The sequence below is a fragment of the Mya arenaria genome, chromosome 2 (assembly GCF_026914265.1).
Source record: "Mya arenaria isolate MELC-2E11 chromosome 2, ASM2691426v1".
NCBI lineage: Eukaryota > Metazoa > Mollusca > Bivalvia > Myida > Myidae > Mya > Mya arenaria.
In genome coordinates this window covers 2,808,409-2,871,573 of record NC_069123.1, presented here as the reverse complement: position 1 = coordinate 2,871,573, position 63,165 = coordinate 2,808,409, and the positions used below count along the sequence as shown (strand labels likewise).

Sequence of the window (63,165 nt, the reverse complement as noted above, 5' to 3'; positions counted from 1 at the left end):
AACGATGTCATTTGAATGATGTCAAATTTAGTATTCAAACTGCGCAATACATGGTCTTACTTGTAAGCACGTATCTTACGCAATTTAAGTGATATCATTATGAAATTTTCAGAATATATTCCTGAAATATCATTTCATTCAAATATTGTAAAACATTGTAATAGCAAATAATATGTCTGAAGGCCCAAAATCGCGCGACGCGACTCATTTATGAGTCAAATAATTTAGTTAAACTTTATCTAATCATCCAATAGCTTGACATTGTTTTCAACAAATTATGTATTAGGCAGAGTTTCTTTTTTTCTGCTTTTAAGTATTACAAAAGTGTTAATCACAGTTGTTTGTTTTATTTTGAAAAGTTCTCATTTTTGCTAAAAATAATGAAATTACCGGTAATCTTAGTACTTTACAAGTACAAAACCTCTCGAAAATTATCAAAATACGATACTAGCATTTAAATCACTTAGCAATTTTTAGCTTTCTACAGTTCTTCAGTGATGAAAGACAGTGCGTCTCAAAAAGCTTTTTTACTCCATTGATAAAAGATATCCCTTCAATTAAAGTTTCAATTATTATCCATTAAGAATATCTGATAAAAACAATATATCAATTAATACATATTATCTTTTTACATGTTTCTCATAGAAGCAAATCCCTGTTCAGAGTTTAGTGAGGACACTCAATTATGTAAACAAATGCATTATAGATTAATACTGAAATATTCATTAAAGCTGCACTCTCACAGATTGAACGTTAATTTGACAACTTTTTTTTATTTTTGTCTTGGAACAAGCCAATTTTTATGAAAATGCATGTAAATCAGTCATATAAGACTGCTGACAAAACATTATATATATCAGATATTTATATTTAAGTTCAAAAATTTATGTTTTATGCATTTTTCATAAACCGTCAGTAACAGTTTAGGCCATAAAATATTAATTTTGGAACGGAAATATGAAAATCTGCAATCTGATCTTTTGTCAGCAGTCTTTTATCACTGGTTTGCAGATATTTGCGCAAAAACTTGCTCATTCCAAGACAAAAAATAAAAAAAGTTGTAAAAGCGGTAAATCTGTGAGAGTGCAGCTTTAAGGCAAATTAACAAAAAATCTGTCTCTTTCCACTATCCTGACCGACCCTATTTTTTCCACATGACCCTACAATTTATTTTGCACTAGTGTGGAATGTTTTCGAAATTTCCACTCCCAAATAACCACAATTAATTATCTTGTGTTATTATTCCAAAAAGGATGAATAATGTCAAAAACAATTGTTCTTTTGAAGGATACTGAGTTTAATTTGAAAGAATATAAAGAGTATAAAACACTATCATATTTCTACCTTATGAGACTATAGTAGACCACAGTAAATCTTTTAGCATTCACCAATCATTTATTATTTTTGCGCTTTCTGCTATTAAATACACGGTTACAACGAATCTTGTTATCAGCAATTAATATTTTCCATAAATGTATTATTTAGTAAGTTGTTGAAGGTTTATCACTCAAAATTGATGTTTGTTATACATGTGTTTGTATTGATTTTGAATAAGGGTCACTTTAAATTTTAACCGTTTCATATTTTAAATTTTCTGCAAAAGTGATAAATCCTGATATAGCTCTGTTTGCTACAGAATCTCAGTTCTCACAAAAAAAAGAGGAAAAAGTAATGCCTTTACCAGCCTACCCGTTTTTTTGAGATGTCAGTGGTTCTTAGACAAGAACTTTTTATATTGCCTAATTACAAATATATTTCCTGCTGTTTTAGACTGCATGTAAATGGTTTAGTTTGGATTTTTTCAACATAACCTAACATTTTTCCAGTTTTTCTCAATTATGTTAATGAGAGTGAGGGGAATGTTTATTTTTGCTCGATTGTGACTGAAACTTATCGAATCACACTTGAGTCAGTTTTCTTAGTAAAAACAATTTTTCGTTCTAATCTTGATCAACCTTAATGCCTGAATCCTTTTGTATTCATAATTACCCTCTTTATTTTTAGACCTATGATAATCTTAAATGTTTCTCAATTTTTCATTTTTAGATTATCCAATGATCATGAAAAATCTATTGTGAAATGAGACACACCTTTATTGGTAAATGTATAACTAACTTCAATATAGAAATTCCATCTAATCAATTATCATTTTCTTTCAGAAATGTACATATTGATGTTCTTCTGCACAATATATTTTTGTATTATAAATTTGAATAAAAAAAATCAGAGAGTACCGGTACTTAAAATTAATGTCCACTTTGAGTGGTCATTAGACATTTCCTCTGGTAGGGATCAAATCCTTAACCTCTGAAAATGTGGACACCTATACCACTCTCACACTGTGAGCAAGCATGCCAAGTTCCATCCCCACATAATTACAATGACATTGAGCTCAAACACCATGACAATACCTCACTGTTTCCTTGAAAACTAGACAAGAGAATAAGCGCAAAACAATCATAAAGTATGATACATATAAATAATGGTGCCCTCACTCTCTCCCCTCTCACCCTCTCTTCCCTCCCATCCCCTCTCCCCTGCCAGCCCCTCTCTCCCCTTCCACCCCCTATCTCCCCTTCCACCCTTTCACCCCCTCTCTCCCCTCCTATCACCCTCTCTCCCCGCCGACCCCCCCCCCCTCTCTCTCTCTCCAGTGAATTACAAATATATAATACAATTTAAAGAACTCACCACATTTTTATAAATCCACTATTTGAATAGCTTTCGTTACTTTGTCATCACAGTACTTAAAACCTGCTCAAGTTCAATCCGGTGTCAAAATGATAAAATAATCAAACATAATCTAACTCTTCAAAGATAACACATACTAAAAACACCCAGTTACTGATTTAAATATTTGGTGCATTTTTCTGTTACTAAGATGAACACATCATTAACTATTATTCTCCTATCTATTGAAAATTGATTTTGTATTCAGTGTTCAAAATCATATTTTGTCTAATGGGATAACAGTGTTATTCAAATCTGCTGTACGTTTCTATTGGTAAATCAGCAGGAATCGGTGGATTTAAACAGTAAACAAAATATAATCTCAAACACTAAAATAGTAGAAAAGGTTAATAGTAGGTACTTACCAAAATAAATGGTTAAGTGACTGAATGTCAGAAATTCCACCATAAAACAAAACAGAAAAAAGAAACAAACAGAATAATCAGATGCCACTTTTTCACCCCATCAAGAGACATAACTTGATAAATATTTAAGCCGGAGTAATCAAACTTTAGCCGAACAAGTACCAATTATTATAATGAACATGTATACCAAGTTTTGTGTTAATTCGATATTTAAGTAATGGCCAATGTTAATGTGACAAGAGAAGCCACTGCCAAGGTCACAAAATTAAGCTATGACAATAAATTGTACCTCATTTTTTTCTTTGAAAAACAGAATAACTAAACACATATAAATTTACCTCATATTCTTACACACTGACCTTGGAAGACATCATCTATGCAGTGGTCTTCAAATGTCTTGTTATCAGCAGCATTCGTAAACAGGGACCTTCTACAGATCTGGAAATGTTAAATTATTTAATATAAACCTATTTACGATTGTGAAACAAGTTATTACTTAAGAAATATAACACACCACTGAGGGTCATAGGACATTATAAGGACCGGCCAGTCAGCCACCAAAGGTGTATATGGACCGAGGCGTTAGCCGAGGTCCATTCACCTTCGGGGGCTGACTGACCGGTCCTTATAATGTAATATGGCCCGAAGTGGTGTGTTATATTTCTTATATTATACTGAACACTTTTCATTACAAGACAATAGTTCTAAAGCGATTTAAATATGTTTTATTTAACAAACCTGATTATGTATACATGCGACAAATTTTCGCCGTTGTGAAAATAGCAAGCCGCACTAACCAATCGTATGACGTCAGCGGTCCATATTACATTTTTGGCGAGGTCCGGACCAGCCAAAAAGATAATATGGACTGCTGACGTCATAAAACTGGATTTTCATCAAAATACAGTGATATACGGACCGATCGAGATTATATATATAAAGAAGGGACAAATTTATGTGAGGTATAATATAACATTATATTTATCATTCGTGTTGGCATGATGTTACACGAGAGTGTGGTCTTATGTTATAGGGGAACCAGAGTACCCGGAGGAAACCCACATGTCTGGATTGGTGACCACAAACCAACTCACATGCGCCCAGGCCGAAAATCTAACCAAGATCGCCAAAGTGAGAAGCGAGTGCGCTAACCACTGCACTAACCAAACAAACCAAATTGAATTATTTAAAAAAAACAATCTACAATTGAACATTAGTTCTGACAATGACATTGTATTTTTGCATAATTTAAGCTTTAAGCTTGCTTAAAGAAATCAGTATTCATCATGATCAACTAATAAAGAAATTTTCCATTTTGAAATTCAGCAACAACATTGACTAGATGGACACAAAATATAATTCAGAGTTAGGCCTCCAAATGAACTTTATTGCAGTATATAACAAAGTTTCATCACGATATCAATGGTTGGAAGCAAAAAGGTTCTTAACAGTTCTTTTAAAGCCAATATAAATTAATTATAAGATTTTCATAAAAAAAAATATTTATTAAAACTAAGGGGCGGGGGGTGACATTTTTTAAATTTTTCTTTGATTACTTTTTGACCATTATGTGTTCAAAATGCTCTTTCCTATTTAATAATAAACCATAAACATGTGTTTCTAGAGGAACCAGGAACATAATTGTACCAATTCTACTTTTTTACAAATTATAATAAATACTTATATAATAAGTATATTAGTAAATTATATAAGTAAATTATAAATAAACACTGTTTCCAGACTGATATGCAAATACAGACCAAGATTTAACAATTTTATTTGAGTCAATAACTTTAAACGGTGGCGTGAAAAAGGAGGTGAAAAACTAATTTATAGTCATCTAAGTTAATGTCATTAAAAACATCTTGTCTTCTAGATTTTATCTGTCGTAGATGACATAGTGTTTCTAGAAATTGTACAGAAACCATTTGATTGGCCATTCTGGAATCTATCCAATGACATAGCCCGCTCTAATAACCAGGATTTTTGTTGGATTTTTTAATCATGGATTTTCAATGAAATCCTGGTTTTCAAGTATCTAACATTTTGACAAGGGCATTTTTAAATATCATTTTTTTTGAAACCCCAAATGAATCTCGGGTTACTTTAAATCCCCATGAACCATAACTGAAGCTTGATAACCAAATGTTATGTTTGGATCACTTTCAACAGGGCTTTAATTATATGCTATTAATGTCCTTAAAGATTCACAGGATGTGCATTAAATTTATATAACCTCTCTCTCAACGTGTTGTTCACAATAAAAGTTTTGAGAAACCCAATAGTGTAACCAGTTATATTAAATGGACCAAACACCTGATTGGCACCGAAAAAAGTTTTTTCGACAATTATTTAGTAAAATGTTTTACTCTTTGATATCATAATTGTAAAAAAATACCGAAATGTAAAAAAAAAATTGAGTCTGAGACCGGGCTCTTACCGGTGAATTCTACTAGGTAACCATACCTTGTAATCTATTTTATTGGAAAAATACGAAAAACTGCGAAAAACAAATTAATTGTAAACTATGTGGTACTTCAGTTAGTTAGTTTCAATGCATTGTACACATCGATACCAAGTTTTTGTCAGTTTTCGACAATTTTCTTTTTTTTGCTATTTCATCATACGGTGTATAGCCCCTTTAAAGACGCCACTATGATTCAAATTTGCAGCCAATATGATATTTGCAGAGAAATAAGCTGCATTTTTATGAGTTAACAGTCAGGTTAAGCATTGTGCCAATTTTGTCCTGTCATCCGACGAAATCCCATACAATGACCTTGTTGGAAAATAGCTCATTGGGCTGATGTTTCTTGTTAACATATACCCGGCTATAAATAGATATTATAAGTTACAGGGTGAGTAGGTGATTGCATATACGGGGCAAAGGAAACAATATTGTTTCCTGCGCCCTGAATATCCCATATTGGGTCGCCTACTAACCCCGTAACGTATATATCACGTTAACCACCTGTTTACATGTTTAAATGTTCCATATTATTTCCGCAATTGGAAAATAGAAGCCATTTTGGTACAATATAAATATGGTGACGCAATATGGAAAAATATGGGGTCACCACGTGACCAGTCCTTGACCAATAGCATTGCATCATTCATGTTGGAGGTGTGATATTCTTGTATCTTTTACCTCCCCGTGTGTTTTAAAAGAATACTAGGCATCTATAACAACAAATATGGTATGTCAATCACGTGACCAAAGGTTATATATTCTTTGCTGAAGGCATGTGTTAGAGTTTAGGTATGCCTGCGCCTGTCTGCATTATGGCTTGACCCAACCGAATTTTCTGTGATGTTTCAAGAGGAATTTAGAAGCCTAAAGGGTGAAATATGCCCTAATCATTTAATAAGGTAATTAAAACCAAAGAGAATAAGTCAGCTCCCAATACATTGCTCTGTCTGTAGAGAAGAAAGAAGTGTCAGCCCTGGTTGAATGCAAGTTGAATTGATTAGTGCAGAGCCTCCCTCGAAGTTGATTCATTGTTACCAAAACAAAATGAAAATGTGTCGCCTTCAAGGGCGGCTCTGATCCTCAACTTAGAACATTACCCTCTCGAATAATAATCAGAGCAGAAAAAAAAGTTCAATCAGGGTTGGTTAATTAATGCAGAGCCTCAATTGAAGTCAATTCATTGTAAACCAAACCAATATGACAATGAATCGCCTTCAAGGGAAGCTCTGAGCCTCAACTTAAAACATTACCCTCTCGAATAATATTCAGAGCAGAAAGAAAAATTGCAATCAGGGTTGGTTACCTTAAATAGGCCCTCTTGTCTTTTGTTAAGGCAGTGTCAGCCACAGTTAAGTGGGAGCCAACCTGACTGTGTGTATGTCACCTTGGTATGGTTAAAATAAATCGCCTCCAAGGGAGGTTCTGAGCCTCCACTTAAAACATCATCCTCTTCAGAGCAGAAAGAATAAGTGCAATTGGGGTTGGTTACCTTAAACAGGTCCTTTCATCTCTTGTTTATGCAGCAACCAAAGGCAGACTTGGAGGTTGACAAGGAACTTCTTTCAAACAATAGAAGGGTCTGAAACAAATAATCATATAGTTAATAACTGTATTGATATTATTATTTAATTATAAGATGATATGTCTACTTCAAAGTACCATAGGATTTTCGGTGTTCATTATGCAGACACATGGTATATAATTTGTGTTTTCAAAATGTGGACGATGGACGGGGATGATGGACGTGGTTGATAGATGCAGACAATGGATGCGGACAATGGATGCCGACGATTGGATGCAGATGATGGATGCAGATGATGGATGCGGACAATGGACGCGGACAATGGACGCGGATAATAGACACGGATGAGTGACCCGGACTATGGACACAGACCATGGAGGCAGAAAATGGATGAGGACAATGGATGCGGATGACTGACGCAGACAATGGATGCGGACGATGGATGCGGACGATGGATGAGGTCGATGGATGCTGACAATGGATGCCAAGGAAGGACTTGGAGGTTGGATATGGACAGCGACATGAGATATCAACCTTAGTGTGTAAAGCACTAAAACATGACCACATGGCTATGACATTACCTCTTCCTCTTTCTCTGAGAAACAAACCAGTGTCAGTATTCATATCACATAAGTCATTTCCTAGCTGAAGTCAATTTCCTAAATTAAGAATCTCACTGGTCATAAGACATTATAAATTTAATAACATATGAAATTGATTTTATTGAATATAAATACTTCAAAAACCACTTATACTTTTCTATAAATTTTCCTTTGATTTACAGAGGTTTATCAGTGAAAAAATAAAAATGATATTTTACTGTTTCATACAGAGTAATATAAACAATTATACATTTTTCACTGATTTGATATCTTGGTCTGCTCTCACTTTTAAATCCAACATCAGCTGCACAGGGCTGGGACACAGTTTCAACAGTCATTTCTGAAATGATATTGCATTCGCATACAATTTGGCATGCTGTAATAAAAAAAAAAATTGTTTGTTTCAGTGCAAGATTGCAATATATTTCACTATATGAACATCTGAAGTAAATATTTCACTCATAGCTAGGCCATCAGTTAAATATAGGTTTTAGTTCTGAAACGTTGAAATATATTGCTATATCATTTAAAACTAACAGTTCTGAAGAAAACTGAGATTTATTACTTAATTTTTTTTATTATTTTTTTCTAGTTATCATTCTTCAAATATTTCCATGCATGCATTATCTATCAAATTAAATCATACCCTACATATTGAAACACAGAGTAACAAAGAAACACCCATGTAAATAGGGAGAAATAGGAAAGCATGATTCAGGTGGCTTGTTTTTGTCTGTCACCTGTTTCGAAGGGGGAGATGAAACAAAAATAATCAGGAGAAAAAGATTACCCTTATCAGGCATGTGGCTCAAGTTATCATGAAGTATTGTCACTATTTTAAGAATGTGTTACGATACCAAAACAATCTCACATTGATATGCAATGTCACCGCCTATCATGACTAAGCAGAAAAATAAAGGTGCAAGTTCTTTACGTGGTATTGAATTTGATAAGAAAAAAAGGCAAAGTACACTGGCTTATAGAATTTGAATAAAAATATTGACAAGTCTCAAAAAATCAAAATCGGATTAATTTTTCAATCTTGATAGAAAAGTTCAAGTAATTATAAGTAAAAGGTAGTGTTTATTTTTGTTTTTCTTGACAATTAAGTTGACAGCTCTGATTCAGCCTGGCGCCAACTAAATTCCTTAGAAGACCAAAAATAAATGCGGACTTTTTTTAGTGTTGAGCACCAAATGCCTCTAAATAACAAGCCAGTGCATGCATAAGCTTTTCAAAAACAACAACATTTAATCAAACAATTTAATGGCTAAATTGAAATTTGGCTGTGGTTTATACCAGAGGCTTTCTAAATGATTAAATTTGAATCCTACCCATAATCCTATTGGCAGAACTATGAGCATAGACACCAAAATTTCAAACCATATGCCACAACAGATATGAGAAATTGAAAATTTGATAAAAGAAGATCCTGTTCACAGCATATAAAATGATTTATGACCTGTACGTCATTGAGTTTGACATTTGCATAACTCTGCAATTTTATGTGATAAAAGTACATCCAAAAAGAAGGAGTGATCTGTGGTTGAAATTTACCCTCTAAAATACAGCCCACCATTTTATCTATAAATCAGATAAATAAAATAAGACTTGACACATAACTTTTACCAGTAATATGAATTGCTATCAGAGGTATCAGCTTTAATGACACTCCACAGCATGCAGCGCATGTGGATAACAAGACCACCGCTCGAGGTTGCCAACACCCTGTGGTTGTTGTATTTTCTTTAAAAAAAGGGGTGTAACTCAGAAACCACTGTAGTCAGAGTTATCTGCCTACATAGCTTGCTTAGGGTTTGAGCCAAGTTTTAAAAAGGACATGGTGCTGTAGAAAAGGGACAGAGTGCTGTAAAAAAGGGACATGGTGCTGTAGAAAAGGGACATGCTGTAGAAAAGGGACATGGTGCTGTAGAAAAGGGACAGGGTGCTGTAGAAAAGGGACAGGGTGCTGTAGAAAAGGGACAGGGTGCTGTAGAAAAGGGACAGGGTGCTGAAGAAAAGGGACAGGGTGCTGTAGAAAAGGGACATGGTGCTGTAGAAAAGGGACAGGGTGCTGTAGAAAAGGGACAGGGTGCTGTAGAAAAGGGACAGGGTGCTGTAGAAGAGGGACAGGGTGCTGTAGAAAAGGGACAGGGTGCTGTAGAAGAGGGACAGGGTGCTGTAGAAGAGGGACAGGGTGCTGTAGAAAAGGGACAGGATGCTGTAGAAAAGAGACAGGGTGCTGTTGAAAAGAGACATGGTGCTGTAGAAAAGGGACAGGGTGCTGTAGAAAAGGGACAGGGTGCTGTAGAAGAGGGACAGGGTGCTGTAGAAAAGGGACAGGGTGCTGTAGAAAATGGACATGGTGCTGTAGGAGAGGGACATGGTAATGTAGAAAAGGAACATGGTGCTGTAGAAAAAGGACAGGGTGCTGTAGAAAAGGAAAGGGACATGGTGCTGTAGAAAAGGGACAAAGTGCTGTTAAAAAGGGACATGGAGCTGTAGAAAAGGGACAGGGTGCTGCTGTAAAAAAGGAACAGGGTGCTGTAGAAAAGGAACAGGGTGCTGTAGAAAAGGGCCAGGGTGCTGTAGAAAAGGGACATGGTAATGTAGAAAAGGGACAGAGTGCTGTAGAAAACGGACTCGAAAACGGACATGGTGCTGTATAAAAGGGACATGATGCTGTAGAAAAGGATCAGGGCGCTGTAGAAAAGGTACATGGTGCTGTAGAAAAGGGACAGGGTGCTGTAGAAAAGGGACATGGTGCTGTAGAAAAGGGACAAAGGGATAGGGGCTAAGGGTGAAAAGGGCACATTGAATCAGGCTTTGAAGAACCTGACCATTATGAATATTAAGAAAATTTTAGAAATTGTGTTTGATTGCAGTAATATTAGGTTTCAACTGCCATGTATGTTTAGTCTGTATGTATTTATAATCTTATTATCAGTGTTAGTCAACACATAAGAAATATTTGATGATCTTAAACATTTAATTCTATGAAGGCAGTGTGCACATGCTGGTCCCCATGAGGGCAGAAGGGTGCTATCCAAAAAAGGACAGGGCACAGCATTGTTCCATAACTCATTAAATAAAACCCGAAACTATGTTTCATGTAAATATTCTGAATGGTTTTTGAGTAAAGATGAGCTACTTTTCTCCAATGTTTTTTTGGTATGGCTAAGTTTTTACATGGACAACAAAACAAAGTTATATTTATTCCACGAAAATTTAGACAATTTAAAAAGTGAATAACAATGCTAACAGGTTTTTTTCAGTTGACCAAGAGCTATTGTAACGTGCGGCAGAGTTATAAAACTTATATAATAAAACATATTGTCACTGTGAAAAGGAGTACCAAATTTAAGAGGCTGCACATTCTAGAATGTGTTTGATTTTCAAATGACATCATTCTTCCTTAAAAATAAATATGTTTACGTTTATTTGGTTATTCTGTGTCACTTTGAGGACCATCCATGGACATATCCAAAAAGCTTTCAATGACATTAAAGCAGCACTCTCACAGATTTACCATTTTGAAAACTTTTTATCTTGGAATGAGCTAATTTGCATAAACAGCTAACAACAAGTGATATAAGACTGCTGACAAAAGATCAGAACGCAGACTTTCATATTTCTGTTCGAAAATTAATGTTTTATGGCTATAGGCATCACTAACACTTTAAAAAAATACATAAAATACATTCAATTTTTGAACATAAATATAACCTGTGATCTGATTTTTGGTCAGCAGTCTTATATCACTGCTTCTCATGCATTTTCACAAAAATTGGCCCATTCCAGGACATGAAAGTGTTCAAAGCGTTCAATCTGTATGAGTGCAGCTTTAAAGCAACAGAGATCATCTTTGTGCCCATCTATACAACCTGAAAAAATCATTTAAACAAACCAATTTAAATACTTTTGGCTAAGATACCAGTTTTAAACTTGCCCTGTTCAAAACAAGTTATAGAGTACCTTTTCTGTCAATTTAGCTGATTAGGTCTTCAATACTATCATGTCCAATAAAAAGACAATAAAAATCTTTAAATAAATGCAATAAATCGCAATCTGATTAAAACTTGTATTTAATAGAAAATTACCAAACTGTGTTAAGTAAAGTATTAATTTGACAGACATTAATGGTTTTAGGTTACAAAGTCATAATTACATAAATGTGAGAGTGACAAAAATCTAGCAATGTTTCTTTGATGTGAGTGGGTATTATTACTAGACTCAGCCACCATGAAATTGGATCTAGTTAGGGGATTAATTGATTGGAAAATTATCAATCATGCTTAGCTGACAAAATACAAAATTCTCTCATCAAATGTACCAAATCAGTCACATTTCAGTAATTGAGACCAAATCTAGAACAACTCCTACTTTTCATAATGACCTTTTAAGCTTGATACATTTAACAAAAAGCAAGTTTTCCTATCAGAGTTAGTCCCCCTTCTAGCAAGAAAATGGACTGACGTAAAAGCGTTTTTTTTCATTTCATTACAGCAATTTAACAATAACAAGAGCAGTTAGTCAAGCATTTTTTCCTTCCCCCCCCCCCCCCCCCTGAGCGCCATGGTTTTAAGAATATTTGGACAATTGAATGAAATGTGCATGGACTGAAATTACAGCTGATTTGTCATTGACATTGGATGCCTTTGAGGCAGTTTTAAGATGACCATTCAAAGTGTGAGGATAGTAGGAACAGTTTTAAATCATGTTCAGATGATGACTGATATTTGCAAAACATGTATCCTCTTAGCAGCTGGGAATAAGTAAATATGACATCATTTTAATGACCAATATCAGTTGTTAGTTGTTACCTTGACCTTTGACTCTATGACCTCAAAATCCATAGGGGTCATCTACTGGTCACCCCAAAACTAAATGTCAGGCCATGGGTGCAGGCATTGTCGAGTTATCTCAAATACAAGCTTTTTGCATGACCTTTGACCTGATGACCCCTAAAATCAATAGGGGTCATCTTCTGATTAGGCCCAACCTCCAAGTCAGGTTTTAGGGCCATGGGTGCAGGTATTGTTGAGTTATCAATCCGACAACCTTTTCGCATTCAAGGTCACTGTGATCGTGACCTTTGACCCAATGACCCCTAAAATCAAAAGGGATCATTTACTGGTCAGGCCAAGCCTCCATTAAATGTTTTATGAACATTAGTCCAGGCATTGTTGAGTTATCACTCGGAGAAGCTTCGTCAACCTTTTCGTGTTAAAGGTCAATGTGACCTTGACCTTTGATCCAATGACCCCTAAAATCAATAAGAGTCATCTACTAGTCAGGCCCAACCTTCATGTCAAGTTTGATGACAATAGGTCCAAGAATTGTCAAGTTATCACTTGGACAAGCTTTGGTCTACCGACAGACCGACCGACCCACCTACCAAACAACCAACCAACCTACTGATCGACAAGTGCAAAGCAATATACCCCCTCTTTTTTGAAGGGGGGCATAATTATTACACATTGCAATGACTTTTGCTCAATAGGACCCAAGAATCTGTACCAATTTGAAATATTTATCAATCAAATATTGGTTAACCCAGACAAACCAAAAAATGCTCTTAAAAAATGTGAAAAGGTGACATGGTTTAAATATTGGTATCATGTCAAGTTTATTTCTCTCTTTCTAAAATGCTACATGTCATCCTTTCCATGTCAAATAGATCTAACCTTTGTCTGCTTTTGTAAACCATTGTGAGTTCCATAAAAATTACAGCAACTCATAGTATATATTTCTTCCCATGTCCTATTTGACTAGATCCAGTCTCTTGTAAGGGATGTGATTGACCTTGCAGCTGAAGGGCTGAAACCATTTTGGCGATAGACTTGTTGGGTGCTTCTATGTGTTAACTTCCATCACACATCTTGTTTAAAAATTGTACAAATTTATTTCATCTTGAAAGCAAGAAAAGCCAAAGGCGTTTGCTTCATAAAAAACAAGTATTAGTAATTTTCGAAAGTCTTAATACATTTCAAGTATACGTGCAATCTAAAAGAATGATTTCTCCTCTTTATCAATTTAGTTCAAGTACTATCATTTGCCCTTCCGAAAGAAAAAAGCCTCCATCCTCCCTTGATTCCCCTACCATAAGAAGAAATGCTCCATCCTTCCTAGTGTATCATTTCCCCTTCCACAAGAAGGAAGCCTCCATTATGTATCATTTCCCTTCCATAAAAAGAAAGCCTCCATCCTTCCTAGTGTATCATTTCCCTTCCATAAGAAGGAAGCCACCATCCTTCCTAGTGTACCATTTCCCTTCCATAAGAAGGAAGCCACCATCCTTCCTAGTGTACCATTTCCATTCCATAAGAAGGAAGCCACCATCCTTCCTAGTGTACCATTTCCCTTCCATAAGAAGGAAGCCACAATCCTTCCTCGTGTACCATTTCCCTTCCATAAAAAGGAAGCCACCATCCTTCCTAGTGTACCATTTCCCTTCCATAACAAGGACTCCATCATGCTTCCTAGTGTAGTTCCATCCTCCCTGATGTATCATCTCCCCTTCCACATGAAGGAAGCTTCCATCCTCCATGATGTATCATTTCCCTTAAGAAGGAAGCTTCCATCCTCCCTGATGTATCATCTCCCCTTCAATAAGAAGGAAGCTTCCATCCTCCCTGATGTATCATCTCCCTTTCAATAAGATGGAAGCTTCCATCCTCCCTCATGCATCATCTCCCCTTCCATAAGAAGGAAGCTTCCATCCTCCCTAAAGAAACATCTCCCCTTCCATAAGAAAAAAGGCAAAAATCTCCCCTACGCATCATATCCTCTTTCAGTTGCAGAAATCTCCCATATGTATCATGTCCCCTTCCAGTATCAGAAATCTCCCCTTTTTATCATATCCCCTTCCAAAAGCAGAAATCTACCATATGCATCATATCCCCTTTAAGTAGCAGAAATTTCCCCCCATGTATCAAATCCCCATACAATAGCAGAAATCTCCCCTATGTGTCATATCCCCTTCCAGTAGCAGAAATCTCCCTATGTATCATATACCCTTTCAGTAGCAGAAATCTCCCCTATGTATCATATCCCCGTCCAGTAGCAGAAATCTCCCCTATTTATCATATACCCTTCCAGTAGCAGAAATCTCCCCTGTTTGTCATTCCTCTTCCAGTGGCAAAATCTCCCCTATGTATCATATCCTCTTCCATTAGCAGAAATCAAACCTATGTATCATATCCCCTTTCAGTAGCAGAAATCCCCCCTATGTATCATATCCCCTTTCAGTAGCAGAAATCCCCCCTATGTATCATATCCCCTTCCATTAGCAGAAATCTCCCTTATGTAACATATCCCCTTCCAGTAGCAGAAATCAACCATATGGATCATATACCATTCTACTAGAAGAAAGCTTCCTTTTCACTTATGTATAAAATCAAAGCCCTCTTCCAGCCTTTTTTTTTTATTTTTTTAAGAACCAATAGGCCTTGCACGGAGATATTGCCATAAATTATTGTTCTGATCCTCAATAGTTTTGTTTTTCAATCAAATTGTGTCCCACCTCAGGGCTTATTATTTTTTTGTACAATCTTCTATTACATAGAAACTGAAACTTGCCTGGAAACAGCATGGTCTGGGTCTTAAATATTTAGGAAAATATATTCACCACTTGTCATTTCACAAGTTTGTTCAAATCATCCTCTTATTATAAATTATAAATGACTTGTCTTTTAAAAGTGTGCCATTCCAGGCCATCTGGTCTCATAATCAGATAATTAACTGGCAGATGTAACGCTTTCTCACACAAAATGAACATAATTTGATAACAGAAGACTATGATGTCAGTAGTAAAGATTGTTTGCACATTTTATCAAAAACTTAATTTGGAGCTTGATGTGCCAATGCCTTGAAGCTTCCATAGATCTACAAATTACATCTTTTGGAAGATAACATATGCAAAAACAAACATTTGTTCATTCTTTGCATAACACTTTGCAGAAACATCATTCATAACCACTAAACGCTGATTTGTTATTTACATTTGTGCTCATTGACCTTGGAAAGAGTTGTGCTCATTGTCCTTGGATAGATTTGAGCTCATTGACCTTGGGTACATTTGTGCTAATTGACTTTGGTTACATTTGTGCTCATTGACCTTGGTTTGGGTACATTTAAAGCTCATTGATCTTGGATACATTTGTTATCATTGTCCTTGGATAGATTTGTGCTTATTGACCTTGGATAGATTTGTTATCATTGTCCTTGGATAGATTTGTGCTTATTGTCCTTGGATAGATTTGTGCTCATTGTTCTTGGATAGATTTTTGCTCATTGTCCTTGGATATATTTGTGCTTATTGTCCTTGGATAGATTTGTGCTCATTGTTCTTGGATATATTTGTGCTTATTGTCCTTGGATAGATTTGTGCTCATTGTTCTTGGATAGATTTGTGCTTATTGTCCTTGGATAGATTTGTGCTCATTGTTCTTGGATAGATTTTTGCTCATTGTCCTTGGATAGATTTGTGCTTATTGTCCTTGGATAGATTTGTGCTCATTGTTCTTGGATAGATCTGTGCTTATTGTCCTTGGATATATTTGTGCTTATTGTCCTTGGATATATTTGTGCTTATTGTCCTTGGATAGATTTGTGCTCATTGTCCTTGGATATATTTGTGCTTATTGTCCTTGGATAGATTTGTGCTCATTGTTCTTGGATAGATTTGTGCTTATTGACCTTGGATAGATTTGTGTTCATTGTCCTTGGATAGATTTTTGCTTATTGTCCTTGGATAGATTTGTGCTCATTGTTCTTGGATAGATTTGTGCTTATTGACCTTGGATAGATTTGTGTTCATTGTCCTTGGATAGATTTTTGCTCATTGTCCTTGGATATATTTGTGCTCATTGTTCTTGGATAGATTTGTTCTCATTGTCTTTGGATAGATTTGTGCTCATTGTTCTTGGATAGATTTGTGCTTATTGACCTTGGATATATTTGTGCTCATTGTTCTTGGATAGATTTGTGCTTATTGACCTTGGATAGATTTGTGTTCATTGTCCTTGGATAGATTTTTGCTCATGACCTTGGATAGGTTTGTGCTCATTGTCCTTAGATTTATTTGTGCTCCTTGTCATTGGATAGATTTGTTCTCATTGTCTTTGGATAGATTTGTGCTCATTGTCCGTGGATAGATTTGTTCTCATTGTCTTTGGATAGATTTGTGCTCATTGTCCGTGGATAGATTTGTTCTCATTGTCTTTGGATAGATTTGTGCTCATTGTCCGTGGATAGATTTGTGCTCATTGTCTTTGGATAGATTTGTGCTCAATGACCTTGGTACATTTGTGCTCATTGACCTTGTATAATTTGTGCTCTTTGACCTTGGACACTTTACTGCTCATTGTCCTTGCACAGGTTGTCAACAGAAACTGTCGTTACAATTATTCCAATGTGTTTTCATGACCTTGAAGCACTCATCATTTCTTGAAATAATGATTATGTTCTGACACTTTCATTCACTTGCCACTGCTGATCCAAGGCCAAGATACGATGATAATTTGTCATTTGTTTCAAAACAAGCAAACAATAGTTAGTTTTACGGTTTAAGAGCTCTCAATTGTCTCCTAGGCCACCCAGATCCGATTCCCAGCATGGGCACTTGTTAGTTTGGTTTGTGGTCACCTAGCCGGACAGGTGAGTTTTCTCCTGGTATTCCAGTCCCAACACAAGACCTGACTCTCGCTTAACATCATGCCAATGAAAGTGATTAATATAATGTTGTCATAACTTGTTTCACAATCGTTGTATTTTAAATATGTTACTTAACTTATTCATTAACTACAATTGTTACTAATGAGACCAACCGGAATGAAACTTGTCTGTCCCTAGTATTTTAATCATTTTGACACGCAAAGAAATACTTAAAAATACAGGAATATTCGGCACTTCCTTGGGATCTCATAAGAACCACAAATACTAATCATCATTTATTTACAATAACAACATACAAAACAATGATACAGCAAATATGTTTATTAAGAACACTAATTGTTCATTTCAATAATTATTCTTAAAGCAGCTTATTATTTTTTCTTAAAATAACGTTAAAACATGGAAATATAATGTATTTTGTTATTCTTATTAAATGAAAAATATGTTATTAGAAGAAATAGCCAGAATATTTAAATACATGTTAAGAAATTTAAATGATTATTAAATTTTGTCAAGACATTTATAAAAAAAATAATGTACATGTGTCAATGTTAACAAATTATGGCATTGAAAAATTAGGGCAAACAAACTCTTTTTATTTTAAATCAAAAATGGTAAAAAAGGTTTAATGACAAACTCTTAAAACAATTTAGCACTCATTGTAGTGTATTTTATTTTGCTACACTATTAACTTGACTCTTCTTTTTTTTTTTTATTTGCCACATAAAAAAATCATTCATTTCTAATGAGCAGGACTTGTTCGATGATATAAATCAAATACTTTTATTTACAGTTAAAACACTAAAGTTAGCATCAGTTCATTATCGTACACAATCATTCAAAGCAAAATATTTCACTTACAAAACAATTACCAAACAAGGTCAAAATAACATGATAAATGGAATAATAACATTTATATAAAAAAAAGTTCATTTAATATTTTACATGTTGGACTATTAGTATACCGATATTGACAGAACGACAAGGGGAATCCGGCGAAGATGTGACCTTCTGTGGTTGGCCATCATCGGCATCACCTGAACAGTGGGAAGACGTCCACCCTGCATCTGAAATATACAAGGCCAGCTCTTATCTCTATCAAGATGTATGAGACATAACTAAAACTTATCTTTTTAATCACAATTATTTGCAATTAATTTTACAATAGCAGAGGTGAAAGTTTGTATGATCTTCTAAATACCTCTGACACTGCCACGCTGAGGGAATCCACGAAAGAACATACTGGATATATTGCGTTCATTTCTGGAAAATCTTATTATTTAAAGTAATATTTTTTCGTTCATGTCTGTAGCTGATTAATCTGTTATGTTTTGTTATTACTTTTTTCAATCACAACATTTATCAAACATTTTATGAATAAACAAAGATTCTTTGTTTCAAAATGTTTGTTCTTTCATGTTTTTTGTTTTTAATTATCATTTTAATTTGAAACTAGCCAGTATGTTCTTAACAGATAATCTGAAAATGAAGAAGTGTGTAATTTTCTGATTCGCACTAACCTTGTACACTGGAATAAACAGGCAATTATACAAGCATGTGGCCACCAACTGCCTTTTATTGATTCAAAGCTGCTGATTATCGTTTTATACTTTTTGTAACTGCCAAAGTAACAGGTGAGTTATAACTTCAGTTCAAACATAATTATTATTTTTACTATTATTATTTTTACTCAGTAATCTTATAAAAAAAATTGTGTGGGGGGCTGAGTGATAAATAAATTCACATTTTGAAAACATTCAAAATGAATGGGGTGCTAAAAATACTATTTCTTTCTTTAAAACAACAAAACCAAAGCAAAAATTATTGCCAATTTGGATTTGATTTGAAAACCAGTGAATCAAACGAAAATCATGGCCAAATATGATTAACTTGCTGTTTGAAAGTATAGCCTATACTGATAAAACATCGTGCATAGCATTCTTTCCATTAATATTAATTTGAATCATGTAATCAGCAGTTTCAACCTGATGCCATCCCTCTAGATGTAAAAAATACCTCTTTCAATCTGCGGTTCAGGAAAGCCGGCAGTCACCTAGATGACTCTATAGGAATCTTGCATTTCAAAGTGAAACATTTCATACATGAAATTCACATGTCATGGTCTGCAATACATATAAATACCTCTTTTTAATACCGCTTCATCGTGATCAGAGCTAGAGATTCTGGAACACTGGTCTGACCATTTCCTGACCAATCTTTCCCAACGTATAATTCAGCAATATTATTTCTCCAAATTGTCTGTATGTTTTTCAAAAACAAGATAATGTTCAACTTTCCTGCTATGCCCAAATGCTTGAAACAGTTAAGCCATGTTTTAAATATATGAAATCTAAAGTGCCATTGAATTTGAAGTGATATAAAATTCTGATATTGTTTTTAAAATTTACAAGCCAGGAAAGTATTAAACAACGACTTGAAGGCTTGTGCTTACTTTGAGCACTGATGATATTGGTGTAGTTTCTTATCAGAAAATGGTCATTCCTGAACAAAATCATAAACGTATTTCAATATATGACTAATCGTCACATAAACATCATAGTATACCTGGTATATTTGTGAGGGGGGACGGAAAAGCTATCACCGACGGACCGGTATATACACATTAATCAGCATTGACCAGCATACAATACATACATATGTAAGTGTTATACCTTTTCATTATACCTTTCCTTATATTCCTCAAACATGTTTTAGACGTAGAACACAGCATTTCATTTTGCACCGCTTTTCCAACCTTGATGACAACTCCATTTTAATCCGAGGGACAAAGGACTAGTAGGAACAACCAATACCACTTTAGCCATGGTTGGAAAATATACAAGCAAATCATATAACATCTTGTATTGGGTAAGCATTGTTCAAGTGTTTTTCCTAAGTTAATAAGTATTAACATTGTGCAAAAGAATTCTTCCCATGAACTTGGCCAATCTTGAATTTTCTTTTTGACCTTGATTGTTTCTTAATATTGCGGTGGAAACATCAGTGTGAACGTTTGACTGGCAACAAGCAAAAAAGGGGCCTTGAATAAAAAAAAATAATATCAGATATTGGCATGATTAAAGATACAAGTCATGAAAAAGAGCGTTAACTTCCTTGAAAGGGTAATGGAGCTTAAAAACAGGTAACACTTGCATTTCAAGTTTAAATGAATATTACAAATGAAGAGTAGATGAATCAAAATAAAATTAAAGACAGGTCAGAAAATGCAAAAAAAATATGTAGTTTTAAACAATAAGGTCAGAATGCAAATGTAAGTGTTAATTTATGCTTGATTTAATTCAATTTTGTATTTTAAAATTATTGATTGGATTCAATCTCCAATAATCCATAACCTAAATTTGAACCAATTTCCTACACTAATTATCCTTCAATAAATTCATGGAAACGGTATCATTCTCGCTGCTGCTCCACCGCAATAGCTTTTGTAATTTAATTGAATTTCAATTATAAATCAATATATGGTATTAAAAGCTATCATAGCTAGAAATACCTGGTAAGTTTTTATTTCATATCTTTCTAATGGTGAAGTCTCCAACTATTGCCATCTTCCGTTGCACATTTCATCGGAGTACCCGCCGCAGCTGACAAAGTGAAGTAACATTGACAGTATAGCTGTTCTTGGAACAATTGTTTTTTCTCCCAAGTTGCCAATTTTGTGAAAGAGGGAAATTTGCTTTCAGAGTTGTGATATATATGCATTAGATTTTTAGTTTAACAAGTGGAAAAATGCAATTTGTTGTAAAATCCCAAAACAAAAAAGAAGTAAACAGTAAAAGAATTGTTTGTTGAAAGTAACCCGACCCTACAAATTAAAAGCAGCCGATCCTAGTGATATTTTTCTATTTCTGAATTAAAAAAATAAATAAAAAATAAAATTGTCTCACAATTCTTGAGAGTTTTGTGAATTTATTTGATAAACAAATGTGGTGGCCGAAACCTTCCAGCTATCACAGTCCAAAGATCTCGATATAAAGTTGTTTTGCAGTTGTTGTTTTTACCAAAAAATCCCATCTACTTTTAACATAACTCTGAATGCAATAACTTCTTCCTTTAACAAAACCTCTCTGAGTATCAACAAATGTTTTCACTTTCCTTAATTCATTCCACTTACCTGTAAACCTACAAAAGAAAATTATAAATATCCCAAAAATATTTTCATCCACTTACCTGTAATTCCGGGCTAAATCACCTTCAGTTACTTTCAGTGGGCTCAGAGGATTCAGCGGGTTCAGCTTTTGGGCTTTCAAGCTCTGTCTTGGTCTCTGGCTCTGGCTGAGCTTCAGCTTTGGGCTCCTCATCTGTTTTGGGCTCCTCTTTGACCTTTTGTGCTTCATCCTTGTGTTTTCCGCTGTCTCCACTAGCGCCCTTGTCTCGAGACTTGCTTCTAGTTCCACTTCTCTCCTTGCCTAGAGAAATGTTGAATAAAGTAAAATAAATGTTCGCATTTACTGGTCTTATTTTTTTTTCATCATATTATAATGGTTGCATGTTTGACTCCTCTCAGCAGTAACTTCCCTTTTACCACACAATAACCCCTGCCAGTGCAACAGCTACGCTTAAAAAGCAGGGTGGGGCACCCCGCTACCCTTTTCCAGCACCCTGCTGCTTTTTACTACACATAATTTTGACACTAAAGTAAAGATAACAGCTAAGGTATTTATAACAAACTATTAGTATTGAAAGTGTTAAAGCATTATTGACTTAAAAGTGGTTACATGTAAAACCTTAACCAGAAATTCTATGTTGAATAAAAAAGGGGCCATTTTTAGAATTTAATGCAAACTAGAGTTATCTTACTTGGTTATTTAAGTAGATTGGATGGTTGAGTACTATTTTATAAAGTCTCAATGCAATTCATCCAGTAGTTGCTGAGATATTAACCTATGTGTGCTTACATGCAAAACCTTAACCAGAATTTTTTGAGTCGAATAATAAAAGGCAATTATTTGCATTAAATGCAAACTAGAGTTATCTAACTTGGTAAATTAAGTAGGTTGGATGGTTGAGTACCATTGCATCAAGTCTCAATGCAATACCTCAAGCAGTTGCTGAGATATTAACCTATGTGTGCTTGCATGCAAAACCTTAACCAGAATTTCTAAGTCAAATAATAAATGCCTATTATTTGCATTAAATGCAAACTAGAGTTATCTAACTTGGTTAATTATGTAGGTTGGATGGTTGAGTACCATTGTATAAAGTCTCAATGCAATACCTCAAGTAGTTGCTGAGATATTAACCTATGTGTGCTTGCATGCAAAACTTTAACCAGAATTTCTAAGTCAAATAATAAATGCCTATTATTGGCATTAAAAACAAAGTAGAGTTATCAAACTTGGTTAATTAAGTAGATTGGATGGTTGAGTACCATTGTATAAAGTCTCAATGCAATACCTCAAGTAGTTGCTGAGATATTAACCTATGTGTGCTTGCACACAAAACCTTAACCAAGGGGTGACGCTGACGCTTGGGTGAGTAGTATAGCTCTCCTTATTCTTCGAATAGTCGAGCTAAAAATCAAAAATATGAACACAAGCACAATGACAGCAGAAATCCAGCTATTTTTCATACATAATGAGCATCATGCGAACATTGCTCATTTTTCTCAGCTGGTAATGGGGCAAAACTTGCCAATAGGAAAAACAGACAAGCTTATAAAACTTTTCACATCCACCCAATTACATACTTGATTTCTTGCTAGAACTGCGGTCCTTGCTCCTCCTCCTGTCCTTGCTACGACTGCGATGTCGCCGTGACGACTTGTGGTGCCGGTCACGTGACCTACTTCTGGAACCACGACGATGGTGACGACTACGGCTGCGGGATCTCTTCTTCCTAATAACAGATTTGGACTTATGAAATTTTATGTATACAGAGTGTCAAAGAAAGTTTATTTATTTTAAAGAAATATCAACAAAGTACCAGTGTAAAACATTAGGTCAATCAATTTGCCGATTAATATTTTGCAGAAATAATTAAAAAACATAATAGTCTTGGAGAATACAACCTTTAGTCAAGACGAATTTAAAGAAAATAACTTTACAGTTTGAGCAATCACCCACCTGCTTTTCATCACTACATCAAACTCCAACCAAAGAGCCATGAAATACTAGTCTGTTTGTTAAAATATAGATTTTTTTGCAAATTTAAAAAAAATGACAGAAATTAAAATTGTATGATGAAATTTATTAATGTGGCCCTATGAACCTGTCACTTCTTTTTGACCTTCAACCCCTGCTATACTCTTGATCTATTCTTTCACTTACGTTCCCCCTCAAATCTCGCGTCAGGAGTTTTCTCACATTGTCACAAAAAATAAAGTTTTAAATACAGTATAACCCACCTGTCCCTACTCCTTGACCTTCGACTCCTGCTACGCGACCTTGACCTCTTCTTTCTCTCACGTTCCCGTTCCTTTCTCGCCTCCCGTTCCTTTTCACGTTCCTTCTGCTTCTCCTCCTCCTTTTTCCTGCGCTCTTCCCGTTCACGTTCCCGCTCTTTCTCCCGTTCCTCACGCTCGGCACGTAGCTTGGACTCCCTAGCTTCCTCCTCCTCACGAGTGCGCTGTAAGTTAGGAAAATAAAATATAGAAGTAAGTGTACGTCTCGTCTACTTTGAGCATAATACATCATGCAAGTAAAAGTATAGGTAGGCTTATGCATGTCTATTATGATTTGTGTATAAGAACAATGAAGGCAGGTGTATTTTGATGGCTAAACAGGCATGTTTATGGTACAAATTATGTTTAAATCTCAGCTTAATACAGTTAAAAATCTGCCTTATCATTAGTATTAGGCTTTTAAAAGAAATCACTCGAAGTCTGCAACAATGTGCTATCAATTAATGGTGATTAACAACAGGCAATTCATTCTTCTTTTGATTGTGACGGGAATACATGCTTATAAATACCACCCACCTGTCTTTTCCCCTCCACGTAAGCCCGGATCCTGGCATACCCCGAGTGCTGCTTGCCCATTATGTGTTCATCAACTCTCTGCTGGGCATCACCCACAACCAACAGAGCCCCGCACACTGTGCACACTTCCATAGCTTTAAGGGTCTCACTGTAGGGGTCAGTTGTAGGTTGTTGCTGGAAAATGTAAGTACATAGTCAGTCATAGAATTTAGTCTTTTGAATGAACAACCCTGAATTCTTATACTACTGCTTAGAATTATTTTTTTAACAAGCACTGCTGTTTAAAACCCAGAAGTTGAGCAAGCCCGGTAAGCATTTTCCAAGTGCAGTGCTTGTGGGCTTGTGCTAATTTCGAATAATGCATAGTTTGGCATTGCCAACTACCAAGTTAACTGTGCACACACACACAGTGCTCCAGCTTGGAATAAATAGCAGGCATGGGCATCCCATTGCCTTTTAACTACACCCTGCTGTGCACTTTTAATTGACCAGTCATTTTTTAGAAATAAGTATAAAAAATAATAAATATATATTATTTTGACACTGAAGTCCAGATAACAGCTATTCATTCAGGTATTCATAACAAGTATTAGTAATGAAAGTAGTAACAACACATACACAATAAGAATTGAACATTGGCCTTTGTTCAATTGACCCCCATTAAAGCTCATTCAATGTGCATCAATGGTGCCCTTTGCTGGAGCAATGCACATTTATGGCATTCAAATGTTCACTGTACGGGTCTGGGACCAGTTTTGCTAAAGGATCTTAGAAGTAACTTCAACGATGCAATAAAGCCCCAAATTCTTTGAAGAGGGCATAATAATCCTAAACCTGTAAAAACATATTTAACCCTATAGCACATGGGCAAGTGGCCAGATTACACCTCCCAGTCAATAGCCAACTTACTGATAAGCAGTCCTTATCTGTATAGGCATTTTAGGGGAATCGAAAAAGAGCAAATTATTACAGCAGTATGACCTTAAACTTAATATTACTTCAAATAATTGTGGCCAAATCTTTTTTATGTGAATACATTTTTAATCAAGGGGGAGGACTTAATTTCGTTTCATGCAAACATTAAGTGAGAAAAATGTTTCATGGCAAACAAAATAGCGGATTTAGAATGAGAAGTACCGATTCTGGTACCAACTTTTGCCTAAAAAGTGGACTTTTTCTTTAAATATTGAAAAATGTATGTGTCCAGTTTGTGGCGAAAAACATAATCTTCGATCGACATCTTAGTTTGGTATCATAACTTTAAAGATAAAAAAGTTATTGAACAGACTGTGGGTTAGGAGGCAATGTTTACAAATAAACGTGTTGATTTTATCCACATTTTTTAATCAGCTAAAAAATAAATAAAAAAATATTTTTTATTTTATTAACTCTATTATTTTTTTATTTTTTTTTTGGTGGGGGGGATACCTGGGGCCATTAGATCCGTGAATTCGCGGACAAACCACATCCCTGCATACTCACATTTTGTAGTTGGGCCCTTTCCTCGTTCAGTTGATCACACAGTTTCATGATTCCCTGTGCTTCCTCAACCTTTCCCTCACATCCTAGCTCTTCAGCCTGAAAAAGAAGGTTGATCATCTGACAGTTAATTTAGTGCAAAAGTAACATTTAATATCACTATTCTACAATCAAGTCATATATAAAGTGAGGATACTTTTTTGTTTCAGCGTAAGATCGCAGTATATTTCACTGAGTGTGCAAGGAAAGTTATATCGATATATATACAAAATAAACTTGTTTTAACAAAAAAAAAATGGGCTTGACAAATATTATAAAAAAATTATTTCCAAATCAAATTGACAATACAAAGTAAAATCCTTAAATCAAGTTCATTCTATTTTCTGCAGATCTTTTTCCCCACATTGATGCCATACAATGAATATACAACCAAAACAGTGTCATAGAACTTGCAGCACACTTCTAGTACATAATTCCATGTACATTGGGTCTGTCAGCAATATAATATGTTGGGGTGTCAGACATTATCCCATGTATGTAGGGTTGTTAGACATTATTACATGTATGTTGGTTTGTGACAAATCATTACATGCAAGTTGACTGAAGTCATTTACCTTATGAACGAGTTCATTAATCCTTTCGGTGAGCATTTTGACCTTTTCTTCCTTCTGACTTTGTGGATTGCCATTCATCTAGAAACAGAATATGCAGAACCATTATCATCTCTTTGCAAGTCTAAACACATTCTTAAAATTTGTTCAATGCCCTTAAAATAACATATAATGATAGTGCTTAATTTGCGAAAACAACAACATTTTTAGAACTGTGATAAATAAGAAAACCAGAATAAAACTAACCAAGATAAAAAATTGTGTTAAATGTATTTATTTCAGACCATTTTCAAGATATTTTCCAGTTCAATTTCAAATTCAATTAATTTTAAAAAATCAGTAAAGCAAATATAGAGAACTAGAGCTATGCATAGCTATTCACTGACTATATTTTCTACATATTTCAGGTACCTTGGAAATCGAATTGAGTGTTTTAAACTTAACACAATGTTGTTCAGATAACACACAGTTTTTCAAAAATTAGCTGCATCTAATCTAAACCACAAGTTCTTACGCTGTTCTGCTGGTTGCTAAGTGCCAGTCTCTGATGTCCTCGACGAATGCGTTTTTCCACATCATTGATTAGTGTCTGCAGATAGCGCAGAAAGTCATCTTCAAACCCTAATCTGCCACTTCTTGAACTTTTCTTGTACCTGTACATGAAATATTACATAATTAGTTATGCAAAGTCATTTTGCATGTATTCTAAATTATTGGAAAAAATTACTTTCTTTCCTGTAACATTTATTCTATGCTTTCCAGCGTATACTGTAAGAAGCTTTAATAGCGTAAAATTAAAATTGTATTGATATGCACTCACTCTTTTCGCAGATGATCATCATGTATTTTCTCACACAATCCTGAAACAATGATTTCAAATGTCACATTAGTTATGGTATCAAATATTTCATGCAATCACAATTCATTAAGAGGCCTGCAGCATTAACACCAATACTGGTCAGTCAAACAAGGGACATAACTCATTTATTATTAAAGACATCTAGCTAACATGCAACATTGCAACATGTCTACTAATTTTTTTTGTTATCTTGCATGTTTTTGTGTTATGGCCCCAGATGACAACAATACCCATCAATGACATCAACAACAACAGTCTAATGCTTTTGCAAGAGCCCACCTTTTTTTGTTGTAGAAAAAACAACTATTTAAAAACAGCTCTTTACAGTAACTTTATATATATGGTTTTCTCTGTTTGCTTATTGAAAAAGAACATATTTTTTCCAAAGTTTACATTCATTAATAAATATATGATTACCTAAATCAGCGCGAGTATTTGTGAAGAGTTCACTTGGACAGAAGTCGACCAGATAATATTTACAGACCTGAAGAAGAAAAATAAGTTGAAATATATTATTTTCCTCTTAATAAACAGCTAAAACTACAGTGGCTTGATAACAGGAGCGCATGTTAGTCTGTTCATAGAATTGGGTTACTATTGATTTTTTTTCAAATCTCATTGATTACTTAATTTATGTTTAAGGCAATGCATTGAATTGATATTTATACATGTTCAAGTATGTGTAAAACGTAATTTACGCTAGTTGGACCAATTTATTATGGCTAGACTAATATGAGCACCAGTCATCAAGCCACTGTGGCTTCTTAAATTTGTGAGATGTATCATCAGTCCAGACTTTTTTTTAGTTATATCACAAACTGTGATGAAATAATCTTCCAAGTTCAACTCGCATGGAGTCACATGCAACATTGCAATAATAATAATAATAATATAGTGTATAATTTTTATCAATACCAATAATGTCATTTCAAAATATTGCATTCTAAAGGCGACATTTTAATAAAAAAAACTTGGTTCAGAATGTGAAACACACTATTATTAATAGTAGTGTGTGACCTATATTTCAACACCAAAGAAAAAGTGCCATTTCTTATAGTTTGTCATGCGACTTCATAGTAAATAATTGCAATATCTGTGCAGCATACATCCGGATCATCCCACTTAGGATCGTTTCGTTTCTCTGTTGGGTTCAAATTCCTATCACGGCCCATTAATTCGTCAAGCATCTGAGCTAGGGCGTTTGACGCCATTTTGGTTGGTGTTTATCTTAAAACACTGTGCCCTATTGCACAGAACATCTCCATAACGGCGTTACATGAACCGGTTAGAAATCATTAATTTCTGCTCGAACATATTGGCTGCATTTTGGCTTGGCCTCGCCGTTTCACCATTGTGTTTTATGTCATTAATGACATGTGACATAAGTGAAATTAAAAACTTTTAAAGAACCGGCTATATTTTGGTTGGTTAAATGCTTTCCCTTGACATTTTATAGGGTTGGAATTGAGAGATGGCAAGCGACAGTTTCCGTTGAAACGACCACCGAAAAAACCACACCACCGACACCTCCAAACAACGGCAACCTAAAAACAAATAAATTCCTTAAATCTAGAGAAAAGCGGTAAAGAACACGTCTGATGTTCTATTTTGTCGACCTTTTATCCGCTTCAACATGTGCCATCTAAACGCTGGGGAAAACATTGTTCGAAGAAGCAGCAAGCCATTAATTGACAACTGTTTGGGTAGAGGATATCTCAAGAGAGTGGACAACACAGGGACATTCATAATACCGCTTTGTTTGGTTAACCAGTGTATTACGCGCGAGGTTCTGAGTTGAGTAATGAGAAAACGACGATATGTGAGTGGTGTTGACCTGTACGATGGAACAAACCTAAACATCACACAAACTTGAATCCATATGTATAGTGTATTGCTGGCTATTTAATGTTAATATTAATTAATATCTTATTGGCAAATATTTCATTTCAAACGCTTTTTAGATAATTGAATACCTTTAAACAGCATTTAACTTCGATGGCGTATGCAAAATTAACTAGTGATAGGAATGTGCCTTCCCAATTTTGAAAGTGGCAAAACCCAAACCTGCCTCGCCTTCTCAGACAAGTTTTACGATGAAGATCATCATGTGCCTTAAAGCTGCACTCTCACAAATTGACAATTATGACCTTTTTATATTGTTGTCACAGAATCACCTCATTTTGGCATCAGTTCCTTCAATTCAGTCATATAATTAAGATAATTCACAATAGAACAGATCTCAATTATTCAGTAAATTGCCGAAATTTTCATTTTTTCTTAAGGTGTTAGTAACGCGTTTAGCCATAACGCTGCGATCTGCTCCTTTGTCAGCAGTCTTATATCACTGGCTTCCATACAATAACGCACAAATTGGCTCATTCCAAGATAAAAAAGTTGTCAAAACAATCAATCTGTGAGAGTGCAGGTTCGGCTTTGCGCAACATTTTACGCACGTCCTGCATTTTACATGACATATCGAATGCCGAACCTACAATTCATTTATTTGGTTTCGTTTTTCTCCAATCAGGAATTTCTAGTTCGCGCCTTTACTGAAAATATCGGACCCAATGACAAATAAAGTACCAAAGCGATCATTTGGCAAACTACCAAACACTAATTAACGGTTGCACAGAGGATACATCCGCACCACTTAATTTATATTGTGGCCACAACTTAGTAACTTACGGCCACGACTAAGTAAATTGTGGCCAAAACTTAGTAAATTGTGGCCTCAATTAATTAAGTTACTAAGTCGTGGCCTCAAGTTACTAAGTTGTGGCCACAATATATATGAAGTGTTGCAGATGTCACCTCTGTGCCACCGTACTAATTGGCCTAAAAGACGATTCCAACAAAAATCGAACCTAGATACAAACTTGTGTATCAGGTTTTTGTTATGTTTATGGCGGTTATTTTTTTGCAGAAGATCCACGCCTTCTTGTTTACTTAATAAAATCTCTGAATACAAATAAACAAAGTAATAAAATGAATACTGAGATAAGTTGTTGATTTTTTTAAATTTTAGTTGGTATTGGCTTTCCATTGTATTTACAAGATTGTAAAGAAGCAAATGTTTTCTTAATGACTATAAACACTGGTAGATACTTAGATACTAGCTAGTTTTGATCTGTATATATGTCGTATGTTTTGTTACAGACAGCAATGCGGATTTTGTTGGTACAGCATTTTTAGACTAAAATTCGGTAGCTTCTGGAAATTATGTTGTGTGTATGTGTACAAAAACACTGACATACATACAAATAACATAAATAGCCCGAAAATAAAATTCAACTTGAATTATCACAAAGAGTTCATCAAAATCTAAAAAAGCAGTGTTTAAGAATTTTAAGGATTTTGAATATTGATGTAGTACGAGTTGTTACTGAATGTTATTTCACTTTTTATAATCTCCTGAAAATTGAAGGTTCGGCGTTATTTTGGAAAACGGTGTTAATCGATATGCTTTAATTAAAGTGATCCTGAAGAGAACACGGACTTAGAAATGAGACGGATTTGTCACTATTATACTTTATATACTTTACAAATGTATGCAGAAAGATATGTTAATATAATTATGATGTCTGCAGCCGAAAGGTGTGACCAAATTATCGACGCGAGAGCAATAAAAGCAATGCCCCTTCAACATACATGTATAGACCATATTGTAACAACATTAATAACACAATGCGACGTTTGTTTTGAGACGTTTTGATCAACTCATTATGTACCATATGGCAACGTTTTATATGTTTAATTATATGCATTTTATTTTCTAACTTTCCCTTTGCAAGTTTGTGAATCAGCGGTAACAAGAATAACGTTTAATTTGTCTTAAAATGATAAAATATAATATAAAAGTTACCTATTTATAAAATCTCGAACCTCGAGAAATGATGACACACGTGAAACGTGACGTCACGCTAAAGTCCACATGCTATTGCTCAATCCGAAAATTTCCGGATTTTTAACGAAAATAAACTGAAAATGGAATCTTCAAACAATCAATCTGGTGCGCCCGATGAATGGGACGATGGCATAAATGATGAACAAGTTGATAACAATTTAAATAAGCCTCTAGCTGCTCTCAATATCGACGCACCGGCATTTGTTCCGGGCCAGAATCCATATGCATTTACTTTTGTGCCTACTGGTGTTACATCCAACGATGGTAAATGATTTTAACATCGGCCATTAAGTACACAATGCAGAATTTACAAAATATTTTATGAGTTTGTATTACTGCATCAATATCTGCTTATTTAGGCAGAGTGCCAAAATCGAACTACAAAGTAATTCGGACATTGGAATTTCGGACAGTTGAGTTGAATACAGTAATACAAATACTAATATTTAATAAACTTTATTCATTCAAGACCAGTTGAAATAAAAGTCCACTTGTTTTTATTATTGAACAAATGAAAATGATGAAATGAATGATTTATTTGGTATGTTGGAAAAAAAACACCCAATGACATAAGTTGATACTTGATACATGTACCCACAGACCAGAATGTAAGCTTAACAGAATGTATGATTCAGAGCCACAATTTTGGCTGTTATTACCTATTGGGTCATAATACAACAACTTGTCATGATTCCATTCTTCTTCATATTAAAGGTTATTTATCTTGGCTAGTATGTGAAATATTGTCCTTGTGTCATTTTGTAAAGTGATTGTTAAAGTCTACTGGCACTTTAAAGTGAAATAACATGGTGTTTTTTACATACATTATAAACTTTATTCTAAAAGCAGAACTAAATTTATTAAAAACACTGGACAGTGCTTCCTTTACAAACACAATGCTCTTCAAGGAAAAGAACTGTCGGGATTGATGTGATTCTACACAGCTGTAGTGGTATATACCAGATGGTCAAAATTGTTGTTTCTGAAACGGCTTTAAGTCGATCGTAGTAGCTAAACGCTCTTCAATTTGTTTACTTACCTTCATGAATATGTCTTATATATATTTAGTAATTGGCACATTTTAAAATGTATTTTCGCCAATTATTTATTAATTATTTTAAGATTAAATTTTGATTATAAACAATAGAAATAATATGTATTACAAACAATAGAAATAATATCTAGCTGAGACCTGGGACTAGATCAATTTGCTGGTTAACACTGGATATTCCTGCCATATTTCTGTGTATTATACCTGGGGACATCAATCGTCGTTTTTTTAATCCCGATTGATCAAACGTTGGGTTTTTTTAATCAGGATGGGTCTTTTTTTAAGATAGGGATAATATAGTTTAGATCGATCCCAGTAATTTTTTTACCAGCTAATTGAATGAAATTATGAAGTATCAATTTAATCAAATAATGGTACTAGAAGTCCATCTTCGAAATGCATTTACAGATGAAATGAAATTATTTAATATTCTATCATTGACACCATTTATTAGATAATTTGTATTATCTGTAAAAAATGTATTTACATAAAAAAGTTTTGGCCACAATTATTGTGAGTAATATTGATCTAAAGGTTATACTGGTGTATAAATTTGCACTTTTCCAATACCCCTAAAAAGGGCCTATACAAATAAGGACTGCTTATCAATAAGTTGGCTATTCAAAACACATTTGTGCCAAAGAACTGTCTGTGAGTCTTCCTCATACTTTTGAAAATCCCAAACTTACAATAGTTTAAAATTTTAAGACACGCGTGCTATGCATCTCTAAATTACAACAAGCTAAGACCATAAGAAATAAAACCATATCCAACAGACAGAACCACTCTAGCTGTCATTCATCATAGGGCCTGCGGCATTTGGGGTTCAAAATTACTAATTTGGCGATTATCCCACAAAAAAGTGGGAATAAAACTCCCCCTTTGGCATCAAAAATATGTTTCAGTCACACTAGGGGATGTGACGAGGTCAAGCCATAAGGCAGCCACTATAGGGCGCGGGCAGACCTTTATAAACTCAACAACAAACAATAAGTTGGCTATTGACTGGGAGGTGTAATCTGGCCACTTGCCTATGTGCTATAGGGTTAAGTAATTTTATTTAAAAAAGATCACTTCTCAGTATTTATGTTACACATTTGTAGCATTGTATAGATCAACTGCTGTTTTGCATATTTAAGAAAAATGGTGTATTTACACTATTCATGGACCTATAAACTGTTCAGCTGTTTCTGGAGTTGACAAGTTTCCTTTCCTGAAGTCGGTAGATAATTTAACCTCCTGTGCTATAAATCCAAAAATGAAATATTTTTGTTCCACTTGAAAATATTTTCTGCTTCATATTACCATTCTAAAAATTGATTTTTTTATTTGGAGGTTCTGGTGTCCCTCCTTGAAATGTAGTGTCCTTGGGATCCCAGGACAGTGTTTTTTTGAATGCTGGTATTACTACATGTGTCTTACATGGTGCTAAATATTTACCAAGAAAATTTCAGTTTTGATAATTGCTGTCACATATTATATTTTTCTGCAGGTGCAGGTGACACCAAGCCTGACCAGCCTCCCCCACAGCCTGCCATGGAAGATGATGTGAAAGATGAAGATGACGGTAAATATTAATAGCGATGATTGTTTTATGTTTTGTTTAACTCCATGTTATTCTGTGTTGCAATTGCATGGAAGAGCGTTATGTCTGTGTCAAAGGCTTTTTCAACGGGCTCAACATGTCCTCATTAGGCATTGAGTAAATTACTACCCACTTCCCATAATTTTTTTTGAAAAAATGCCATTGTCAAAATGAAAAATATTGCCCATTGTCTGGTCTGTTTTTTAATGAAAAAGTTGAGATGTTGACCGACTGTTGTGGTGTTGTCAGCCTTGTACTAAAACTTGCACCTTGTCCATAAAACTGTTAAATGTATAAAGATAATATACTCATGCAAGAGACAATACATGTGTAGCAAGGCCCATAAGTCTTTTGATTGTCCAGTTATTATTATATACATCGTGTTTAACTGGAAGAAAACAAAACGTTGTTTGCTTTGGTGCTCTTGTTTTATTAAGAGAATAAGGAATAGCCTTGTAAACAGATTTTGGATTTATCATATCAGATCTTTTCTGAGTTTCGTAGATTTCACTTTGACTTGGAATAAATTATGAAAAATGAATAAAAAACAAAAAGATTATTTTTTTTTTCATCACAATCTCTTTTCAACTTTAAAAAAATGAACCACAATTTTTTATTCAGAACCATAATGAAAGAACAGTCCATATTTGTTTTTTTATACTTAATAATGTTATTTGTATTTGTAGGTGGAGGAGCCAAGCAAGTTGGTAAGTTGTCTCCCCTATTTAGTGATTGCGCAATACCTACTTAGTATTGCGCAATATGAGACCATTTAAATTGGGAGATCATAATTCATTAGATTTATTTGTCAGAAGAGAAATAATTGTGATTGGTTGAATTATAGTTTTGTATAAAAGGAATAAACAGTAATTTTAATTGTATACTAATTATAATAATACAAGTAGTAAACACTCTATACACTGTAATGTAAAATCATGACAGATTTTAAACTTTCAACAATGATGGAATCACGGTGTTCTGTAGATGATTTTAAAGCAGATTACTGGATAGAAGAGATGGAAGACCATCAATGTAATATCTCTGTGATAATTATATTTTCTCTAGATTTTATTTAATGATGTTTAGAATTAAGGAAAAATAAAGAAGAAACATCATTTTAATAGCCTATTTCAGTGATGATTTTCAGACCCATGATTTTGGTGACATTAATGCATTAAGTTTTTATCAATTTATTTTGTGGTCATTAAATTCTAAATCTGCCTAAATGAAATTCCTAGATTTGCATGCACTTTTCAGAATCATGAGTCCCAAGCATTTTTATTTCTTGTTTATGACTGTTCAACCTAAACAGATTTGAAAACCTTGTGCTATGTGATCATTGTGTATGTTAGAATTATGTTGAAAAGAATCACTGTTTTGTGTATAAGAAAATAAAATGTGAAAATAACAAGATTGTTTGATTATCTAGCTGATGACTGGGGTGGAGCTGAGGAGGATGAAGAAGAAGATGACGAGGATATGGATGACGACAGCGAGTGTGAAGTGAAGAAGCCTGTTATGAAGGATAAGATCGTGAAAAAGGCACACATGAATATCATCTTCATTGGCCATGTTGGTGAGTGATTTCTTAAGGGTTAAGGTTTTAAAATAAGTAATCATAAGGTCTTAAAAGTCATGGTTTGTGGTTATACAAGCCGGACAAGTTGGTTACTCCAGTTTCCCTTACAACACAAGTCCAAATCTCTTGTAACATTGGGCCAACAACATTGATTAATAAAATGTTGTAATAACTTGTTTCGCAATCGTAAAATAAAGGAGTTTAAACTAAAAGTCATGGAAAAGGTTTCTCATCAGGCACGTGGATGATTTGTTGTGACTTTCAATAATACTAAATACTTCATACTCGTAATTAATTATATGCTAGCATACTCGTAATTAATTATATGCTAGCGTACTCGTAATTAATTATATGCTAGCAGTCTTCATAATATTGAGGAATAGGACTTGGGCCATTCCCACATGTAAGTGTTTAATGTTATAATTAAATGTTTATGCAGTGGTGTTCATGCAGTTTAAACTGAAGAATGTGTTCCATTTCAGATGCTGGAAAATCAACCATTGGTGGACAAATTTTGTAAGTAACATCTGGGAATATTTCTTACAAATTAGAAATAAATACAACTTAAGGTCAGGGAACAGCTATTTTAAAATTCTCATAAACAAAAAGTGAGGATGGAAGTCGAATATCAGATGTATTTTAAGCCTCCTTTTGGCATCATGATATAATTGCAATTTAAAAATAAACTCCACAGATTTTTGTTCCTCTTTGGTCTCCTTGAAATTTCTCTTCAAAAACATCTTCGAAAAAAAAGATAATTTTGTACATGGTAATTTTTTACTAAATGTTCAGATGTTTCCTATTTAAGAAAAAAAAAGCTATTTGTTTTCTGTGGAATTCTTTTCACATTTTAAAATTCCTTATGTAGGGAACATGGGGAAAACTTAGTGAATCTTTTCCCCTTAATGGACACAGACTCTCAGCCCAAAAATGTCCATGAATCTGTACTGAAAATGGGATAATGGAATTAAAACTCCCATGTTTTAATTTTTGTTAGAAAGCAGTTTGATTATTGCTGAAAGTACAGTGGGTTGGTTATTCGGCCCAGGTAAAAAAAAATCCCCCGCCCTTTTTTGATGAGCATTGAGCACTAAACATTTAGCAAATGTAGGATTATAGTGCCATTCATGAATGTGGCGATAAGTTTGTTGAATAAAATGTTTGAAAACAAGTTGAAAGTTTATATGAATCATGTTAGTATTTCCCCTTCTTGCCAAAAAAACCTATCAAAGGGCCCTGCCACCATTCTCTTTAAGTGGAGAAAAAACCCACTGAAGTAGGCAGTATACTAATAGCCTGATTTATTTACCAGTCCACCTTTAAAATCCCTGTACACTAATATAACATGTAACTGCAAAGTTAGTTGACTGTTTTCAGGTTTCAGACAGGGATGGTCGACAAAAGAACATTAGAAAAATATGAGAAAGAAGCAAGAGAGAAGAGCAGAGAAAGCTGGTATCTTTCATGGGCATTAGACACAAACCTTGAAGAGCGAGAGAAAGGTAAAACCGTCGAGGTGGGACGAGCATACTTTGAGACGGAAAATAAACATTTCACAATCCTTGACGCTCCTGGACATAAGAGCTTCGTACCTAACATGATTGGAGGGGCATCACAAGCAGACATAGCAATTTTGGTGAGAATGCTTGATTACATGTATATTTAAGTTAAATAAAGACTGGATTATTAAAAAAGAAAACACCCAGAATTGTGCAGAAGGTTTTAAGGTAAATTTTGCATGCAGTTTTTAGCTCGACTATTCGAAGAATAGGTGGGCTGTACTACTCGCCCCGGCGTCGGCGTCCGGTTCAAGTTTTAGGGCAAGTTGGGATTTTCACTTATAAGTCCAATACCCTACATTCAATTGACTTAATACTTCACACAGTTGTTCAGGGCCGGCACATGATGAGGTTAGATAACTCCATATTATTCTTTACACAGATTATGGCCCCTGATTGACTATGAAACTTGGGTTAAAGTTTTAGTATTTTTGTATTGTCTTAGCCATGTTGTTGTTAGCAACATCATGCAAATTTTTGTCCTTTGTCGTAACACATATTGTTCCAGATATTCACATGAAACCTTGTATTAAATATTAATGTTACCACACATTTATGTAACTTTTTAACAAGGTCAATAACTCTGCCTACAATAACAATTGTTAAAATATGCTCAATGACAAAAGAATTCATGCAAAAAGCATTCACTTAATCATAATTCAATAACCATTTAAAAAATCACATAAAACTTTGTACACAAGTGTAGACAGGACCATAACTCTGATTTCAATGATTGTCAAGGTATGTCCCTTGATAGTCTGAAAAAGTCATAAAAACTCCAGCTTTGCCTAAAGATAGTTTGAACTCCTGCATTGGCGTGCAGGAAAAGATTATCATTGGAATCTTGTATTGATTCTCGTTTCATCAGTATGGTGATTCTCACCTTGTTATGAATTTTCAGGTAATATCAGCACGAAGAGGAGAATTCGAAACCGGGTTTGAGCGAGGTGGGCAGACAAGAGAACACGCTATGTTGGTCAAAACTGCTGGCGTGAAGAAACTGGTTGTTGTTATTAACAAGATGGATGACCCTACAGTACAGTGGGATGAAGCTAGGTGAGCAGTAGGAGAATTAAAATAAGAACCAGCCACTGGCCAGAATGTAATTCTGTCAGTCCCAATCTTGCAATTTGGTTAATGATGATAGTGCATTCTGTTACTTAAATTCTAATCATGGGATTTTGACATTTTCAACAAACATAATATGAAATTTTGTCAGTTCTATTCTTGCTATTTAGTTAATAGGATTGTTTATTTTGTAACTTTAGCATTATTCTAAGGCTGGGATTCTGACATTTTCAACACATACTATTCTAAAAACAAGATGTTGAAAATTCTCTTAAGATTTGATGAAGAGCTAAAGTATTATTATTATTTTTCAAAATTTGAATGTTTGCTCGACCAAATGTTAAAATTGTTCTCTTTCAGTGGTGACACAAGTTTAACTTTCAATTTATTATTGAATGGCAGAGTTTATTCGCCGTGCTGAGGGGCAGGAGCTAGTGTATACACTATATCCATATGTCTCCAAAGATAAATATAACTAACATAAAATTTAGTTAAAATCTAAGTAAACAAGTGTGGGTTCTACCCAGCAACTGACACGATGTGCTCCTTAGTTTCAAGTCTTATTAAAGGTAGAAACTATGGTATGTTATAGCTTTTAACGACTTTTCTGCATATTTCAGATATAATGAATGCAAAGACAAACTAATACCGTACCTAAAGAAGTGCGGGTTCAACCCTAAAACCGACCTGGTATTCTTCCCCGTGTCTGGTCTCACTGGTGCTTTCATTCGAGAAATACCCCCCGAGAATGTCTGTCCCTGGTACAGGTTAGTATGGTAGACAGCACTATTTAATAACTACTGGACGTATTTCCGTAAAAGATTGTAGAAGTAACTTCAATAAACCTTAAACCTACAGAAACACCACAAATATCAACCAGTTCATATTTATTTCTACAACAACTTTTTGTCAGTTTAAACTTCATTTATTATATTAACTGTTTCAAAGGCAGTTCTATTAACTTATAAAAATCACTCTTGTTGTCACAATGTTGGTACCAGAAAACCCACTTGTCCAGCTTAGTGACCACCAACCAAACTCACACGTGTCCAGGCCTGGAATCTATTGACCATTTTTAATACTGGCTATATTTAAATTCACACAACTAAGAAGCAAAATCAGTTAAATATGATGTTTAGATAATTCAATTTACGGCTAAAATGGATCTTTATTGAAACAACCCTCTGGCAGATGATTTTATATTGTTGCATGTCTCATGGTTGAGATTTTATTTGAAGTTCATGTACATTGGTGTCTGTTTCAGAGGGCCAGCCTTTATCGAATATCTGGACGGTTTACCGCCCATCACACGAGCCCTAGACAAGCCTTTCCGTATGCCTGTAATGGACCGATACAAGGACATGGGAACCATTCTCATCGGGAAAGTGGAGTCTGGCATCTGTGCGAAAAATCAGACATGTTTACTCATGCCAAATAGGGTAGGTTTAGTTTAAAGTTGCGTCATATGTGAAACTTTTTAAGAATAATTGTTATGCCCCTGTTATGGTAATATATTATTCATACTCATTCGTCACTGTAGAATATTCACACCTAGGGTTATAGCTTAAGAGTTATGTAGGGGTGCTGCACCCTGTCATTTTATGGTAGCACCCTTCTGCCCTCATAGAGAGCAGCGTAGACTGGTTCTGCATTTGTAGAGTTAAATGATGCAGATAATCAAATAATGCTTTTGCTTTGGTTAAAACTTAAAATATGATTATAATTTCACACAACATTGGCATATTTTGCAGTTACTAGCTAATATTACTTCAATAAAGCTCAATTCCTGACATTTTCTGTAAAATTCATAATGTTGAAATTTTTCAACGTCTGACACAATGTGCCCTATTCCGTTTGAGCTCCCTCTTCCTTTTATGAAGCACCCTGTCATTTTGATAAACTCGCTAAAACTTGACACTGCGTGTCCGTTTGTGGTAGGGTTGTGTGTGTCTGTATGTTAATGACTTTAAATTGTATTTCAATTTCGATAAAGCTGCTGGCTAACCATTCAAATTGGGCGTAGTTATGTCATTAGAAGAATTTCATGGCCACCTGTCTCTTCAGGTGGATCAAACTAGAAATAATATGACGCCTTATATATATATATATTACAGTGTTCAGTAAAGATCATGCAGTTGTGGTCATATGATGAGGAAACGGACGAAGTTCATCCGGGCGAGAACGTTAAGTTGAAAGTCTCCGGAATAGAAGAAGAGGTGAATAAGATATCTTATTCCGATAATTGCTTTACTGTTTTTCAAAGAAAACTGTGGCGGTATTATCCTGGCATTTAAGTCATATTTGGTTTTACCACAAAAATTGAACCTTGAGCCATTAATCAGTAACTGATGAAACATATGTTTCATTGAAATTGGGCAAGTCTTACAACCTTGGCTGATATAGTTCATGTGTTAACCCTTGTTCTATGATTTGCTAGGACATCTCCTTGTATGTTACTACATAGATTTTCATGGAGAGTAACTAAAAAGAAAACTCATACATGTTTTTACCAATTTGAAGTCTAAGACTTGTTCAGTTTTGACCAGAATGTCCATTTGGAGTTATCGTTAACATTTATATGTGGCATTTACAGTCATCAAAATTATAATTTCATGATTAAGCCTGAATTCTGACAGAGGTACTTGGCATGGAACATTTTAACAAGCCCAACTATATCAAATATGCCAGAATGCATTTTACTAGTGCACAGCTGGTTGGCTCTCACTAATTTTGACCTCGGCATTTACAAGTTATTCAAGCAAAGGCCATCCAGTAGTTCAAGCATTCCCGCTTGCTTTAGGGACCCTTGCTCCTTTTTCTCAAACAATGTCAAGGTCCTTGAAACAGGATCAAGCTTGGGCCTAAAAAAAATAATTGTTTGGTTAGGGTTACATCCTTTTCAAAAATAGGTAGGGTAGTAGGTAGGCTTTTTTTTTTATTTTTTTTATTTTTTTATTAGGCTTGATATAAGAATGTCATTTTCATCATTGGAGAATGGTGTTAAAGTTATCTTCTATATAAGCAATTAAGGTTTTAAACTACATATTGAAAAGCAAAAAAAAAAAGAAAAAATATTATTATTATTTTTTTTTTAGTTTTTCATTTTTTTTTCAAACTGACTATAAAAACGTTAGGGTCGGGGCCTATTCCGTAGGTAGGGTCGGGTAACCCGAACCAAATGTATTTTTTTTTATGCCTTAGCAAACTTATTGTTTTTGGTATAATTTGTGTAATATCTTCACTTTGAAGACCTATAAAGCTATCATCTTTATGATAATCAGGATAAGATTATTTTCTTTAAAAACAAAATTAAGGAAAAAAAATTGACTAATGAAATAAGATCCTTTAGCTTGTAATACTTATTGATCTGACAAATGAGTCACAGATACTGGTTTAAAATAGAAGATAATCTCGAAGCATGGTTTGGATTAGAGTTAAACTGCCTAACAATCCAGTTAAAGATAAAGTTATCTAAACTGTTTTGTCACAGGATCATAATGATCTCTCTTGTGTTGTAGGACATATCTCCGGGCTTTGTAATATGTGCGCCCGATGCACCCTGTAGAACGGGTAGAACATTTGATGCGAAGGTGAGTAGATTTTCTCAAATTTCTCTTGCAATGTCAGGGTTCGAATTAAACTTTGAGGAGCACTCGCAAAATTTTGCGAGTGCATTTTGAGGCAACTCGCAAAATTAAAAATCAACTTGCAATTTTATTATTTGCTTTTATTCCCTTATAATATTGTCTAATTAAAGTAGAAATTTACACCTAAGACATATTATGAATATTAAAAGGTATCAATCTTGAGTGACTCGACTACTAGAACTTATTGATGGCTTATTCTATTTCGGGGGTACGAAAAAACTCATCATATGCTGGCAGCTTTTTGATAACAAAGCTGTCCAATAATTTGACATTGTTCACTTTGTATATTTACCCTCGCCATCGGGTAATTTAATGCCCATTCGACAAGCACGCTACAGATTTCATTAAGTCTGTAAGTATTAAAATCAATAACATTATAAATTTGAAATAAAAAAAAGAACAGTAAATGTAGCGTGGATACTTTGGACCATGAAATATATCGATCGACGAAGTCTACTGTATTCATTTTGACAGTTGGGCGAAAATATATTCAAAGGATGATGGGGTTTACATATAGTGCGCGAAAGCGCTAAATTTAGCCAATGATTGAGCTAGGTGATTACGTCATTCCTATTCACTTTGTATAATGCACGCCTCGGAGCATCCCGGAAAGATTCGAGATAAAACTCGGCCTTTCCGTATTTGTTCTATTTTTGAAAACTTACTAGAGCGGGACTCCGCACTGTCTTCTTTATACTGGTAGTATAAAAATGCCACTTATAGGCTGTTTACACTCGACTTCCTAGCGGAGTTAAGTTCATGTTTATTCTACTTTCCTTTTAACATTTTGTGGTCTAGAAAAAGCCACTCGCAGAATTTTGCGAGCTTGAATAAAAGTCACTCGCAATTTGTAAATGTCGCTCGCATTTTGCGAGTATGCGAGTCTAAATTCGAACCCTGAATGTTGCATATTTAAATGTGTCCAAATTAGCAAAAAAAGACAACACCCCTATGAAAATAATTGCCTTCTGCCAGTGGCTTATATGTGTTTGGTGAATAGCCCTTATTTATCCCTTGTAAATATCTCAAATGGTATTTATATTCTTGTGAAAACATATAATACAAATCCAATCCTATTCCAGATTGTGATATTGGAGCACAAGTCAATCATCTGTGCTGGCTTCAGTGCAGTGCTGCATATTCATACAAGTGCGGAGGAAGCAACCATTACAAACCTCATATGTATATTGGACAAAAAGACTGGGAAAAAGACACCGGCTAGGTTCATTATGCAGGACCAGATTGGTATCGCACGCTTCCATGTGAATGCTGGAGTTATCTGCCTTGAGACATTCGATGATTTCCCACAGATGGGTCGATTTACGCTAAGAGATGAAGGTACGGAGACTTTTCGTATTTAATTTGCTTGTGTGTTTATTTTTGAGGAAAACAAGTTAAGGACTGGCTATAATTGTTTTCATCGTTGTTGTATAGGGGCTAAAACATGCAATATGGGGCTAAATATTTTAGCATTGGGCTATACATTTAGCATGGTGCAAAAAGTTTGGGGATAGGGCTGGAAATATAGCATGATGATAAAAAACATTTTGAAATGCCATGTACATGTGTATCGGACTTAAACTTTTAGCATAATGCAGTGTGGTGCATTTAAGACCCTTAAAGTATGTATACTATTTAAGATTGATTTTGAAAGTTGGCTTTATCATTAATTTTTATTCAAACTAAAATTAATGTTAAACATTAAAAAAAAATTGCCATAAAAATCATGTTTATATCTGATAACCATTACAATTCGGTTATATCTCGGATTAAAATCAAAATTCATGTGTATTCTTATTTCTCAAAATTTTGGTTTTTGGTAGTAATTATTTTAATTGCTTCTGATAACCATTAAAATTCGGTTATATCTCGGATTGAAATCAAAATTCATGTGTATTCTTATTTCTCAAAATTTTGGTTTTTGGTAGTAATTATTTTAATTGCTGATAAATTTTGTGTTTCAGGTCGTACAGTTGCGATAGGCCAAGTTTTAAAGATTGTAGACTAAATCACTCAAAACAGCATATTGACTGACATTGCTATAGAACTTTGATAAAAACAAATAGTGAAAACTGTGTTATGTGGACATAAAGGACTTGAATACTGCCCTGGCACGAAATCATTGTGTCGACCAGAAAGCTTCACATTCTTCAAAAACAGCCACACATCGCTCATAAGCTGTCATGGAACTTACAAGAAGCCATGGTGGACATGTATGTGATCAACGTTGTCACATGATATGGACACATGATCTGCAGAGTGTCACATGATATGGACACATGATCTGCGGTGTATCACATGATGATGACATGTGAATATAAACACTGTGTCACATGATCATGTTATAAATCGTCAAGAAAGACGGACTATGAATATGTCTTTATAAATCGTCAAGAAGATCGCTTAATTGACATGTCTTGGAAAATTGTCAAGAAAAACGCTTAATTGACATAATTTTAATTGGTAATTTTCAAGAAAGACCCATTATGTCACAATAATTTGTTAAGAAAGACACATAATATCTTTATAATTTGAAAGACGCATTATTGACAGGTCTGGTAATACGTCAGGAAAGCACTATTTGTCCTTGACATGTGTTGATCTGATCCACAACTGTCCTATTCAAAAGCTGAGTTTATGTAGCGTTTTTGACCACTCATTTTTTACTGCCAATTTTTAATGAAATTAATAAAATTTAAAAGAAGTGATTTGTGAGGGCTAAAAATCAAAAAAATCATTACTGAATGGTAGAGTTGGATATTTTGGATGATTTCAGATAATACATTTGAATAAATGTAAACAATCAGTGAAAGGAACAGAATTGAACAAGAAAGTTGATAATTTTTGTCAATGATAATAATGCGTATGGTTTAGGCTAAGGAAAGCTTAGTTTTTGGCTTTGTCAAGTTTATGCCATCCGCATTGAAAGTGCTAGAAATGTTCATGTTCGAGGATTGTATGGTTGTAATACAATAATCTTGTGCAGGATATATTGAGCAATGACCCATCTATATTGTTGTTTTATGTTAAGTCTAAACAAGGCAAATCTAATATTGTTGATGTATTGTTCCATAAGATTACATTTTATATTAAGTAAAACATGTAGATAGATAAAGAAGGGCTGAATTGAGTAATTGCGACCAGTCGTTTTAGGAAAATTATCTCATTTTTGAACTTTTCAACAGTCAATTATTCCATGTATAAACATAAAAATGTGCTGCAGAAGTTATACATAAAACTCATGTATGAAATGTTATTTATTTGGTGCTTATCTCACTGGAGATTATGTTTAAATGCTTTTAAAGTTGTTTCACTGCTCAATTCTCATAGTTTCTGGTCTCCTGGGCGCGTTGTGAAACTAGAAGCTTTTTTCGTGTGCAAGTGGCATTCTTTGCTTTTGAAATTATGTTACATGAACCCCAAAAATAGTTATTTCTATACATTTTCTACCAATATCTATAAAATGTGAGGATCTTTTTTTTATACATGATGTTATCTTCTCAGAGCATTGCTATGAAGAGACATATTTAACATAATTAGCAGATTTCATTTTGATTATGAAAAGAGGCTACACAAAGACATTCCTAAATTTATTGTAAATACATAGGATGGCTGACATACTGGTCAAATTAATAATCTTTATGAGGCCAAAAAATAGTTTGTTAGGCGTTTCCCAACCGATTCACACAACTACCTGCCACCTGATTTATTTTTCTAACGTTCATGTAGTCATTTTCTTTTCATTTCTCAATTTGGATTGAGGGGTTTGAAAGTTAAAAAATAAATAAACACCAGGGATGTGATTTGTCCGTGGATTCGCGGAATTCCGCGGATCTAATGCCCCAGGGACTCCCCCCCCCACCCCACCCCCCCAAAAAAAAAAAAAATAATAAAATAAATATATATATATTTTTTTTTAGCTGATTAAAAAAGTTACTAAGGTGCTTTTGGTTGTTAGAGTTGATATACCTGTGTGCTTTAAATTTCAAGTCAGAAGAACCCTCAAAAGAGCTTCTAAAAAGCCAGTTTTCTTCTAAGGCAGTGTGCTTTTGACCCCAAAAGTGCCCCAAGAACCCATGGCTGAAATGGTTTTAGCCCTTCAGTTGCCAGGTCAATCACATCCCTGAACACCACCACACTTCAAAATGTCGGTAGGGTCACCCTGAACAAACTATAAATTATGGTCTAATTGGAAGGAATCCATGTTCAAGTAGACTTACATATGCGATCTTGTTATTGTTTGCCTGTTACATGAACTATTAAAGATTTTAAATTTGTTGTCTGGGAAACTCAAAACCATTAAAGAATTCATGTACCTCATTCTGTCCTCTAAAATCTGCACTCTCACAAATTGACAGTTTTGATCTTCTTTAAAAAAAAAAAATTGTCTCAGAATCCGCTCTTCTTGGAATCAGTGCCTTCAATTCAGTTGTATAAGATGACCCACAATAGAACATATTTCAATTGTGTGTTAAACTGTCGAACAATTCAGTTTTCTTTTAACATTAGTAAAGCTTTTAGTCATAAAACATCAATTTTCAAAGGTAAATATAAAAACTGCGATCTGCTCTTTTGTCAGCAGTTTTATATCACTGGTTTCTAGACATTTACCCTAAATTGGCTCATTCCAGGACAAAAAATAAAAAAGGTGAAAATAATCAGTCGGTGAGAGTGCAGCTTTTACACAGTAGTACAGTCCTGTATAAAGTGTATGATATAAGTTGTTGAAAAAGTGCTTATTTTGCTATGATGACATGGCACCATTATCATGCTGATAATAATGTATTCTTGATATTGAGTTAAAGTGACACTCTTATTCAAAATCAATACATATTCATGTAAAACATGCATACATTTTGAGTGCTACACCCTCAAATAGTTATTAAATAATGCACTTATGAAAAATATTAATTACTATTAACAATATTATAACCATGTATTTAATAGCTGAAAACTCAAAAATATTAAATGATTGGTGAATGCTAAAAGATTTACTGCGATCTACTATAGTCTCACAAGGAAGCAACACAGTGTTTTCTGCACATTTCTTTCAAATTAGTAAGTATCTCCTATAAGATCTATTGTTTTCGACATTTATTCATCCTTTTTGTTATATTAAAACAATTGCATTAAATGTGTTAAATCTTAATTTTGAATAGTAGTGCATCTTTAAACTTTTAAGGCTTTTAGTTGCTGCCATATCACCAGTCTTTGCTGTTAACATACTGTAGTTATAAGAATAGACAAGTTCATAGCCAACTCAGTTGGAAAAGTAAATTATTGTTATCTACCATGCTTTTTGTATATTCAGCCACTGTTATAAATATAAGTGAAAGTCGTTAATCATGTTTCATGTTCAAATTGAATACATTGTATGTTAATGCATGTTTAAAGATGATTTAGTTGTGCAAAATAGCCTCAAGTCCATGCAAAATTTTATGAACAAAATTTATTTTGGTTTCAATGAGAGAAAAAAAGGAATTATCAGTATTGTTTGTAGAAATAAAGATTGTGTGGGAATGAAAATATTGCATTGACATCTCGTCTTAAGTTGATACTAAATTTAAAGCATTTTTTTTTCATTAGAATACGCTGTAAAATGTAGGTTTAAAAAATACTGTGAAAGGTGTGTAGTTTTTGTTGCAATATTTCTGGGTAAAATCAAAACCTTGTTGTCACAATGATGCACATGAGGTTCTCTTGTGGGAAGAATCGACAGGGGAGCTATATATGTATATTGCTATTAATTTTAAGTTTATCTTACTTTGTCGGTCTTGACTTAAAAAGTTCAATATTGAGCCTGAGGGTGTTTGACGTAGCTGCATTCTGCTAATCTCCATGTGAAGTTTGATGACTGTCCAAGGTTATAATTGCATTCGTGTTGGTTTTGACAAACTGCATTTATCGTAGCAATAAACATCTACTAGTAATATCTTATACTTCAGAAAAGGTCTTCTTGTATTTCCTTGTTGGCATTCAAGTTTTGTTGCCAGGATGCGAAAAGGTTGGAAGTGGCAAAAAAAGAAATGGATGATACCTTTTCACTTATCACCTCACACACATAGCAAAAAGGGAATAAAATGTTGTCCCATTTCCACGCCATTGTAAAGCAGAAACTAACAAGGTGATTATCTTGAATTTTGTATGATATTTAATACATGTAGTTCAATTCTACATGTAGTTCAATTCGCCTATTTTTTTTGAGGGGGGTAGGGTGATTATTATGTGTACAATGAAATTAAGTTATACACCATTACTTTACTATATATGTGTTCGATAACACATCAAGTTATACTGTGTAAGTATCAGGTTGTTGATTTAAAATAAGTTTCTGATAGTTATTCATTTACTTTAGCGAGAGCTTAGTGCAAAAGGGACCTAACTCCTTATATTTTAATATGGAGTTTTGTCCTTGCGTCTGAGCTCATGATAGGAACACGTGCTGCCCTGTAAGATATATTTATGTACATTATTTGTTTTCTGTTTGTTATTTGAATGATGGAAAATCGTGTATCTGTTCATTTCTATGGAGTTAAAATCATTAATTATTTGTCTTCATATGTTGGGGAAGGTCCCAAATAATTATCTGCAGTAAATAATGAATAAAGTTTTATTTATGATAGTTGTTTCGTTGTTCTTTATGTAGAGGCATGCATTCAATGTTACAATGATAAACATGTCACGTAAGCCATGCAGTGCTTTCATCTGCCACAAGTATGTATATTTTTTAAATCCACAATAGAAATAAAAAATGGGGGTGGGGGAGATGTATATATGAATGAGCTTGTTGGTCAGGTTGATGGGAACTTAAGAGTAAGCTAGTTGATCCGTCATTTTTTTAGGAAAGTTTTTATACCCGTCGAATATTCAAGGTAATGAATGTTGGAATACGACAGAACTTTCAAAATAAAAGACAGTTTAAATCATTAGCTATGTATCACGTGATCAATGGCCAATTGATTTGAATGGTTTGCAGCTTATTGTAAAAGGACAATTCTGTAAATATATACATTGTATTTCATTCAACAATTTTTGGAAAGGTAAATTGTTTACCACCAACCACCAAACAATTCTTCATATTTTAAAAAGAAATTGACATGGTAACATTTTAAAGTTAAATTTTGAATATCAGTATGTATACGGTATTAGTATAATCAAGAAAGAACAAACATTTCCATTGTTTGAAGCCGACATGCTCCAAATGTATCATATTGAAAATACCAAGATATAAAAACAATTGACATTTTTCGCTTGTTTCCATAATTTATGGTTCACAGCAATATGAAATGAAGCGCACGCAATGATCATACTTTAATGAGGTTGTATACATACGATATTCATGTTTCAAACAATGCTTACATGTGCTCGGTCTGTTTACAACCATTTAGAATGACACTCGTCTAAATGTCGCCTCTGATTACTCGGAGCTTAAAGAAATCCTTCCCGTGTACAATAAAATCCATAAATTTAGCGGCATATCATCTAAACATTCTCGTACCGCAGAGCGATGATGCTATGCATACAACAAACTTATCTTTATCAAACCTCTGATGAAAGAGAATGCATCTAAACTGAGGAGCGTGTCGCAGTTTTTTAATCTTGCTCCATACTGTAAAAAAGTGAACAACCAGAAAATGATGCAAACCCCGGTACAAGTAGCCAAATTAAGAAATTCATTGACTATATTTCCCAAAAATGAATCCTTGGGCATTGAACAAGCCAGTTTATATTACCAAGATAACTAACTACAAAGACCCTCTTGTACAGAGATACATGCTTACATAATGAAAGACACAGAACGTCATAAAACAACAAAGAAAGACTGTCATCTGCTGTTTCTAATGTTAATATATTACAATTTAAAGAAGAATGCAAATATAAGCTGCAACCATTCACGCATGCCGAAGAAATATGTTTTGCCTTTAGCATAATTTGTTATTTACGGAAATAAAAACAAGTCACTATTTAATTGTACGTTTTAAAATAACTACTACAAAGTTGTTATTTTCCCATTCTACACACAATTTAAACTGTTTAATTAAAACAAATAACACTACAGAATGAACCTTAAAGGGGCAATATAATAGCTGAAGCAAAGCATCATTTAAATGCATTATTATGTCTAACTCGTTTGATTTTGATGTTCAACATCAAAACTAATTATAAATACTAAGGTCTAAAAAAAAATTGTTTTGTTAGGGTTACATCCTTTTCAAAAATAGGTAGGGTAGGTAGGCTTTTTTTTTTCTTTTTTTTTTTATTACGCTGTATATAAGAATATCATTTCCATCATAGGAGAATGGTGTTAGTTATCTTCTGTATAAGCATTTAAGGTTTAAACTACATATTGAAAAGCAATTAAAAAAAAAAAAAAAAAAATTTTTTTTTTAGGTTTTTAGTTTTTCATTTTTTTTTTCAAACTGACTATAAAAACGGTAGGGTCGGCGCCTATTCCGTAGGTAGGGTCGGGTAACCCGAACCAAATGTATTTTCTTTTAGGCCTACGTATATGATTTTGTTTTAGCCTTTATTGATCATATGTTTTTTTATCATTAAACAAATGAGTTTCACATAATAATGCATTACAATGACTGTATCAACCTATATTATGCCCCTTTAATTGGATACATTCAATTTGGATCTTTCTATAAGAAACACTTCTAGTGTTTCGAGCAGATATCGATCGCTAGACAAGCAGCTGTTGTGAGCAGACTCGGTGCGCATCCTCCGAAACTAAAGATGGTGCACAACACGGAGCCGACGGTGATGAGTGTGCACAGGTTGGACATATTAGCGCAGCTCTTTGGCCAATTTATCTTGCCACGTTTACCCCTCGGCCTTCTATTCTTCCTTCGCCTCCTCCTCGACATAAAATTCGTCCCCTGTCGGACCTTAGTGGTACCAAATTGATCGAGGTTCTCCATTGCTTCCAACGTACGATTGGCCGAGATGTTGCAGGCGGGATAGTGATCGTTACAGAGATCCGCATCCCCGAAGCTAAGCCCGTTCTTGACACTGACTGTCAAGCGATCTAAATGTGTTTTGTTCTTCAAAATTTGCTGCAATTCAGCGAATTCGTCTTTATCGAAATCGTTGTCGCTGTTTGTTAGTACGCGATGAAACGACTCCAGTGGACCATCTATCGTTGTTTCAGAGTCAGAGCTTTCAAGGACACAAACTATCTTCTCAAAGCACTGGTTTTCGTTTTCTTCTGATATGCTTTTATCCAACAGTTCGGCGTAATCCGAGAATTTCTCGATTTTATCATGCATACTTTCGTTTGCCATACCTATGGCGATAGCAGAAGTCAGGAAAATGATTGCGTTAGACAGCATCATTATGTCAGTCTAAAAGGCAAAACAAAAATTACTTATTAAATGTCAATATCATTGACGTTATGGTATCCGATGTATATTAATGATTTTATTTTATACCAAGTATACCTCAAATAAGGTTGGTATCATAAAGGGTTAAATGTCTAAAGTAAAAAAAAAAACACTTCGGATTTCAGTTGAAGTAAGGAACAAAAATGCACATCTGAAATGTATTTTCGGTCATTTGTTTTACATATTTTTACATATATTTAATAATCATTAAGCAACATCCAGCTTTTCATGGGGCCATCAGTCATAAAACTTGAACTTTATAGCCAATGGCTTAGTGAAACGAAGGGCTTACGTGAACATCGGATATCTAACTAGTAAATAATAGTAATGTGTTTCCAAAACTTGTCAAATATTATCTTGAATTGATTGTATATTTCCCTTTCAAAACTACAAAATAATGCATTTAATATCATAGAAATATAATGATTGAATAAAAATTTATGTTTGCATATACACCTACGAGGTCATTTTATCACCGAGGGTTACGACATGGTACATTGGATGATTTCCATGCACAATTAAATACATTGTCAAACTGACCATAAAACTTCTAGTTTCGAAATGAATATTCTAGAAAATTTACTCAAAGATAGCAAATAAAAAATACACGTAAGTAATGGCCTACAGTACAACAATTCAATACAATTTCGAAACTCATGTATACCTTACAAATTCAACTTATTAATAAAATAATGCTCTTACCTTCAGAAACAGTTATGTTTTTGGTAAACGCTGTTCCTTTTGTATTGTGAACTGATTTTCTTTCAGACCAAGATGCTGGTAAATATACTAGCAAAGGTCTATTAAACCAATCGGCAGAGCTCCTCGGCGATATCTCTTGAGTGCCATTTCATTCACGGCACGATATAAACACCATTTAACATGCATCATACATCACCATAAAGCTTCTTATGCAGGTGAATGAGCTGATTGTGATTACAGCAAACGGTCTGGGTCAACATCGCATTAAGTAGGTTTCACCTAAATATTAAGAAAAATACTTGTTATTAAGGTTAAACCTACTAATTATTTTGGAGGAAACTACTAATGAATTAATAGTAGGTTACTGTTTCTATGGGTTCAGACAAATTCATTTGCAGGTCCGAAAAAAAAATACGATTTTTGACCATTTTGAACGTAAAATTTCTTTTACTATCACTTATGCCTTAGGGTATCAGTACAAACTATTAGTAGCTACCTGTTATAGCTGAATATAGAAAATATGGGTTTGGCCTAGATCCCACTTGATTCAGTTTCCGCATTTGGTCAATTGGAAACGGCATAATATAGGGAGACTGGGCGTTGTAGACTCGATCCAGATTTACAACCTACCTATCCTGGTAGATAGCATGTTTAGGTCGCGGTTTTAATCGCCCATGTCGTATCGTAAGAAGTTAAAATATTTTTATCCCCTGATCCCCCCTGGACTTGTAAGTTGTATTCTTATAATTAGTACGTTGAAAAATCATGAGGTATATTTGCAAAGCGCTAGGGAATCGCACTCGGACCTCCTTGTATCCCATTCATTTCCTTCAACTCTTCTAATATCTGGATTTGCCTGGCAGTTACGGCTATACATGTTATAATGCGGCCAACGGTCTTTATAAACTTTAAGACACAAATCATTCTATTTATTTAACAAGGACGTTAAAGGGGCTGTCTCACGTATGATAAAATAGCGAGAGAGAAAAGAAAATTGTCGAAAACTGATATAAACTTGGCATCGATGTGTACAATGCATTGAAATTTACTAACTGAAGTACCACATAGTTTACAATATATTTAAGTTTAGCAGTTATTTCGTACATTTTGGTACTTTTTTACAATTATGATATCAAAGCGTAACACATTCTATTAGATAATTGTCCTGAGATTCGTTACAGAAAAAAACTTTGTTTGGTGCCAATCTGTGACACAGTCCCTTTAAGGACAACTGGATCAAATGGAGGCTGCTTTTTCGTTTAAAAGTGTATTCCCGACATTTGAACAGGTAAAATCAACAAAAATCCAGGACATAAAAAGAAAAAAAACCGAGACGCAAGACTATTTCGAAAATGGTTTAACATCGCTCTGCTTACCATAACTAATATTGATCTATTTTATTAGTACGTTGACTAATTTAGTTGAATGTGGGTCGAATTTTTTTCTATTTTAAATTGAATTAATTTTTATAGATTGCTCCATAACTAAGTGCTTATGTATGCATCCTTCTATCAGCAATGGTTTAAATATTAATTTAACAGTGTTACAGCTGATGTCACCTTTGTATTGTAAAAGCCTGTCTAGCAAAAACATCTTCAAATGCTATAAACAATAGAAGACACAGCTCGCAAAAGTTGAAACGAGTTCCGGCCCGGTTCTACCACACGAATCCAAGCTATGAATACAGAACTCCTGCAGAAAATAGCGCAATTGGCCAGGAACACCCCTCATAAATTAAACGTTGCTAAGCGAAACAAACTGAATACCATATATTGACACTGTAGTCTACAATGTTTGTGAGAATTACAAACCATGCATGACGTTGACGCCCCATGTAATACCACAGACGATAAAAATAACTACTTGTGATCATTCTCTGAATCTTTGTGCCCTTTTCAAAACTAGACATTTATATCTAGTTCTCACGATTCCCTATTGCAGACACGTACATTCATTGTAGATCAGACAACGGGTCATTCTCCTTTCCAACACTGTTCAAACCATTTGCAATGAAAGAAGGGTTCATTCACATACATATGACACATCTACACCTTGCAGCAAACAGAACTAATGCAGGCTATGTAAACACCATCTAACTTTGTCAGACAATAGGCAAACATAAATCAGTTTATATAGCCTGTTCCATCTAACTTGCCACTGCATTAATGGGATTCATAAAATCAGCATTCATGAACATAGGCTTTTAATTGGCGACGGATTTGATATTATCATAATATTGTAGTCATTTAATTTTATTTGTTTTATTAGACGTGTACACGTCTGAACTATTTAAAAAACGCTTTAAATGCATTTCAATTAGTATGATTTATATGAGATTAAAATATGTATTAAATTAACGAATGCTTTACTCTACGTCCCCGTTAGCATATGTACAGGAACAAAATAAAAATTAAATATTTTTCTTTTGAGCTCGATATATTGGAAGAAGAAGGCTTTACTACTCGCCCCAGCGTCGGCATTTTAACTCCAATACAATGCATTTAATTCACATATTACTTCTGAAGTTCACACAGTTGTTCACACAATGAGGTTACATAACTCCGTATTATCCTAAATACAAATTATGAACCCTGATTTACTTAGGAACTTAGGTTAAAGTTTTAGGTCACATTGTGTCAGATAACAATTTTAGGGCAGGTTGGGAATTTTATTAATAACTTCTTTACCCTTCATTCAATTGACTTAATACTTCACACAATTATTGACGACTATCCTACAATTAGGTTACATAACCCCATATTAACCCTAAATATTAAATTATGGCCCTTGATTGACTTTCTTTTCTTTTTTACTTTTTTGCGTTTGACAGGCACATTTTTATATGTTTGAACAAGTTTTTCACAAAGTTAAACCTGGTCATTAGAATAACGTGCCTCGTTGTTCGGGCGGGCCGGCGGGAGGGCGACGTCAAACTCACATATGGTATCGAATAGTTTTAGTTAGGTTTTACATATAGTGACCAAACTCGGTACATAGGAAGAAATTATGGAAACCTTTCATGGGATCGAGTTTGGGGCCCCTAGGATCAAGGTTAATGTCACTGTTACTATAAATAGAAAAAGATTGGTACCGAATAAGTTTATTTAGAGTTGCATTCAAACTTTGTATATAGGAAGAGTTTAAAGAGACCTTTCATGGCATTGTGTTTAGGGCACCGAGAGTCACGGTCACGGTCAAAATCGCTGTTGCTGAAATTAGGAAAATGGTAAGTTCTGAGTAACTGAAGTACGGATTGACATAATGTGACGTAATGTGACTTGGTATATAGAAATACTTTATGGAGACCTTCCATGGGATTGCATTTGGGGCCCCTACGGTAAAGGTCACTGTTACTAAATATAGATAACCGTTTGGTACTGAATAATTTTAGTTAGGGTTGATATATTTGTGTCTGAACTTGGTATGTAGGAAGAGTTTATGGAGGACTTCCATGAGATTGGGGCCCCTAGGCTTAAGGTCAAGGTCAAGGTCATTGCTACTTAAAACAGAAAAAAACAAACTGAATCTCACAACAAAGGCTGAATTTCTAATGTCAATCATTGAAAACCTGGTTTTGCCGCATTGCAGAGTTTATTGTTTACTGTTTCAGTTATTCCTTTTGACAGGCACATGTTACATCATTATTGTTTTCATTTCCAAGACAAAGCGGCGTATGGTCGAGCGGGCTGTCCTACGATAGCTCTTGTTATTTTCTATATTCTATCTCTCCTTTCATTAAATATCAAACAACCCCAATGCCTTCTTTATTTATCAAACAACAACTAGAATGGCTTGAACTGTTCACAAGCTAACGGAAGTCTTCAAAATTCAGATATAAGACACCCAGCAATCTGGCTATTCTAAAGTAAACGATTGAACGCTTGACCTCGGTCCGTTGAGAACAATTCTGCATGCACGTAATTCAACAATAACGTTTAAAAAGTACATTGGACAAATAGCTTCACTTAAATCGCTAATTAGGACGTGCGATTACACCAATTTACGATTTATTATTCTGGCATTAACTGAAATTAACAGAGTGATTGTTGACCGAATCCATGATGCTGTCCAAATTTTAGATTCTAAAGTATGTCAAATAGTATAAGACTACATTGGTAATATAGGAGCCTCTTACTCCAGCGGCCACGTTGCTGGGTTTTGTATAGCCACAATAGTGAGTGTAAAGAGGCATAACAAAATGAAAATCACTTGGTAATGCCAAATGTTTTCCAAAACAATACTCGTCAAAAATCTATGGCATCTATGTATATTTATCCTGTCTCTTGTATACAAATTGGTCCAATAACATGATGTCGTGTAAATTTTAGTTTTTTAGGATAGGTGACCATGTTATGTTTATCTACAGTCAGTTGGTCACGTGACCGGGAAACGGACTTCTTTTCTATTCTGAAATGTCAGAGGAAAAACAGAAATTATGCTTCACTATCTTATCAATTGTACGCCAACAACCGACCTCAACAATAATTCACCCAGAAATTTCAATCACTCTGCATGATAATGACAATGGCAAAGAAAATCAGTCAGAAAATCTACACGTGCACTTACCCCACACGCAAATGCTGAAAAATGTGTAGCATTCAACGATGGTCGATTCCATTTCTGTGGTGAATGACAAAATCTCACTTTCAACAGAAATGGATTCTGTTTTGCCGGTTCAGCTATGGACATCCAACACGTAATTCTTTAATTTAAACATAAACTAAATCCATTAAACATGTGATGTTTGTTTGTAAACACTCGTGATTTTCAACCATGACCTGTGTAGTCTATGACTGCCGGAATATTTGTTAAATCCTTAGATAATGTTTGGTGACTGATCAATGTGTATGCACTTTTAAAAACTTTTATGTGTTTAATTATTATTGACGTATAAGAATGCAATTACTTTTACTTATTGAATAAAATTGAACAGTTTTGAGAGGGTTTTTTTTGTGCACATTTAAGCATGGGGACCTAGTGGGGCGATGTCAACAGGGAAAAACAGTTGTCCCCCTTTTTTGAATTTTAATATAATTTATCGTGTTTTAATAAACAAAGTAACAGGATAGATAGAATACTCGCCTTCGGCTCACCCGATAAATATCCCCGCCTTGCCAGATAAACTTCCTCCATGCACGGCACTAACCTAGTATAACCTTCTATGGTCAGACTTGCATATTCGAGACGATTACTTCCTGTGAGGTATTTGAGGTCACCAACTTGGAAGTACACTCTCCCCCTAATCCCAATAAAACACATTAAACAACAACAAATAAACTTCACGGCTTAAATTTGCAACTATTGTGTGTGGCGTTCGGGGGTCCTTGCACAAGAAAACGTTGGCTATTTTTAGTTTTATATAGTTGATATAAAGAAGTTATTTTGGCTTTTTGGGGTGGCTGCCTCTAAAAACACATAAAAGAAATACGTGTAGTTTGACGATCACAAACATACAATTTTATACCTCTAAACCATGTCAAGGCAGATATGTTAGGAGTATGAATTTTCTGAATACACCTTCAGACCGGTTTATTGGCTTCCTCTAAATGCTATGACTAAGAAATGGAGCTATGCTAATTTAGGTGTGGAGAGGGGTTTTAATGAAATGGAATACTTTATTTTACTCTGATAATTGAAGTGTACCATTTATACAGAATACCTATAGGAACTATTTCTGACAAGAACAACTACATGCTGAAATAATGCAATACTATGGTTAATGGTATAACTGTACCTTTATACACTGAAGCATCGCCATTCGAATTCGGATCAACCAGCCAAATCTTTCACATTTTGACCTTGGAAGTACAGTCATGTCACAAGCCGGTTTTATCCAAAAACACATGTTTACACATGTACTTGAGCTTATTTTGTGAAAAATTCATATTATTTAGATGAAAACACTAGCACTGCCGGCGAGCTCACTAGACAAATGTATAGCGACTAGTCTATTAAACAACTGTATATATTCGACATGAAAGTAACTTATACAGTTATGTTTTGAACTTGGTGATATGGCAGATTTGGTAACAAAAACAACTCTTATAAGAACATCTCATCCTGCAGGTGCAAATGAAATGAATAGTTTACTTCAAAATGGATACTTGAATATGACAAGATATTATCTTATCCTTTTCTATTTCGGAATATAAATGTTAATTTGCAGACTGAAAGAAGGCTTAAATCGAACACACCTATACAAAAAGGGGTCATGACAGGGCATCGCAAATTATAGACCTGTCTCATTCACAAACTTATGATGCTAGTAACTGGAGCATGTCACGGCGAGCAAACGTTTACAACTCTCCCTTCCCCCTCAGTATTCTGCTCGACGATGGTTTCAGGGCAAGGACGAACTTTTTATTCTTGTACATGAACTGGCAGTTTCTCTTGACAGCCAGTAAGAGCTGTGATGCAGAGTTTTTATTTATGATAGTTATTCCATGTCCTCTATGTCTTGGCTCTAGTTTCACAAAGCGATGATAAATGATTAACAAAAGCTCTGTACATTCCTTGGTGTGTATCAGTACTATCATCGACGAAGCTCTGATTTAAACTCGAAACCAGGACCCTCTTGATACCGAGTCCGATATGCTTACCACATGCGACCGACAACCATGATTATCATTAATCAAAATATTTTCCCCAGTAATCGCTCCACAGCGTTACATTATGGTAGACAGCGTAATGAAATAAAGGGCACGCCATGTTCAGATTTTAATGAGATCGCAAACATGCTATCTTCATATCTCAAACAATGCTGGCATGTTCAGTTTTGATCTTTGTTGTCAACAAGTCTGTTCACAACCATTAAGTATTATACGCGGCAAAACGTCACCCTTGTGTATTTTGAGCTTTAATAAATCCGGCCCTTGAACCCGCTATAATGAGGAACTGGTTACAACTTTGATACCGTGTCCCACACGCTTAACATGTAAACAAAAAGGAAATGATGCCAACCCAGCAGCCCAAACTGAAAAACAACAGGACACGAAGACCTTCCTGTTTCGGAACCCATTGTTAAACCCAACAGACACTAAAATAGAGACACCTACACAAAAGAAAGACATACCAAACTGTATTTTATATGGTTACGTTCACCGCCTTGGTTCAATTAGATTTAAACTAGTCTATCTTCGGTAGTTCGTCGATTGTGTGTTACACAGATGTTCAGATTCTTTACTTCAAATGGTAACATTTTCTACCTATAGTAGAAGGTAATCAGCCATTCGATGAATAAACATTGCAAATGTAAGCGAGAAAAGATTTACAGCACTCATACATTTCTGTGGAAAACATTTTTTGCTTTTAGCATATTATGATATTAACTGAAATAGAAATCAGTCAATATTGAGTAATACATGTTAAGTGTTGTTATTTTGACATCACACAATTCCAATTTTTAATGTAGTGCCTTTAATCAAAATAAGTTGTAGAAAGAATACAACATTAAATTTTGATACATGTTGTAATTGTGTTTAATTTAGGTCATTCATGAGAAACACGAGTTGGTAAATCTCAAGCGGAGATTCGTGAAGGCGCACTCCCACGCCTTAAAATCCCCACCCCATGACGCTTAACGCGTGTGTATTTTTTTTCCGCCACCTAATAGATTTTCTCCAGTTCCGACCCCAGATGGGCCCCCAGCGTTAGATCCTGGTGAGCACCCGAACTTGTTGCAGATGTCGGTCGCAAGACAACCAGCTGTTAGGAGCAGAGTCGGTGAGCATGCTCCGCCAGTCACAAGGGTGCACAAAAAGCTGAAGATGGTAACGGCTGTGCAAGCGTGACCTACAACTTCACACGACTTTATCAAAGTCATCTTCTTCGGTTTGACCTTAGCGGTCACAAAGTGGCCGAGGCCCGCCATTCCTTCCAAAAAGTGATCCACCGACGTGTTACAGGCTGGATAGTGTGCGTTACAGCGATCCGTGTTTTTAAATCGCTTTGCATACTTGAAACTGTCTATTAGGCGTTCGAGAAAATTGTTGTTCATCACGACTTGCTGTATTTCGGCAAAGTCGTCTTCATCGAAGTCGTTGTCGCTGTTTGTTAGTACGCGCCAAAACGAGTCAAATGGGCTATTTCTTGTTGTTTCAGATTCAGAACTTTCAATGACACAAACCATTTTCTCAAAACACTGATCGTCATCTTCTTCAGATATACTTCTATCCAACAGTTCTGCGTATTCCGAGAACTTCTCGATTTTTTCATGCATACTTTCGGGTTCAATCATTACCATACTTATGACGCTCACAGAAGCCAGGAATATTAAAGCGGTATTCAGCATCATATTGTCAATCTAAAATATAAAACAGCAAATAATAAAATGGCATTAGATGTTATTTTGGAAATACTTACGCATTATTTAAATATGCACTCTTTATTACTCACAAAAACGATCTGCTGCAATAAATAAAACCTTATCCCTAACAAACCTTATCCCTTACAAACCTTATCCCTAACAAACCTTATCCCTTACAAACCTTATCCCTTACAAACCTTATCCCTAACAAACCTTATCCCTTACAAACCTTATCCCTAACAAACCTTATCCCTAACAAACCTTATCCCTTACAAACCTTATCCCTAACAAACCTTATTCCTTACAAACCTTAACTCTAATTAACCTTATCCCTAACAAACCTTATCCCTAACAAACCTTATCCCTAACAAACCTTAACTCTAACTAACCTTAACCCTTACAAACCTTATCCCTTACAAACCTTATCCCTAACAAACCTTATCCCTAACAAACCTCATCCGTAACAAACCTTATCCCTAACTAACCTTAACCCTTACAAACCTTATCCCTTACAAACATTATCCCTAACTAACCTTTAACCCTAAGTAACCTTAACCCTTACAAACCTTATCCCTTACAAACCTTATCCCTTACAAACCTTATCCCTAACAAACCTTATCCCTAACAAACCTCATCCCTAACAAACCTCATCCCTAACAAACCTTATCCCTAACTAACCTTAACCCTTACAAACCTTATCCCTTACAAACCTTATCCCTAACAAACCTTATCCCTAACAAACCTCATCCCTAACAAACCTTATCCCTAACTAACCTTAACCCTTACAAACCTTATCCCTTACAAACCTTATCCCTAACTACCTTTAACCCTAAGTAACCTTAACCCTAACTAACCTTAACCCTAACTAACCTTAACTCTAACTAACCTTATCCCTAACAAACCTTATCCCTAACAAACCTTATCCCTAACAAACCTTATCCCTAACAAATCTTATCCCTAACTAACCTTAACTTTAACTAAACTTAGCCCTTACAAACCTTATCCCTAACAAACCTTATCCCTAACAAACCTTATCCCTAATAAACCTTATCCCTAACAAACCTTATCCCTAATAAACCTTATCCCTAATAAACCTTATCCCTAACAAACCTTATCTTTAACAAACATTATCACTAACAAACATTATCCCTTACTAACCTTAACCCTAAGTAACCTTAACTCTAACTAACCTTAACCCTTACTAACCTTAACCATAACTAACCTTAACCCTAACAAACCTTATCCCTAACTAACCTTATCCCTAACAAACCTTAACTCTAACTAACCTTAACCCTAACTAACCTTATCCCTAACTAACCTTAACCCTAACAAACCTTATCCTTAACAAACCTTAACCCTAACTAACCTTAACCCTAACTAACCTTAAGCATAACAAACCTTAACCATAATGAACCTTAACCCTTACTTACATTAACCATAACAAACCTTAACCCTAAGTAACCTTTACCCTTACTTACCTTAAGCCGAACGAACCTTAACCCTAACTAACCTTAACCCTAACTAACCTTAACCCTTACTAACCATAACCCTTACTAACCTTAACCATAACAAACCTTAACCCTAACTAACCTTAACCTTAACCCTAACTAACCTTAAGCCTAACTAACCTTAACCCTAACTAACCTTAACCCTAACAAACCGTAACCCTTACTAACCTTAACCCTAACAAACCTTAACCCTTACTAACCTTAACCCTTACTAACTTTAAGCCTAACAAACCTTAACCCTTACTAACCTTAACCCTTACTAACCTTAACCATAACAAACCTTAACCCTAACTAACCTTAACCCTAAAGCCTAACTAACCTTAAGCCTAACTAACCTTAACCCTAACTAACCTTAACCCTACCAAACCGTAACCCTTACTAACCTTAACCCTAACAAACCTTAACCCTTACTAACCTTAACCCTTACTAACCTCAACCCTTACTAACCTTAACCCTAACAAACCGTAACCCTTACTAACCTTAACCCTTACTTACATTAACCATAACAAACCTTTACCCTAAGTAACCTTAACCCTAACGAACCTTTACCCTAACTAACCTTAACTCTAACTAACCTTAACCCTAACTAACCTTAACCCTAGCTAACCTTAACCCTAACTAACCTTAGCCCTAAATTACCTTAACTATAACAAACCTTAACCCTTATTAATCTTAACCCTTACTAACCTTAACCCTAACTAACCTTAACCCTAACTAACCTTAACCCTAACTTACCTTAACCCTAACTAACCTTAACTCTAACTAACCTTAACCCTAACTAACCTTAACCCTAGCTAACCTTAACCCTAACTGACCTTAACCCTAAATTACCTTAACTCTAACAAACCTTAACCCTTATTAATCTTAACCCTAACTAACCTTAACCCTAACTAACCTTAACCCTAACTAACCTTAACCCTAACTTACCTTAACCCTAACTAACCTTAACCCTAAATTACTTTAACCCTAGCTAACCTTAACCCTTACTAACCTTAACCATAAATTACCTTAATCCTAAATATCCTTAACCCTAAATAACCTTTACCCTTACTACCCTTAACCTAACTAAGTTTAACCCTAAATATCTTTAACCCTAAATAACAGTTACCCTTACTAACCTTAACCCTAACTAACCTTAACCCTAACTTACCTTAACCCTAACTTACCTTAACCCTAAATTACCTTAACCCTAACTAACCTTAACCATAAATTACCTTAACCCTAACTAACCTTAATCCTAAATATCCTTAACCCTAAATAACCTTTACCCTTACTACCCTTAACCTAACTAAGTTTAACCCTAAATATCTTTAACCCTAAATAACAGTTACCCTTACTAACCTTAACCCTAACTAACCTTAAAGCTGCACTCTCACAGATTTACGATTTTTACAACCTTTTTTATTTTTTGTCTTAGAAAGAGCAAATATTTGCGTAAATATCTGCAAACCAATGATATAAGATTGCTGACAAAAAAACAGATCGTAAATTTTCATATTTCCGTTCGAAAAATAATGTTTTATGGACTAACAGTTTAAGAAATAAGCATAACATATCAATTTTTGAACTTAAATACAAAAACCTGCGATCTACTTTTTGTCAGCAGTCTTATTTAACT

General features: G+C 34.7%; 2 protein-coding genes across 2 annotated transcripts; one reads left to right on the top strand and one right to left on the bottom strand.

Moving 5' to 3' along the window:
- Positions 1-17,656: 17,656 nt before the first annotated feature.
- On the bottom strand, positions 17,657-28,488 carry LOC128220522 (luc7-like protein 3). Its single transcript, XM_052928953.1, has 11 exons — positions 28,360-28,488; positions 27,671-27,737; positions 27,215-27,254; positions 26,909-27,047; positions 26,398-26,475; positions 25,787-25,882; positions 24,305-24,478; positions 23,732-23,952; positions 23,075-23,223; positions 21,556-21,794; positions 17,657-18,434 (listed from the first exon to the last, which is right to left on the bottom strand). The coding sequence occupies exons 1-10, from the start codon at positions 28,462-28,464 to the stop codon at positions 21,580-21,582; spliced, it is 1,284 nt and encodes a 427-aa protein (XP_052784913.1). The 5' UTR covers positions 28,465-28,488; the 3' UTR covers positions 17,657-18,434; positions 21,556-21,579.
- A 2,679-nt stretch (positions 28,489-31,167) lies between these two features.
- On the top strand, positions 31,168-48,268 carry LOC128211655 (eukaryotic peptide chain release factor GTP-binding subunit ERF3A-like). Its single transcript, XM_052916663.1, has 13 exons — positions 31,168-31,421; positions 33,701-33,775; positions 34,480-34,500; positions 35,223-35,369; positions 35,855-35,888; positions 36,750-37,008; positions 37,833-37,987; positions 38,620-38,766; positions 39,264-39,438; positions 40,114-40,215; positions 41,518-41,589; positions 42,729-42,984; positions 43,611-48,268. Exons 1-13 carry the CDS (start codon positions 31,238-31,240, stop codon positions 43,652-43,654), a joined length of 1,671 nt encoding a protein of 556 aa, XP_052772623.1. The 5' UTR covers positions 31,168-31,237; the 3' UTR covers positions 43,655-48,268.
- The last annotated feature ends 14,897 nt before the right edge of the window (positions 48,269-63,165 follow it).

Bases quoted from the DNA above. Each gene is read 5' to 3' on its own strand.
- LOC128220522 (XM_052928953.1), bottom strand. From the start codon at position 28,464: ATGGCGTCAAACGCCCTAGCTCAGATGCTTGACGAATTAATGGGCCGT. The intron at 27,255-27,670 runs GTAATCATATAT...TCATTGTTTCAG, and splicing joins AAATACTCGCGCTGATTTAG to GATTGTGTGAGAAAATACAT. The intron at 25,883-26,397 runs GTAAATGACTTC...CTTCTTTTTCAG, and splicing joins TTAATGAACTCGTTCATAAG to GCTGAAGAGCTAGGATGTGA.
- LOC128211655 (XM_052916663.1), top strand. From the start codon at position 31,238: ATGGAATCTTCAAACAATCAATCTGGTGCGCCCGATGAATGGGACGAT. The intron at 37,009-37,832 runs GTGAGAATGCTT...ATGAATTTTCAG, and splicing joins AAGCAGACATAGCAATTTTG to GTAATATCAGCACGAAGAGG. The intron at 42,985-43,610 runs GTACGGAGACTT...TTTGTGTTTCAG, and splicing joins ATTTACGCTAAGAGATGAAG to GTCGTACAGTTGCGATAGGC.